This window comes from Lytechinus pictus, chromosome 19 (assembly GCF_037042905.1).
Source record: "Lytechinus pictus isolate F3 Inbred chromosome 19, Lp3.0, whole genome shotgun sequence".
In the NCBI taxonomy this organism is placed as follows: Eukaryota; Metazoa; Echinodermata; class Echinoidea; order Temnopleuroida; family Toxopneustidae; genus Lytechinus; species Lytechinus pictus.
The window spans coordinates 14,201,548-14,273,636 of record NC_087263.1 but is presented as its reverse complement, the minus strand read 5'-3'; the positions used below and the strand labels follow the sequence as shown (position 1 = coordinate 14,273,636).

The following is a 72,089-nucleotide window of genomic DNA, read 5'->3' as shown; positions in this document are numbered from 1 at the left end:
CTCCCCAAAAATAAACACTTGTATGTGATTCTTGTTTTCTCCTGATCAAACATCACATTGTGACAGTACTACTCTTTCTCTCTCTCCCTCTCTCTCCATCGCTTTCTCTCGGCTTCCAGTGTGTAATTTACAAAATGTATTTCATTACGTAACTTATGTTACCAGTCGGCTTCTGTGGATATTCATTGTGTATATCGTCTATTGTTATGATTGTGTATCAATGCAAAGTGTCTCGAGCTGTAATCACACCAACGTAACTGACTCAAAACCGGTCAAATATATCACGTTAAGCTGCATTCCTATCGATGAAACCGACCTCAGAGACCGACAAATGCTATTTTTTAATCGTCTTTTTTCTTTCCTAAGAAAACAAGTACAATCATGGAACAAATCAAATCGCAATCATATCAATTTCAATAAAATATACAAAAGTGTTTATCTTAGAGCCCATAAGTCCATTTAACAGAAATTCAGAGTATTAACATAATTACACAGTTTGTCATATTGCTGTGAGAAAAGTTCCTTTTATTCCTTACCAGCCCCCCCCCCCCACCCCCATAACAGCCCCCAACAACCCGCACACTATTTCTGTATTACCCACACGTATGATGTATCAGTGTGGAGACGGTTTCATTGGTGTGGATGCGATAATGGCTGTGCGCCGTTTTAAAGGTCAAGTCCACGCCAGAAAAATGTTGATCTGGATCAATAGAGAAAAACCAAACAAGCATAACACCGAAGATTTCATCAAAATCGGATGTAAAAAGGAAAGTTGTGCCTTATGTCACTCTGAAGTTTTGCTTACTTTTCACAAAACAGTTATATGCACTCACTCACTATTTCTTTTGTTTTTTATTGTTTGAATCCTACAATATTTTAATTTTTACAGATTTGACAATAAGGACCAACTTGACTGAACCACAAAATGTTAAAGTAATGATAATTCCACATGTTCACGGAGAATAAATTTTGTTTTGCAGGACAATGGAGAGAAAATTAGAATATTGCATATTTCATATAGTAAAATACAAAAGAAAAAGTAAGTGGGTGACGTCATCAGTCCCTTATTTGCATACAGACCAGGAAGAGTGTATAACTGTGAGATTAAGAGTCATAGCTTTATTTTACATCCGATTTTGATGAAATTTTCAATGTTATGCTTGTTGGATTTTTCTCTATTTATTCAAATCGACATTTTGTTTGGGTGGACTTGTCCTTCAAGGAGTAGCCAATTGTGTTTTTTTTTATTCCACAAATATACCAAGCGGAATTGTGTTTTTAAACAATATTCAGCATTGTAAATGGTTCATGATAAAGAATTATCGATGAACATATATTCATGTTACAAATATTTAAGTGTATTTTATGTTTATAAGCATTGCATTTGGAATATTCTTTTTTTTTCAATGAAAAAAGCCGCTATGTTTCTTCAATAGTCAAAGCTTTTCTGACACAGATTTTGAAATTACATATCCCAATCTTTTATAATTCGCAAGCCTAAGCCTCAGGAAATGACGCCAAGAAGTAAAGGAAGGATATGCAACATGTGAAGAGCTAAGACCTAAACATGGGTGCTTTTGAAACGTATAGGCCTATATTGGAGAGGTTGCTCGTAAAGCAAGAAAGCTGGAGACTTAGAAGGCCCAATTAATGGCCCAATTATGGCTTGTAATAACAGTTGACGTCTCTAGTTTTTGCTCTATATACTAGCATCTTCTCCGAGTCCGATAAACATATATATATATATATATATATATGTGTGTGTGTGTGTGTGTGTGAGGGGGTGTGTGTGTTGGTGTGTAAGAGGGTGTGTATGTATGTATGTATATATAAATATATATAAAACATGGGTCTGTGTGGGTGGGTGTGTAAGGGAGGGTGTGCGTGACTGTATGTGGGAGGGGTGCATGTGTGTGTTTGAGATGTGCATGTACTATGTGCGTTAATCAAACGAATATTGTCTTTCTAGCAGACAACTCTTTTAAAGAAATGTGTTCATTTTTTCTGACGAAGAAGCCATAGGAGAAGCAGACCAAGAAATGCAGACTTCCGAGGTCAAGTCTAGAACCAGACTGCCTATTAGGACAAGACCAAGGAATTCAGACCTCTGAGGCCAAGGCCAAGGACTAGATGTGCCCTAGACCATGGACAGGTCGGGCCAAAGCCCAAAGCCTCGAGGCTTTGATCGATACTAAAATTTCTCGTTTTCATCACATTCCCACAACTTACCTGGGAACAGCACCAAATAGACTCACGGGACTATAGGCCCATCCCGCCGTGAAATTGAATTCATCTTTCATAGCTCGTGACAAAACGTTCATGTTGCCTTTCCGCGAACTACCTTTCGAGTACCATATCACAGAATCATTGTACAATTTCATATTTGTCAACATCTTTGAGCAACTAGAAGACATTTTCTTAAAGCGTCCTTTAGCGCATCTCGCCATTGACATGAGCTGCGAGAAGTTTAGTGTCGTGGTATTGGCCTTGTAACCTACATCTTTTCCATAGCCGCGTCCAAACGGCGCTAAGTTCATCCTGAATACAAAGTCATGGTCATCTATTGCTTTTCCACAGCTGCTGCCCGATAATATTCCAGAGTTTCCAACCACTGCGCATGTCTGTAGAGCAGGAATCGATTCCGTTTTATTATCCCGAAGCAACAAGGTTTCATTAACTTTGAAATCAAAGTTTTCTGGTTTAACGTTCCTCTTGTAGATCTGTATCGTCTGCCATTTTTTCAGGTTCTTCGAAACCTTTGTCCTGCAATATGGACGAAAAATTTAACAGTATTTTAATAGAATTCATATGTGGCATTTACCAGGCCTGGCATTCATCTTCATACATTAAAAGGCGATGCAAAAACAAGTTTTATCTTCTCTTCATAGAATTTGTTTTGATCTGTTTCAGTCCAATTGATACATATAAAATCCTAAACTAGAAGACATCAACCATTTCTGTATACCTACATCAAAGGCATATTTTGAAACTTCTATGTTGCCAATAGTACAGTTCAGAAGGAAGGAAATATCAATTACTTTAATAGTTTAATCGTATAGGCCCAAGTTAGAATCTTTGGGGCAGCTTTTATAATACTACGAAATATGTATGGGAGCACTTTCCAAGAGGACATTTCAACATTGGCGTTGTGCTTCAAAACATTATAGCCCGTGATATACAAGACAGAAACAAATACTTCATGTCAATAACAAATTGACAAGGAAAATCACTTCAAGTGCTTGTGGTTTCGGAATCCATCGACTTCCTTCATGCCAATATGAAGAGTTTAGTTGCAAAAGGGGTTAGGTCCATTTTGGACCCTTCCGAGAAAAACTATGTTTTTTATTCTCACTTATTGCAATATTCTTATGAGAAACTAAATTGTCATGATGTACTACCCTATCATGTGAACATAAAATTGGGTATAAAAGAAATCTACCTGTCTTTAACTTTTTTCTATATATTCTTTTAAAAATTATTTTTGTGGACCTAACCCCTTTTGCAAGCAAACTGAAATGAATCCATTCTTTTTTAAATAAAAAAGTGATTTTTCTTTGCCACTTTATTCACGTTTTCATGTGAATTTCAAATTTTCTGTGTTTTCATCAGAGCGACTAAAAATTTAGAGGTTTTGAGACAGAAAACAATAAAATTTATGAACAATGGACCTAACCCCTTTTGACAAATGAGCACTTCAGAAGAGTTTGTTTGCAAAAGGGGTTAGGTCCACTCCAAGAAAATCGTTTTTTTATTCCCCATATTGCAATATTCTTATGTGAAACAAAATTTTCATGATATCCTACCATGAGAAATGAAATTAGGTATAAAAGAAATCTAGCTGTCTTCATATATTTTAAAATATTCTTTTCCAAAAAAATTCTGTGTGGACCTAACCCCTTTTGCGACCAAACTGAAATGGACCTAACCCCTTTTGAAAAAAGGTGATTTTTCTTTGCCATGTTAGATCACTTTTTAATGGGAATTTCAACTTTTCTTTGGTATCATCTTATAGAGCTAATAAAAATCTATACATTGAGACCAAAAAAAAAAATCAAATTTGATGAAAAATGGACCTAACCCCTTTTGCAAGTGAGCTCTTCATATATTGAATTAGTTCATCTATAGGCCCATAGGAGCATCAGCAACAACTATAATACAAGCAAGGTAAACCGAATGTTTGCTTGGTCTCATATACAGCCAAAAAAAAATGTTTATGGCCGAATAGTCACAAAGCTCCGTTTAAAATTTACAATTTTGGCGTTGTTTAGTCAGTTACCATGGTTACCCAAGAGGAATATTCACCCTCTAAATCGAAATAAATCTCAAGCTTACCTGATATAGAAATTCGTAGGTGGCAATTTCAAAGCTCGATTTTCTTTTAACGGGTTTGATATCGCTTTCATAGACCGAATTTCTTTTATTGGATCTGAAATATTGAAAGATTAAGATGGTACTCTTTCGTGGATTATTAAATATTTATTACAACGAAACAACTGTGAAAGAGAGCTATGTTCCCTTTTGGAACAATTTGTTGGTGTTGTCGACGGAACAAAAATAATTGTCTCACACTAATATATTTCAATTTGTAAAGGGCATGCCTGTCAAATAATTTCAACTGAATGTAAAGGAGACAATTTAGAATTTAAACAGTTTAGGCCTATAGAGTGACGGGCTTTAACAGCGTTGCTTAGATTTTAAACAGCTTTTGGAACAATTTGTTGGTGTTGTCGACGGAACAAAATTAATTGTCTCACACTAATATATTTCAATTTGTAAAGGGCATGCCTGTCAAATAATTTCAACTGAATGGAAAGGAGACAATTTAGAATTTAAGCAGTTTAGGCCTATAGAGTGACGGGCTTTAACAGCGTTGCTTAGATTTTAAACAGTTAAAATATTCATTATGTCCACACGGCTTTCAAGATCGGAACAACGAGATGCATAACTTACCTTTTAAAGTGATTTTTCTTGGCGGTATTAATGAAGGTTTTTGATGGAATTCTGATAATACATATTCAGCAACCGAGAGAAACAACCACATGCATACCGCCAATAAGCAGAAAAGAACGGGTAAAAATCTCGACGCCTTGGGTGCCGCCATGAATTAATGTACCGTATTTGACGGGAAAGTCGCCTCCGTACCAAATGACTGGAGTGTTCGCAAACATTCGCAATGATAGCTCTCTGGACACAGAAAAAAGGGGGGAACAATACCTTTTCTGATGCGAGGGGGACAATAAATGATCTGGGAGAAGCCTTGTTACGGAAGCCTCTCTGCAAATAACAGGTCTCTTTGAAGAAGGAAAAACCAAGTGAAGATAAATCACATCATGATAATAGCTGCCCGAAAGAATCCACCTTTTTTCCACAGTGTGTTCTAGCGTGTGTTTATTGTGTTCACATTGTGTAACACGATGAAATCACCGCCACACTATTAAATGTGAATATATGTGAATCAAATCTTCATATACCCCACTATGTGAACACACTTGAAAACTCACTCTTATCTTAAGGTGACCGGTGTGGAAATATCTCCACACTTAAATTTCGAGTAATTTAATGGTGTGAATCTAAAAACACACCGTGGATACCCATCCTAACAAGGTGACCACAGTTCTATTCCGGGGCGCGTTGTTATTATCATTATTACCCTGGCTTTAGCTCGAGCTGCCTTTCAGCGCGCATGCATTCAAGGAATTAACACTGCCGGGTACCCATTCACCTCACCTGGGTTGAGTACAGCACAATGTGGATAAATTTCTTGCTGAACGAGAAAATTACGCCATGGCTGGGATTCGAACCCACGACCCTTTGTTTCAAAGTCAGAAGACTAATCCACTGGGCCACAACGCTCCACGTTGATGATGATGACATTGTGGAACACATTGAAATCACCGCCACACTATTAAATGTGAGTATATGTGAATCACATCTTCATATACCCCACTATGTGAACACACTTGGAAACTCACTCTCATCTTAAGGTGACCGGTGTGAAAATATCTCCACACTTAAATTTCGAGTAATTTAATGGTGTGAATCTAAAAATACACCGTGGATACCCATCCTATACAGGTGGACACAGTTTGAAATTATCTTCACAGTGTTGATACATTTTAACATTTTAACAGTCCGTGCGTATCACATATGAAATATTAATATTTCTAAAATATAAAATTTTCACATGCAGGGAACACACTGTGAACACAATTGTCGAGGTTACCACAGTGTGAACTTTCTTCACACTTTGTTACATTCGAGCATTTTAACACTGCAGTGGTTATCAGATTCGGACATATGTGGAGTGTGAACACTAGTTCACACTAAAAATCCATAGTTATAGTTATCTTCGCAGTGTTAAATTTGAGCACTTTAACAGCCCGAGCGTATCACAACGTCAATATTAATATCGTATATTTTTTTAGTATACTGTGATGAGCACTCACACTGACGACATGTCCAAAGTGTGAAATAATCTTCACACTGTTGAATTTTAGCATAGTGAACTCATTGTGCTCGTTCAAACGGGTAAGGTTAGCGAGTAGGTATCGGCACGTCTCATTTATTACTGAGAATCAAATGGTAATTTTGCATCATATTTCAGTCATCCGAAACTATCAAGTTCCATTAATTATGTTAAGTGAATGTTTATGATCGAGGCACCAAAAAACGGTAGAGGGCGTCAAGAATTTGAGTTTGGAATAGAGTTGTCTAGAAAAGTGATGAAAGATTTTTTTGTTTTAACATGTTTAAGTCTAAGGGAGTTTCCTTGCAAGATTTATGGCAACTTGTGAAAAATATGAATTCAACTATTCTGTTTCGTTTCCATGGAGCATTTTATGCAAAGAATTGTCAGCAAGTTATATTGACGGTTGTTATAAGCTACGGAAATCCCCAAATCGGATTGGTTCAGAGAAAATTAGCCAGTGAAAATCGTTGACTATATGAGATAGATAGATAAATGGTATTTATTAAAATTTTCCACATATTGCAATTAAGAAACTGAATTGCATGTGAATTACAAAGTTAAAAATCCAAGTATACATTTCATTGAATACAATACAATTTTCAAGTGTGCAAAGTCGATAATATACTGTATACCATTGATCTTATGATACAATTAAAACTATTAAACTTACATTCATGCATCATAACTGTATATTGTCAGGATCAAGATAGATTTTTGGAAAGGAGAAGGCAAGGAAAGAGTACAGGGTTATAGAAGTTAGATAGAAAATAGAAGAAAAAAATAAATTAGGGAGGGAATGAGATTGATCCTGACAAGAACATGTGACAAATAAATAAGAATAAAGGGCAAGTTACGACAATGAACATGACAAACAATCCTAACAGTAATATACAATACGAAAAGCATAATCATTCAAGGGTTTTTGTTGTTGTTTTAACGGATCAGATCAGGGATTGTGCTGTTCCACATACGCTTAGTTTTACATTTGGGTTCGTATATCTTTCTTGTCTTTCGTAAATTTATTGTTTGCAATAAAGTCATTTTGAAGAAGGCGACACTCAGATCATTTCGACGTTTTTCTAATTGTTGTAATTTTGACACAGTAAGAGCAGTAGTGTAACAATCATAATCATTTCTAAAGATAATTCTTAAGGCGCGTTTTTGAATTCTTTCTAAAGGACATCCGCTCCAAACTGGAGCAGCATACTCAAGTATTGGGCGAATATAGCCAATGAAAATTGTAACTAAATCCTCGTGAGAATGACTATATTTTGCTAAGGTGCGGAGCATATATAGTTTTGCATTTGCTCTCTTTTTTTATGTCAGAAATATGTGCTTCCCACTTTAAATCGTTCTGTATTGTAACGCCAAGTAATTTCACTTGGGTCACACTAGCAAGTACAGAATTATCAAGGGTAAGTGGATAGTGGTTAACTGGATCTCTAGAGAAACAGATGTCCATTTTGATACACTTTGTAGGATTCAATTGCATTTTATTGGATTCAGCCCATTTATACAGACATGTTACTGCTTCTTGCATGTTTGAAAGTGGTTTGATTTACGACATTCGACCAGAGTTAAATCGTCAACATATTTAAACATATGCATACAATCATTGGTTTTAAAGTCATTTATCATTACAAGAAAAATTAAGGGACCGATTTTTATACCCTGGGGCACACCTGCCTTGATTTGGCACCAATCTGATAACGTACACATTGTTTACGCTCAGACAGAAAATCTGATATCCAAAGAACTATCGATGGGCGCAGACCAATTTGGAGGTGCCGTGGCCGAGTGGTCTAAGGCGCCTGGCTATACATGGAAAGTCCGGGGTTCGATCCCCGGCTACGACACCTATGCTCTTTTATCCTGCATTCAAATAAAAGGAAATGCTTTACGCATTATTTGTAACTAGGTGTGCACTTGTTTAAAAAAAAAAAAAAAATCGGTAAATTTTTTTATGGCAATTGTATGATCTATTCTGTCAAATGCCTTTTTGAAATCGATGAGAAGTACAGTTGATAATGTTTTTGGTGTTTCCGCATTCAAGAAAATATGGTGAAGAATGTTAATTAAACAATGTGAGGTTGATAATGTTTTCGGTTTCCAAACTGACAAGGATCAATATGTTTAGAGATATATTGATTCATCCATTCTGCTATAAAACCTTGTATAACCTTAGCATAGTGATCTGTCAGAGATAAAGGTCTAAGTTTGTCAATACTTGGAGGGTTAACTTTCGGAATCGGCACCACGATGGCCCGCTTCCAAGAGTCCGGAACTTTACCCTGCCTGAAAGAAGCATCGATTATGCATGTTAAAGGATCAGAGAGTTCTACAGAAAAAAAGACGAATCAAACGCGCTGAAATACCTTCAGGGCCATTAGTCTCTGAACCTTTGATTTTTGAAAGGGCCTTATTAACTTGCCATGGGGTTACATCAGGAAGTCTTCATGATGGTAGGTATGCAGGAAGACACGCCATATTAAATGGCTCTAAGTCAGAAGAGACAGACATGAGATGTTCATTGATAGCATTTGCTATTTTCATTTTATAGGATCAATACCTTCAACCCGGATGTTTAGTGATGCTAAGTTTCCTTTTGTAAGGATACTTATTTCTTGATACTATCGTGAATGATTACTTTTTTTAAGTCTCTGGATCCTCGATGAGTAGAAATTTAATTTTGATTTCTTTATAAGAGAATTTATTTTGTTTCTCAACCGCTTCCGAACATTTTCTTTCCCTAGATGAAATGCAATCTGTCTCTTGTGAATCAGAGATTTGATTTCTCCTGTCATCCAGGGTTTATCTCTAACATAAAGAACTACCTTGCGAATAGGAAAATATTTGTTTATTGCAGAATTCAACTTTAGATGAAAATAATTACATAGAACGTTTACATCAGGATGGTCCTTTAATTCTGGCCAGTCATAATTAGATATCCATCGTCCAAACGCCGCCGCTGCACTGTCGTATATATAATCAACAACTTGTCGAAAAGGATAAGTTATAATTACTGGATCAATATTCATTTGATTAAAATCGCCCAATACCACAATTCCTGCATCCACGTGATTAGTTAGGATAATATCTATAGTATTCACTAAATGATGATTTAGTTCACTTTCAAGTTCTCCATCGGGTGTTTGGATAGTATACAACAGCACAGTAAATACAAGAGATAGATCTCGGAAGACGGGGAGGGCGTATCTTCATCCATGTCACTTCAAGGTCGTCGGGAACTTGGATGTTGACTAAAGGATTCAAAAACTCTCTCACATACAGTGCGTTTCAGAAAAAAAGGTAATCCAAATCTAGAGGGCCGATATTTGGATCATATTTAATTTTGTGGAATTATTCTGCATGGATATGGAAGAAAAACTCATCAGCTTTCCATTGATACCCTATTTGTACCATCTGCGCCACTCATAACCGAATTAATTGATGTTGAAGACAACAGGTGCAGGTACAATTTTTTCCAAGTTTGGGTAATGTGGGTAAAATTTGCGTTTGATAGAATAAACTGTAAAAGAGTCAAGGCATTCTCTGAAATGGTGATTGAAAGGTTAATTCACCCACACCTTCAACATATCTTCCTCTCCTTTGCACACAAAACCTGTAGCGTGGAGGGAGTAAGGATATCTTACAGCTGTCTTAACCATTGTCGGCACAAAAAGCTTCCACCTAATATGTCGAATTCGGCCCTGCAAATCATCAAGATCTTAAGGAGGAATTACAAATACCTTGTTTTTTAGTGTCCTCAAAGGAAACAATCACAGGCGCTGGGTCAGAGAATCTTGGTGGCCATTCTACGTCATGGTTAAGGGCAACACATTCATGTCCAAACTTCAAAGAGTTCTTTGAGTCTATCTCGAAAGATTTTCGAACGATGGACAGGAGTGCTAGTCCTGAATCCACCAAAGACTCGGACGCAGGTACACTCCTCGAACCTGCCTATCAAAATTTGGTCCATCGACCGTGGTACAATCTCCTCATTAATCATTTGCAAGTACATTCGCCTATTTGCAGTCCATTGGAAGAAAAAGGTCCAATCAAGATTTTTGGAAGCTCAGGATTTGGTGAAAGTATTTACATCAGCATTTGCTCTTTCAAGTTTTCAAAAACTTGGAAAAAGTGGTACCTGCACCTGTTTTCTTCAACATCACTTAATTTTGTCATGCGTGGCACAAATGTCACAAATATGGTACCAATGGAAAGCTGATGAGTTACTCTTTTATATCCATGCAGAATAATTACACAAATTTTAATGTGATCCGAATACCAGCCCTCTAGATTTGGATTACCTTTTTTCTGAAACGCATTGTATATCGCTACTCCACCACCTCGTCGATCACATCTTGATTTAGCTCCTAAACAATAGCCCGGGATGGAGAAACTATTAGGTGGACAGTCATCTCTAAACCACGTCTCAGTAATGGCGACAATGTCTACATCAAAATATGAGATAACGGCCGATAACTCATCAAACTTATTGCAGGCCGATCTAACATTGCACACAAGATAAAAGAGGGTAGATAAGATTTTGGTGATGGCGCGTCTGATGCCACGGGAGTTAGACATCTTGGACGACGACTAAGATGTTGTTTTACTAGTACACGAATGTTGGGTAAAATCATCGGAATGTGTTGCTTGAATAAATTAAATGTTTCGTGAAAGACGTATATGCTCTCCTGATTACTAATTGCACTCCCCCAGCTGCAGCTCCACGGCACTTTGATTCTGTAACTGTCGATAGATTTTGAATTCTACTGGCATCTTGTGCGCATTTGTGGAGTGGTTCATTGGAAAGGAGTCGTAGTAGTGGTACGTTAACGTTCTGTTGTGTGCATCGACGGAGAAGGGGTAAAATCCAAACATTGTAATCCTTTCACAGAATAATGATGCTGCTGACAAAATGAGTAGACCTGTAGACGGAGTCCGCTTTTTCCAAATCCTGTTGAATAAATGAAATATAAACTAAATATTTACATAATACATTGTGTTTAGCTAAAAGCATGACTTTATATTTCTACCGATGATCACACGCACAAAAAAGGATCATTATATATGACATTAGGGAAAAGTTAAAAATATTGGTGAAGATTTGAAGTAAATCCATCAAAAATTAAAAAAGTTATTAGGAGTTATTTGAAGTACTTTATAGCGTTTCCGGTGGCCTCAAAGGAGAGCATTATTGCTCTGTTCATTTTTTATCTTCGCTACATCGATGGTGTGATTAGCACAAAGGATTAACATCACCCTCGCCTTTTTTAAGGGAGGGTCCAGGCTGGAGATATTTATGTCTCAATAAAAAGAGTAAAATTCAGAGCTAAATGCTGAAAATTTCATCAAAATCGGATAACAAATAACGAAGTTATTGAATTTTAAAGATGTGCATTATTCCGGTGAAATAGTTCTAGGCATGTCTTTATGAATATTCATTAGGTGACTGATGTTGTCATATCCCCACTTGTTCTTTTGTATTTTATTATATGAAATTAGGTTTATTCAAAATTGTTCTACCAAGAACTAAAACAATTGGATTGATAACTGATTAAGTGCATTATTCATTTATTGCCGCAACTTATTTCATCATAATGGAGACACATCATTTACACATGTATGAAAAAATGAAACATTTACGAATTCATGTAATAACATGAGAAAAAGGAAAGTGGGGATGTGACATAATCAGCCCACCTAATGAATATTCATGACAATGTACATATAATTGTTTTCCCAAAATATCGATAAACTTTAAAATTCAATAACTTTGTTATCCTATTTCTATGAAATTTTCAGCATTTTGCTCTGTGAATTTTACTTTATTTATTTTAGATATAAATATTTTCAGCCCGGACCATCCCTTTAACACTAACCTGGGCACGACACCAAACAAGCTAGCGGGACTATAAGCCCATCTGGCGTTGAAACCGAAGCTATCGATCATTCCTCTTGATAAAACGTTCATGTTTCCTTTACGAGATCCTCCTTTCGGGTACCATACCACAGAATTGTTATACAATTTCAATTTTGTCAACGTATCCTGGCATCCAACAGATATGTTAGGAAAATGTTTCTTTGTACACTTAGCCGCAGACTTCAGTTGTGAATAATTTAACGTCGTGATATTGGCTTTGTATCCAACGTCCTCGCCATACTTCAAACCAAATGGAGACAGGTTCATCCTAAAGACAAAATCGTGACTATCAATCATGCTCCCACAGGTACTATTGGATAGAATTCCAGAGTTTCCAACTACTGCGCATGTCTGTTGCGCAGGAATCGATTCCGTTTTACCATCCCGAAGCAACAAAGTTTCATTGACTTGGAAATCAAAGTCTTCCGGCTTCACGCTCGTCTTGTAGATTTGGATGATTTGCCATTTCTTTAATCGCTTTGAAACTCTGTCTCTGCAATATGGAAGAAAATGAATTATGAAAAATGTGGAATCCTTGCTAAAGATTGCCGTATAAACATATTAAGAAAAAAGTTAACTTTGCACCCTAAATACACTAAATGCAACACTGGTCGCACAATTCCTTTTGGGGTGCAATTTTGCACCCTTGGAAGCGGGGGTGCTGGGGTGCTGAAGGACAAAAAAAATCCTTGGGGGAGATGCGTGTACTGGCAAAAACCCCGGCCATGTATTCTGAAATATCTGAAAGATGAGTAAAATGTAATCAAAATGACGTCGATTTTGTACTTAAAACCTTTTTTTTTTTCTTTTTTCTTTTTGCTTTTCAAATTCCTCGGTACCAAAATGACCTCCATTTTTCAATGGAAATTCAGCACTCCCAGTAAAAATAGTTCCCAGGGCCCTGCCCTTAGTGATACAAAGGTAAAAAATTTGTACCTGTTTGCCAGTTTGCGACCTAAAGGGTGCAACTTTGCACCTTTAAGGGTGCATTCATTTTTGCGTTCGAAAAGCCGGGCGCACATTAAGGGTATGTCTACAACTTGGCACCCCAAACTATTTGATGAATGCAAAAATAATTTTGGGGTGAAAATAAAGTCCAATAAGAAATACAGGAGCTCGCGGTGTACATGTAAACTGCAAAAGAAATTGTAAAATTTTGTTTGATTATTCCTGGAAGCACGTACATACACTTCTATCAAAGTAAATATCTAAATTCATGCCACCAAAGTTATAAACATTCAATTTTTTCATCATGCGAAACAAACACAGAAAAAGAAATAGTGCAACAGCATCGGCTGTGGATATGCATATACAGTTTGTAAAGATAATCAGAAGTTTAAAATGCCTTAATTTTTTTATTATTCCATTTCGATTATAATGTTATTTTGTGATTGTTTGATTCTCTTTATTTTTTCCCCAAGCATTTCCGTTGCTAGGATGGAATTGGCCCTTAACCCTCTGCACGCTGATGTTGCAATTTTGCACATTCGTACAATTAAATTCACCAATCGTAATAATTAGTTTTCTACACTAACTTTATATTAGAGAAGCTAATAAAAATGGCAAAAGTTATTGGACAACATCTATAATCATCAGTATCAATGGTTACAAATGAAAACTTGATTCAAAGAAAATAACATGAAAACAGTTGTCATTATCATTCCCCAAAAATTAATTCAGCGTGCTAGAAAGTTGCTAAAACATAGACGTCATGAGCCGATAACTTTGTGGGGGCACAACATGACGCGTATGGGGCAAAAATCACGAGAAAGCGAAACGAGCAAGCGAATATACTTTTTAAAATGAAAAATTGATTATTATCTATGATAAATTTGGACTTGAAGGGATGCTCCAGGCTGAAGATATTTATATCTACATAAACATAGTAAAATTCACAGCGCAAAATGCTGAAAATTTGATCAAAATCGGATAACAAATAAAGAAGTTATTAAATTCTAAAGATTTGCATTATTCCGGTGAGACAGTTCTAGGCATGTCTTCATGAATATTCATTACGTGGGCTGATGATGCCACATCCCCACTTCTCTTTTTCAATTTTGTTTTTACATGAAATCATAATTGTTTCAATTTTTTTATAATTGTGTAAATGATGTGTTTTCATTATGATGAAATAAGTTGCAGCATGAAATAACTAACGCACTTAATCAGTTGTCAATCCAATTGATTGTTTTAGTTCAGGGTAGAACATTTTTGAATAAGCCAAATTTCATATAATACAATACATAAGGACAAGTGGGGATATGACATCATCGGCCCATCTAATGAATATGAGGGGGCACCCCTGCCTTACACTTCTTTTAATTTGAAAGGTTTCAGAAATCCAGCCATGATTTAACACCCGGCCTTTTGCGTTTTTATACGCCGATTGAATCCACTAAATGAAAGAATTTCCAAGATGTAATATTTTTAAAAGGTAAAATATAATTTTTTGTACATAAATATATTTACTGATCTACCCCATGCCCCCCATCAACTTCATTCAACTAGGGCCTATACGGAACTTTGTCTGATATTGATAATAAGTGTCTTATATAGGCCTACCACTTACCTGACATAAAAGTTTGGAAGCGAAATATTCACAGCCGGGGTATTGTTAATGCCTACAGGATCTGAAATAAGAAATAATAATATTGCATTTGCATTGAATTAAAATTGATCTTATTACTTAAAGGAGATGTTCACTCTGACGCATTGGCGTAAATCCGTGACGTCATGCTATTTAGGTTTGGAGGGGGGGGGGTGACACAATAGACCACCCCCCCGGCCCTGAACGATACGTTCACCGTTCGGATTTACGCCCGTGCCCTGGCGATAAGTTGTTGTTTTTAAGAGAGACAAATTGAAAGACAAGTCCACCCCAACAAGAAGTTGATTTGAATAAATCAAAAGAAAAATCCAACAAGCACAACATTGAAAATTTCATCAAAATCGGATGTAAAATAAAAAAGTTATGGCATTTTTAAGTGCTGCTTAATTTCACAAAACAGTTATATGCACATCCTGGTCGGTATGCAAATGAGGGAACTGATGATGTCATCCACTCACTACTTCTTTTGCATTTCATTATATGAAATATGAATATTCTAAATTTCTCATTGTCCTGTAAAACAAAGCTTTATTTCTTCCTTAAATGTGAATTACCATTGTTTTAACATTTTATGGTTCAGTCAAGTTGATCCTTATTGTCAAATCTGTTAAAAAATGAAATATTGTACAATTCAAACAATAAAAAAAAAGATAAATAGTGAGTGGGAGACATCATCAGCTCTCTCATTTGCATGTTGCTGAGTTGTGCATAATAACCGTTTTGTGAAAAATAAGCGAAATTTTAAAATGTCGCAACTAAACAATATCCGATTTGATGAAATTTTCAGCATTATGCTTATTCGATTTATCTCTATTGATTCAAATCAACATTTTTCTGAGTGGGGTGGACTTGACCTTTAAAGAAAATTATCTGTACACAAATGATGTATGCTGGGCCTCCTTTAAAGCACACAAGCACTTTTGGCCATTTATGTGCAAAGCGGGCGTCGTGGTCTAGTTGTTATAAATCAATGAGGGATATATCATAATACTGGTATACCCCCCCAAAAAAAAAAAAAAATATATATATATATATATATATATCTATAATTATGAAGACGGAAAATTAATAAAAGGAAAGAAAAAAATCAAAGACAGTGAATAAAGCAGGACAGAAAACAAGAAACACACACAATCATACCCCCACACACACAAACAATACAGAAAACGAAACAAGAGACTAGAACAAACAAAACAAACAAGAAAAATGCACATTAGGAATAAAGAGAGAAGATAAAAGAGAGAGGAGAGGGGAAGAGAGAATAAGAAAGAGAATAGAGGAGGAAGCTGCTTAGGTAGAAACGTTGGAGATCTGCGGTTTATATTTGTGGAGAACAATTTTCTTTAACCCATTACTGAAACTAAAATGTGTCGGTTTATTGCGCATTGATTCCAAAAGACAGTTCCAAAGTTTTGTACCGGTGAATGTTTTATTCAGAAGGATGAATCTAGCTCTTGGTGTGTGAAATAGACCGGCGGACCTTGTTAGATAATGATGAATTTCAACATTTTAAGTGAACATGGAATAAAAAATATTTGGTAGATAATTTCCATATAAAGTGTACATGAGTTTTCCAAGATTATAACTATATAAATCACCGATATTCAAAATATTATGTTTATAGAAAAGTGCATCAGTATGTGACAAATAATGCGCATAGCCTTTTCTGCAAAAGTAGAATTCTGTAGAGGAGAACTCAGCACAATTCCCCGATGCTAATATACCATAGTTTAAGTGAGGCAGAATCAAATTTGAATACAAATTAAATAGTATATGAGTGGGGAAGAAAAAATTACTTTTTTTACGATACCAATATTTCTCGATCTCGAAATTATTTTACAAATGATCTACGTGTTCCTTCCAGGATAGATTCTTGTCGATAGTTACACCAAGAAACTACGTACTGTCAACTCTTTGTTTATCAGTATTTTCCAAAATAATATTACCTGGAAGATCACCTATTATATACTACTAAAGAGCATATAGTTTTGTTTTTGAAGATTAAGTGATCGTTTATTGGCTTTGATCCATTCTGAAACCGGTTACGGTTCATGATTAATGGTGGCAAGTAAATGGCGAAGACCCTTGTGGGAAGAAAAAAATTTAAGAGTCGTCAGCAAACAGAATAAAAGATTAAATACTGGAAGACTTGCAAAAATCATTAATATTAATAAGGAAAAGTAGGGGACCCAAGATAGAGCCTTGCGGAACACCACAGTTAACCATTTTCGTGTCGGAGATAATATTCTTGATAGATACAAATTGTTTGATATTATCTAGGTAGTTCCTGAACCACTCCAAGGCTATACCTTCGACTCCATAATAATTGAATTTTTATCATAATATTCATGATTAATGGTATAAAAAGCCTTGGAGAAGTCCAGGAACACCCCAACAGTATGTTCAAAATTGTCGATTCCGCTAGCAATTTTATCAACTATAGTTAAGAAAGCATGCATGTGTAGTATTATGATTCTCACGAAAGCCAAATTGTAAAGGATAAAACAAATCATGCATATTAGCGAATTTGATGATGCGAACAAATATTAATTTTTCAAGAACTTTAGACAGCAGGTTAATCATGTTAATAGAAATATTGGTCGATAATTACCTAACGGAGTACTATCACCTTTTTTAATACAGGAATAACACGAGCTATTGTCAGTGATAAAGGTACAACACCAGTAGACAGACATAAATCATAGATATTTTCCCAGGGCTTAACAATTGCATCACAATCTTTTGTAACAAGATATTATTGATACCATCATGACCACAGGTTTGCTTATTTTTTAAGTTATGAATTATGTTCGCAATATCTGCCTCATCTGTAGGACTGAAGTATTGCCATAAGTGTGGGAGGTACAAAGTCGACGTTTGTTGCCAAGCCGGTAAGAATCCCGATATCCAATGGCGGTGTAAGGATATTTTGATAGGGGAAGAGATGATCTCTAGGCCAATTTTGTGATGCGGGGGGGGGGGGGGGGAGGGGAGAAGATAACCTCTGCCTGACGTCATATTTTGTCTCAATTTAAAATGATAGGAGGAGCGTTTCATCAATAACCATTTTTGTCCGACAACTTTCCTCGATTTTGATCGGCTGACAAGCGCTGTTACCAATGGTAACAGTCGGATAAAACAGGACTTGTCGGATGAAAACGTCAAGTACTTTCACGAAAGCTTCACAGATATAGGCCTGTTCTTCCTCGGTTCGTCCTTATAGACATGATAGAGTACAACGGTCCATACCTCTTATTTCTATGCTCTTCCTCCTCCATTCTTGATATTTTTCCTCCGTCTTGTTCTCCAGTCCTCTTTGTGTTTCTTCACTACTTCAAAAATAATAAGGGTGATCGTCTCCTCCCCCCCCCCCCTCCCTGCTGGGTCGCCCATCACCTGCCGATATATCAAAATTAGCGATAAAAAAAATCGAAAATGAATGATGGAATCTTCCTCGTAAGATAGTGTCACAAGCGGCATTTCATAATCATGATCATTTTGACTTGCATTTATTCAGACAAAACAGATAGCTTTTAAAAAAATGTACATCCTTTCAAAATATGTAAGTCTTAAATTGTAAATGATTTGATAAGCCGGAAACAAAGTTCTCTGTTATTATTATGTATATTCAAGCCCTGAGGAAAACCATTAAAACTGGTCGAAAGCTTGACCCAAAATGAAAGGAGTTGAACAAATATTGCTACGTACGTCCCTCCCTCTTCCTTTCGAAGTCACACCTACACTATATGATACTATCATGCTACACTTTACACGTAAGCATGCATTGGTAAGAGGCCAAGGCAAATTCTCGCTGTACACACATACATGCATGTTAATCATTAACATTGTTATACTAAACTGCTATAAAAATCCATAAATCGAAATGAATTGTCAGGTTAATAAACGAATCACGTGCTAGATAAATTGACTTTTATCTCATATAATGTTAAATTTTTATGAATCGGACCGGCTATGACTCATAAAAAGACAACGGGTCAAAATGTCTACTACGAATTTCTCTTCTGTAATGCACGGTTCTAGCAGTATTAGCAGCTATCATCATGATCATAAAATGCTTCATATAATAAATCTAACACTATCTACATGATCCGAAATGTATGAAGAAGTCTTCTTATAATCTTATTTTTACACAAACAGCGACCAGTATTAGGAGTTGTCTATTTCATGAAGATTTCATCAGAAATATGTCTCTTTAGGCAAAATTTAAAGGTCAAGTCCATCCCGAAAAATGTTGATTTGAATCAATAGATAAAAGTCAGAGAAGCATAATGCTGAAATGCCATTGAAATCGAATTTAAAATAAGAAAATTATGATATTTTAAAATTTCGCTTACTTTTCACAAAATAGTTTTCACAAAATAAACTATGCACAGTTTATTTATGCAAATTACAGAGTCTATGATGTCCCTCACTCACTATTTCTTTTGTTTTTTATTGTTTGAATTATTTCAATTTTACAGATTTGACAACTATAGGATCAAATTGACTGAACCATAAAATGTTGAACAATGGTAATTCCACGAGTTCAGGGTGAAATAAAGACGAAATATTTCATATAATAAAATTAATAAGTAGTACTAGTGAGTGATGTCATCAGTCCCCTCATTTGCATACCGACCGAGATGTGCATATAACTGTTTTGTGAAATTAAGCCAAACTTAAAAATGTCATAACTTACTTATTTTACATCCGATTTTGATGAAATTTTCTGTCATGCTTGTTTGATCAACATCTTTGGGGGAGGTATACTTGACCTTTAAATTTTGTCTAAAAGACACATTTCTGATGTTATCTTCATGAAATAGACATCTCAAAATACGTGTAAACATGAGATTATAATTAGACTTCTTCATACATTTCAGATCATGTAGATAGTGTTAGATTTATTATATGAAGCAATTTATGATAATGATGATGACCGGGATGTGCATTTAACTGGTTTGTGAAATTAAGCCAAACTTAAAAATGTCATAACCTACTATTTTACATCCGATTTCGATCAAATTTTCTGTCATGCTTGTTTGATTTTTCTCTTTTTATTCAAATCAACTTTTTGTTGGGGTGGACTTTCCTTTAACGTGAGTAACTGTAATAACGTGACTCATCAGTATTGGGCGTGACAGACAGCCAGAGGCTGCGGGGCGTAGCAACTGTTTCAACTCCTTTTATTTCCAAGCTTTCGACCTATTTGCCTGTCTTCGTCAAGACACAAAAGAATAAAAATATTAGGTAAATATAGGTGTTCCCGTATAGGAGACACTTATATTAAATGTGCATTTAACGCGTTATCGTTTTCCCGGAGATATCAGTCATTCAAATGTTAAAATCAGACAATGGGATTCATTTAAAGACACTAGAATTAATTTACAATCATTGGACTAAACTTATGGTCAAGACTATTTCAAATGTGATCATTTCAATATTTGTCACGTGCTTTGATTTTATTCTTATTCACGAATGTACTTTTTATTCTAACTCTTGGGCAATGAAATTCAGTAATTGCTCATTTAATTTAATCAACAATAATGACCGATAGGATTGCTTGAGCAACCGATTTCATTTTTTGATAGTTAAAATTAATGATGTGTAATTCGTTTGTTTTGCATGACATCTGTATATGTAAATGTATAAACATATTTATAATAAAATTAGAATTGTTATGCATTGTGGCTTAAAATATATATTTCTTTAGCCCAAATTCGAATTTTCACAATTTCCTTAGTTTTCATCATTAAAACAATTTTGTTGGCATCTTTTGCAAAGGGTTTTGCGTTTCGTTACAAACTTAAGGTGTTAAGGACAATTCTATATTCTTCCTTTTCACACGACTATGCCTGACTGTGCGGATATTTCCATTAGTGTTTGCTTTCTTTTTCTTTTTTTTCTTTTCAACTTTATTACAAGTCCCAAGGGCAGATCCAGGATATTCCAAAGGGGTAAGGGGCAAATGCAGGAAATTTTTTGACAGCCTGAAAAAAATCTTTACTACAAAATCGATGTCATTTGTTCAAGGAAAATTTGGATAACCAAAAAAAAAGGTCACCAATTGCGCACGCATGACACATTCCAGTAAAAAAACAATTGAGCCTCTCAAAAGTGGATCCGCCACTGAAATGTCCCTTTTCATACATATTTTCAACTTTATTCAATTTCATGGGTGATCCTCTGTATGTCAAGCATGGCGGAATTGGAAGGGATGGCTCCATACTATCAACCGATTGATGGTATGGAGCCATCCCTTCCAATTTTCCGCATGAATATTCATTATCTCTGCAAAACATTCTTCAAGTGAGTCAACTGATTATTTTATAAAGAGCATGCAATTCAAGGAATGAGCATTCAATTTCATTTTTCCACATGTGAATTCATTTTATTTGCAACATCTTTTCTATAAAAAAAACATTATTATATTCAAGTACATTTCACAACATTATTTCAAAGTAAAGTATTACTAACAGGAAAATTAGGCCTATACATGAAATAGAATCGCCGAATAATCAACATAGTTTAAGTAAGCTGTTGCTTATCAAATGCACTAATTTAAAACGTGCTTGCCTATATTATACGAAAATTCGTTTGACTAAACAGCTACAACGCCATGCAACATCTGATTTTGAATGCCCATTTCTTAAATTCATTGTTATGCTTGCGAATTAATTAAATTGCATGCTGTTTATCTAAATTCGAGTGACTTGTTTGGTATTTATTTTGCCTGGAAAATACATTCTATTGACAAATAATGATATACAATGACAAAAAGCAGAAGCAATCATGGCTATCGCGAAATTAAATGGACATAACATTGAATTAAAAGATTTAAATGTAAAATTGAGCGGGAAAACCTATAATAACGAAAATCATGAGGCATGCGACAGAAACAGAAGCAATAGAACACAACTCTGTAACATAATGAAAAACGTATATAAATAGAAATTAAAGGAAACGGTCATTTCAGCTAAAAGATCTATTAACAGAAAATAAAAATTATATTTTTATGCGTATATATATAATGAGGAAACCAACTTCATTTGTGTGTAAGGGGAGCTGTGACTTCAAAAAGTTACAAGATAAGAAATCCTTATCTGAGTATGCCCTTTTTTATGGATTTTTTTTAATCATACGCTATGTTATATAATAAATAATAATAATGTGACTTATAAAGCGCCAAATCCACTCTGTAGAGTGCTCAAGGCGCATAAAGAGCTAAAAGTTTAATAAAAAGGTTTTTAGAAGATTTTTGAAAGTTTCGACAGAGGTACATTTTTTATGTCTTAAAGGAGAATGAAACTCTTGGAGCAAGTTAGCTTTTGTGAAAGCAGAAAAATCAAAGAATAAGATCAACAAAAGTTTGAGTAAAATAGGACTAGCAATAGAAGAGTTATGAGCATTTGAATGTCGAGATCACTAATGCTATGGAGATCCTCCTATTGGCAACGCAACCAAGATCTATGATATCACAGATGAACAACTCTCCCCTTTTGGACACTGAAAATATACCCCAAAACATCTCTTTTTGCTCATTCTAATCATATGACAAACGATTCATCAATGATATAATGTTGTGAAACCTCTGTACTTGTCCTCTCATAAAGAGAACACCTCACCTTGTGATATATTCTATAAAAGTGAGAATATAAGTGAAATAAGTACTAAAGCAATGAGGGAGTTGTACGTGTGTGACATCACAGATCTTGGTCGCATTGCCAATGGGAGGATCTACATGGCATTAGTGATCTCAATATTCAAATGCTCATAACTTTCTTATTATTCATTCAATCTTCCTCAAACTTTCAACAATATGCTTCTTTGATTTTTCTCTTTGATATGGATTCAGCTGGTTTCAAGGGTTTCATTCTCCTTTAAGGAAGGCTATTCCACAAATAATAAACAGTTCTTGTATAGCGCATATCACGATTATGAATAATGTCTCTATGCGCTTCCAAAGGACTTGGATATTATTACCCCAGCTGTAGCTTGGCAGCCGTAATTACTAAGATTACAGCGCACACAAAGTGGGGCATGCGAAAGCAAAAGATCTTGCCCCCCAAGTTTTTGAAACTTTTGGAATGAAAAGGAAGCCAGAAGTGGATGAGCGCAAAGACCTGCTTGGTCTGTAGTAATTGATAAATGAAAGACTGTATTGTGGTGCTGATCCAAGAATACTATGAAAAGCAAGCAACAAAATCTTAAAGATAATCCGATTTTTGATAGGGAGCCAGTGCAGCGAATACAATATGGGAGTGATATGAGAGCGTTTACTTTAATAACGAAAATCATTATTTTTTTTCCTTAATTTTTTTTTAAAATGTAAGAAGTCAAAGAAAAATATTTACATTTTTCCGGGGGGGGGGGGGCACAACAAAATGATGAAGAATGTAGGCCTAAGAAAAAGTGAGAGACATAAACGCCCGCGCTGAATTTGATGACGATAGAAGAATATTTATAGTGCACACTTTGCGGGGGAAAATAGTTTTTATTATTTTAAAAGAGTAATTTAAAATATGATGGGTTGCAATGGTTGCAATTAAGGGACCCTTTACATACTGCCATTACATATTCCTAGCGGCGCCGATCCATGTTTTGGATGAGGGAACGGGCAAAAGTAAAATTACAAAAATACAAAAAATACCCCCCCCAAAAAAAAAATTCTCAGTGCACGCAAAATTATAATACAGAATTCTGCGCAAACCGCGCGCCGATCGATAAATGACAATTTTGAATGTTTAATCGTATTTTTATGCAACGTTTAATGGTTTTATAATGCTCCCAATTCTTTAAAGAATACATTTGCATAAGATATTTATTTTTCAAGTTGTTAAAAAAAATATTCGTAAGCAAATCGATATGTTTTAATCACCCCCTTATTTTCGTTTGGGAGGCGATCCGACGCCTATACCTACACCTATCGAATACAACAGCTGTTGTGCGATTTCTATATTAATACTGATTGAAAACACTGTTATTCAAGAATGATTGAACAAATAAGCTATATAGATTATCACTTGACCCACCTTTCAAAACTGTCCTGATTGGTGAAAAGATGAGAGGTTTTTGCTGAAACACGGTCAAAGCATCTTCTGCGAACGAGAGAAATAACCACATAAAAAATGCCAGAGCATAGAAAAGAAATGGCAAAAAGCGTGGTCCTAGTATGCTCGCCATATTCTAAATGATTTGCTAAACAGGGTCCTATTTGCCAGGGGTCACCAAGTGGCAGAGTTAATGATTCCACAATTTTCAAGCAAGGTCGATAGCAAACGTTGACGGGTTTGTTTTTAATCTGCCGATTTGTTGACGGATGTTTATCGCTCGTGCCGTTGGGTACAGGGGTGTCGCTAGAAGGCGCACACTGCATGGATCCGCGCCTGCCCCCCCCCCCCCATTCCACTATCACGACTACTGCATGTCGAACAAAGATGAAGAGATGAGACATTCATTTTGTTCGGCAACATCGAGAAGGTTGTCGATAAAATCTAGCCCCCGCCCCCCTCCATCAAAATGTCAAAGCGACGCCCGCTTTGCGAATACACGTCTGAAAAAAGTTGGTGAATCGAATGTCGCTTCATTTGCCAACACCATATTACAAACGTGTGTGTGTGTGAGGGTGTGTGTATGTGTGGAGGTGTGTGTGGGTGTGTGAGGTGTGTGTGTGAGATAGGGTGTGAGGAGGTGTGTGCGTGGTGTGTGTGTGTGTGTATGTGGTATAGGGACAAGACAAGAGCCGCCGGAACCATTTTAAAAGTGGTGGTGATGGTGGAGGGTGGGGGGGGGTGAACATGCAAAAAAAATCACCGTTCGATGGTCATTTTCACATTTTTATACAAGTTTACTACAGAGGGGGAAGCTGGAGACTCGGCCCCTCTTCCCCTACCTAGCTCTCCCGGTTTTGATGTCACTGCAAGGGGCACTTTCTCGAGAACCGATTTCAGGTGGCATGCATGTACATGACCAAGAACAATAAAATAAACGAAATAAATAGATTTAGGGTTAAAGTCTAAAATTACACTGTAAAAATGAAGTGCTATTTTAGCAATTATATTGTTTATATAGTGACTGCACTACGAGTGCTGATTTTCTAGTTTGAATTAAAACTAGAAAATCAGCACTCGAGTGCAGTCACTATACAAGCACTGTAAGTGCTTAATTAGCACCTCATTTTTTACAGTGTATATCTAGATGTTGGTTGGAACAATGCAATTTTTGGTGGCAAAAGCCTTTATCATAAAATAATACTAATGGATTAGATTGATTTATAAAATATATACAAATAAAAAGGGGTTTGGTAAAAATTATGAACGAAAGATCGGTGTTGCTTCAAAAAGAGTTATTTTTTCCATTTTTATTTCGACAGTCTTGTAAAGTGTACACTGGCGCTGCACAGTGGCTGCCGGGTCACGATGAATCGGGCAAAAAGCATTTTCTGAGTATTTTTATTTCAGATTTGTATTTCGAACAATAAATATTGATTTTCATGTTCATGTAAATGTTTAGGTCTACGTTTTCTATTTACTCAAGGAGTGGGTTAATTCATAATTCGTATTCAAGGTGACTATGTAGGCAATCTATTCATATATACTGAATAAATATATTTTTTTGGGGGGGAGTGAATTATTTAATAGTTATCTAGCAATGTTGAGCATGTTGGGTAGGAGCACTTGCCCCAAAATCATTTCCTTCTTCCCTCTATTAAATCACTATTTCTGATAATTACTGATTTTCAATTTTATTTTACAGAAACCATCACTAGTTTGCTCTTGCCCCTTGTATGCTAGGAATTGGCGTAGGCAGGCGCGGATCCAGGATTTCGTAGGGAGGGGGTCCAAATTTGACCTGATTTTGGCGCCCCTGTGTACTTTTCGAAAAATGGTGCCCCAACCCTCCCCGCTAGGCAAAAATAGGTGCCTTAAATGCATATTGAATTATCTTATTCCAAATTCACATGAAAAAAGGACAATTGAAGACCCCCCCCCCTCTTTTATGTGTTCATGAAAAAAAAATCCATGAATATATGTAATATCACTTTAAAAAAAAGAATTAATGCGAGCGCGAGCGATTTTCGGTTTTCTGTTTAAGATTTTGCATGTTTCCATGTCGTTTAACTTCTCATCAGAGAAGGCCCTACTAGAATTGTGTGAGCGGGCAGTGGCGTAACAGGCGGGGGGGGGGGGCAGGGGGGCAAGCTGCCCCCTGGCGGATTTCACCAGGAAAATATTTAAAAATTGGGATAAAGAGAAAAGGGAGGGAGAAAGAAAGGGAAAGGAGAAGGGAAAAGGAAAGGAGGAAAAGGAAAGGGAAAGGGAAAAGTGAAAAGAAAACGAATAAAAAATATTCTTTTTAAATGGAAAAGGAAGAAAAGCGGGAAAAGGAACGAAAGAAGAACATTTAAGAAAGAACAAATCATTCCGAAATAGGCCTATGTAATGCAATAGCATGATGGGAAATAAATTAAAAGATGACAAAGTGGCAAACGATAGCGGGAAACGAAGGTAGAATGGAATTAGTCAAAAGCTAAATTGGTAAACAAAGAAAAGGGACAAGAAAAAAAACTCAAGCTACCGGGGCTTTGCCCCAGACCCCACGCAGTGGGGGCTCTTCATCTATAAGCTCCAAATGACTCTATAACGCCCCCTGTACGGACCCTTCCTACCTTTAGCTTTACGTTCAATCACTGGCGTACAGTGATTATTTCCTCTTGGTTCCACACCCAAGAGGAAATAAAAGAAATTATAGGAGACAACGTATAATGAAATGCCTGGAAACAATGAACTGTGTTATTTGCTGAATATAATGGAAAAATCTATCACATAATTAGAATTTTAATTTCAATAGACAATTTTTTTCCATTTGCTCGCTGGCGACTTTTTACAAATTTTCCAACATTGCTATGTTTTGCCCCCTCATGTGGTTCATTACGCAACTGGGTTGAATAAATGTGTTATGTAAATGCTATATTCTGTATATATCTGCGATTTGATTAAAAATAGCGGCAATCTGCCAGTGTTTAATGGCATTGATATCAAGAAGTTCCGGGGGCTCCGCCCCGGACCCCAACCGCATAGCACTGTCGTATTTGAGTATGGAAGGGTTGGGCCATGGCCCCAAAAGTTCTACAACCAAGAACAATAAAAAAGAGGGGGAAAAGCAAAAGAAAAGTGTACGATATGATTTTATTTACCGAATGTAATGTCAAAAAATATCTCAAAGTTAGATTCTCATAAAAAAGTGATTTTTTTTCTCGCTCGCTTCGCTCGCTCGGGACTTATATCAAGCAGCTTTTTAGCACATGCGCCATACTGCGCCCTTCGTTTTTTTTTTACTCTTCACGCTACTGCCGCAGAAAATCCTGTTCACAGTGGCGTACAGACCACAAAAAAGGAATGGAAAGAGAGGAGAGTGAAATATATCATTCTCTGCATATCATGTCAAAATCTATCACAAAATTTGATTTTTGTATTAAAAATGTCATTTTTTTTGCTCGCCCGCTCGCAACTATTTTTAAAGATAAATTATGCCCGATACACAATATCTGGCCCTCTCAAAAAAGTCGCCTCATCACACCATTACGCCTGTTCATACCATATGATATGACCGGGAAATTGTTGGCTCTTGCCCCACCCCCCCCCCCGGCCACCGACCCCTGTTACGCCGCTGTGAGCGGGAGCTGTAATTTCTTTACTAATCGTTTTAGAATATCCTTCTATATTATTATTGATAACCTCGTGGAAAAAATGTAATCTCGAAGGAAATCGACTCAATCTCATCAGTTGAGTAGCTAGGATTTATTCAGCAGGGGCGTACTGGGGGAGGGGGGCTTGACTTTTTCTAGGGGGCACCAAGATAATTTTTGGGGTACAGAACGAAGTTAAAGAAAGTCTGAAATTTATTCTTAAAAACACAATGAGGTATCTCACAAGGCCTAAAAAAATAATGGAACGCAAAGCGCGATCTGATTTTTTTAATTATTAAAAAAATATATATATTTCATGTATTTTATCCTGAAGGCTTAAGTAGTTGTTATGATGAGCACGATGCATATCTAATTAAAATATCAGTGCGAGCGCGAAGCGAGAGCTGAAATTTTTACAATTGAATGAAAAGCACATATTCAGTTGTCAGGTTAGAACATCAAAAATTTTCAGCTCGCGCTTCTCGTTTGCATAAAAACTGTCAGGACAGGATGCGTATAATTATAACTAAACAATATTGATGCGAGCGCGAATTAAAGGGGAATCCAACCCAAATAAAAACTTGTTTTTATAAGAAAAAGATAAGTCAGACAAGTTGATATGTGAAAGTTTGAACAATATTGAACAAACAACAAGAAAGTTATGAATTTTTAAAAGTTGTAAATATTGGTAATCACTATACTCATGGAGACTTCAAATTGGCCACATATGGGATGTCATAGTGATGTAAGGCAAGGACTACTCTTCCATGTACTCCACTACATATTATGGCTAAAAATGTCATTTTTCCGAAAAGTTTTATTTCAAATTACATTTTTCTTTCATGAGGACATTAAACAATATACTACCTGGGTTATATTTAGATTACTGCCCCAGAGGAGTGGGTACTTAGGAGAAAACCACAAAACCCTGATAATAAAGTACATGGCCTATGGGAAAGTTATCCTTGCCCCTTGTCATAATTTACTTACCCAGTTGCCAATTTGAAATCTACATACTATTAGTGATCCCAATTTTAAAGCAGCTATAACTTTCTTATTGCTTGTCCAATTTCTTTCAAATTTTCACCATTCTGTTTAATTTATTTTTCCCCTTCCCAACACAACATTTTATGGCCAAGGCTGGATTCCCCTTTAAGCACGAGCTGAAAATTTTTGATATTCTAACCTGACATCTGGAAACATTTTTATAAATAAATAGCTGTGTATCTCGTGAATCAAGTAACACGGGCGCAAAACACCAGCTGGAATATTTTTCACATTCTTATCTGATAATTTGACATTTTAAGCACGTTTTAGATAAAGATAAATTTGTGTATCTCAATTAATGAATGATGTGAGCCCAATAAAGCACAAGGTGACATTTTATTATGAAATTGTATTATACCGACCAGAAGTGGAAACCTTTTAAGCACTTTTTAACATGGAGGATACGTATCTCACTAAATGAATGATGAGAATTCAAAGCAAGCTTTTTTAAGTTATCATGAACAGAATACACCTCTAATAATAAAATGCAAATGCAATGCTTATTTGTAAGTGAAAAAAGTCCATATATTCAGGGGAGGATCCTGCCTATTCGCAAATGGGGGGGGGGGGGTGGCAGAAAAATATCTCCGTTCACATTTTACCAGATTGGCCGCCAAAAGCTGATTTTTTTTTAGGGGGTGTTTCTATCAAAAGACTGAAGTTTTCACTACATCTCAGGTTTGTTCTAAAGGCATAAAGAGATAACGCGAAGCGCGACCTATTCTTCAACGAAGCGGAGTCGCGCCTAAGCAGGGAGGGGGGGGGGGGCAACTTGCGGGCAACCCCGTACACGCTTAAAAATGAAGTGTTGGATCCACCCTTTTACACGCTGAATTCAGCGTTTTGAATAGGGGCGAGGAGTGACAGCGTTTTAAATGCTGGTTTACCCTTTTTGAAAGTGTTAAAAATACAGCACTATTATAGGGCTGAAAAAAACGCTGGATTCTACCCTTTTCTGATAGGGGTAAATTACCATGATTAATTTGAAAGTGTTAAAAATACAGCAATATTATAGGGCTGAAAAATATGGTGGATTCTACCATTTTCTGAAAGGGGTAAATTACCATGATAAATGTGACTTTGACTTTATTAAATGCTAAAATTACAGCCTCATCAAACCGCTGGAAAACGTGTTGAATCTCCTTATTTTTGTACCCTTTTTACTGGGGTAAAATAGCATAATTAAATGTGGTTTTTACGATATAAAGTGTTGAAACCCCCTTTTCAAAGGGGTGAATGGTGATCAGACTCGGGGGCCTGTCAATCATACTTAAACACATCCTCATACACACAATTAATGCACACATACACAATTCTCTTTTTTTAAACATGTTTTTATTAGAGATTTCATCCAAAATCGATTACATTAATTCACGGGAAACAATTACAATTTTCATGAATGTACAAATGAATGATGCATGGAAACAGTTTAGACTGGTTCTTTTTTAAAAATGTTTGTACATTGTATTTCCAAAGGTTGTTTATTGGAATGGTTCAGAATTCAAAAAATGAAAGACGGTTGATTTTCTGAAAATTAAACAGGTTTCAGATTCATTAAGCATTGTGATTCGAAAGGTCACAAATGATTTAGTGATTTGTGCATTTCAGTGTAGAAGTTATTATCAGGCCCTCACCCATCTTTATCAGTCAGAGCAATGGGAATTAAAATCAGCAATATGCAATGAGAAATTTTTAAAAAAAATTTCGCCTGACGGACGGACACACAGATAGGCACGGAACATGTTTCATAGTATCCCCTCATTTGGCGGGGACACTCAACTGTGAACATCCTGATACGGAAAATTCAAATTTGGAAATGACAAACCTTATAAGAAAAAAAAAGAGAATCATGATTTCTACTATACTGCTGTACAAATTAGACACTGTTGAATAGAAAAAAAGAAGAGCCTAAAAAGAAAAATCATTACAGAATTTCTAAGTCCGTTTATGTGCCTGTACAAATAACAGATGTATGTTGTTAAATGGTCTCCATCTATAGTATTATTCTAGCTATGATTTTCACACACAAATATCTCTTCAAATGCAGATAATATCGAAACACGTTTAAATTCATTAAGTCCTAATATGCAGATCATTTAACTATGAAGTATTAACATGCTTTCCATAATTGTTGGTAAACATTCAACCTAAAATTACATGTTCTACGTATCATTTGAAAAAAATATCAAATTGAACTTTGGTTAACAGTAATAACACACATAATAAACCTTGTTAATTATAAGGGAACATGTCAATTCTCATCATTTAAAGAGCAACAGTACCTATAAAAAGAACATGACAATGTTGACATGGTAATACATGTATGCAAATAGATTTTCAAGTTACAATACAATCTAATTAATTGGAATAATCATGTCCATATGGCATATAGTCACTGGCCGACTTCGAAATAGACCATATGCATGTGATGTCATAACATAGCGCCCTCTCTCAAAGGTTATAGGAATATGCAAAAACAGAGTTGTCAGAGATGCGCAAGTTGCAGATCAACAACTCATGGAATTAAGGCACTGGCGCTGACCTCTACGATGGTGTTACGATGACATCAACGCACATGCAGGGTCACTTCACATATAATAAAATTATGACTGACTATAGTTGTCAAATTAAGATATTATGTAGAGAGAATTACTTTCCAACTGATATTTCAAACACCAGTTTTCAATAATTATCAAATGACACACAATTATGAACATAGAATAAGTAGTCTACATTCAGACGACAAAATAGTTCACTTCATAATTTGAGTCCGAATGCAAATGTAAAAATATCAAATGAGTCCATTTGTGCATTATTTACATCAGATGTGACTTGTCAAATTGTCTCTATTTATAATGGAAATACAATTCAAATAAGTAGTTTAAATTCAGACAATGAATAATTCACTTCCTAATTTGAGTCTGAATGCACCTGTAAAAATTATCAAATGAGTCCATTTGTGCATTATTTATATCAGATGTGACTTGTCAAATTGTTTCTAATGGAAATACAATCCTCATCATTCAAAGCACAACAATGCCCATATTCAAAATAGGGGTGGGCTATAGAGGGCAAAATTTTGGGCACATCTCCGAGACACACTAATCACACCTTATTTTGACGAGTCTAAGTGTACCGACAACTTATTTGAAAAATAAAAAGTTGGAAATCCAGGGTGCCCGGGCCAAAAATGTAATCGATCCAAGATGGCCGCCATTATAGCCTTGAAAATCAATTAAAAAAATTGCCATATCTTTGTCATTTTTAAATATTTTTTCAGGATTTTCTTGTCTAATTCGAGGTTTTATGGATCAAGGAATCTGACTAGACTGTTACTATTTAAGAAATACAACATTATCTATATGCTTAATTTAACCCTGTATAAACCGGGGGTCCGTCATGTCCGTCATGCAAAATTTTTTGTCCACGCTGTCCCCTGAATTTTAACTTTCAAGTCTCAAGCAATTTTCGAGACTAAATTTGTCATGCCCGCAAAAACGATTTTGAAGCCACACCCCTTTTAAACAAGTGGAATGCCTCTGGCCGTCTCACCTGCATCACGCGATTCAATATAGCAGCAGTGCTGATTTTGAAAACTACTATAACTCGCACAAGATGTTCAGTGATACTTGGTTACTCTTATTTCTACGTTTTATGAACTAGACCCATACACTTATAGAGATATGATGGTAATTCAACAAATACCCCCAACGTGGCCAAAGTTCATTGACCTTACATGACCTTTGACCTTGATCATGTGACCTGAAACTCGCACAGGATGTTCAGTGATACTTGATTACTCTTATGTCCAAGTTTCAAGAGAAAGATCCATCAACTTTCCAAGTTATGATGGTAATTCAACAGATACCCCCATTATGGCCAAAGTTCATTGACCTTTGACCTTGATCATGTGACCTAAAATGCGCAAAGAATGTTCAGTGATACTTGATTACTCTTATCTCCAAGTTTTATGAACTAGACCAACACACTTTCAAAGTTATGGCGGTAATTCAACAAATACCCCAATTTGACCAAAGTTCATTGACCCTAAATGACCTTTGAACTTGATCATGTGACCTGAAACTTGCACAGGATGTTCAGTAAAACTTGATTACTATTATGTCTAAGTTTCATGAATCAGATCCATAAACTTTTAAAGTTATGATGGTAAATCTACAGATACCCCCAATTCGGCCAAAGTTCATTGACCCTAAATGACCATTGACCTTGGTCATGTGACGTGAAACTCATGCAGGATGTTCAGTGATACTTGATTAACCTTATGTATAAGTTTAATGAACTAGGTCCATATATTTTCTAAGTTATGATGACATTTCAAAAACTTAACCTTAGGTTAAGATTTTGATTGCCCCAACATGGTCTAAGTTCATTGACCCTAAATGACCATTGACCTTGGTCATGTGACGTGAAACTCATGCAGGATGTTCAGTAATACTTGATTAACCTTATGGCCAAGTTTCATGAACTAGGTCCATATACATATTAAGTTATGCTGTCATTTCAAAAACTTAACCTCAGGTTAAGATTTGGTGTTGACGCCGCCGCCGTCGGAAAAGCAGCGCCTATAGTCTCACTCTGCTATGCAGGCGAGACAAAAAATGTACACGCCCAAAATTGCTCAAATACATTATTTTGTGTACTTAGTCAATAAAAAAACTAACAGATCATGTTTGATTATTTTCAATTTTAACTGGCTGAATAATTTTTTTTTTCAGCATAATTATGCTTCAGAAATGTTATTTGAAATATGTAGCTAAAAAACAACTAACATAGTTGAAAAAAAAAAGAAATATAAGAAATTGATATAATAAAGTTAAAACAATAAAATATATTTAAGAAATTAAACATGGTACCAAATTTTTTGTCAAGTAGAATTGTTAGAAATGCTATAAAGAATATTTCCCCCAAAAATAGCAATCTACGAGTTACAATAGTCATATTAGGTATTACCAAATAAATTAGAAATAATCAAACATTTCTAATTGTGATGAGAAAACTCAATTTGTATTGACTTTGTACACAGAATCATGTATTTGAGCAATTTGGGGCATGACAAAATTTTGTTCATAGGGGCATGGCTTAAAATCTGTACGTGTGGACGTGACAAATTTCGTCTGAAAAGTTACGCGAGACTTAGAAGTATAAAGTCAGTGTACGGTGTGGACAAAAAAATATCGCACGGCGGACTTATCATGCAAAACGTTGAGGGGGAGGGGGCTGTATTAGCCCCCCCCCCCCCAAGTCTAAATAGGGTTAAATAGCATGCATAGATAAATTTGGTATTTTTAAATGTTAACAGTCTAGTCTGATTCCTTGACCTATAAAACCTAAAGTTATAGACACCCAAATCATGAACAAATATTTATAAAAGACAAAGATATGGCAAAAGTGCATTTTCAAGGCTAAAATGGCGACCATCTTGGATTTTTCACGTTTTTGGACGGGGCACCCTGGATTCTAAATTAAAAAAAAAAAAATTCTTCCAATGTGTCAGTACACTTAAACTCATCAAACTAAGGTGTGATGAGTGTGTCTAGAAGAGGTCAACTTCTATAGCCCACCTCTACTATAGTTTGATCAGAAGCCTTCAGACTATAATTGTAGTGACGCCTATAACCGTGACGGCCAGCTTCTCATAACATATTACTTGCTGCTAATAGCAGTGATACTCGACATCAACTCCTTGGCCCGTGCTGGGATAACATCCCTTGGATGGCCAACTTCATACACAAAGTGTTCCAGAAACTTATAGAATGCTTGCAGTTCAGTTGCGTAATGAATGTTGAACACGTAGTGCAGCTTGAAAAGAACATCCACCGATGAAGTGATATCTCCAGGGCAGGGGATTGCTTGCTCATCGATGACGACAAAGTACTGCACTGGCAGGCGACGAGTCCCTAGCCCCAGCAGGTATGGCTGGCTTCGCTTCACTTTGCATCCTTTCGCTGCTCTTTGATGAAAGCTTCTACGCTGGTGCCAAGCTGTAGGAGAGTAACAATGGACAAAAATTTAGTATTTGCAAGCCTTTACCAATTATAGGCTCAAATAAATACTTTTACATCATTTGGGGGACAAAAGTGAAAACAATTGTAAGACAACATATTAAGATTTCAATAACAGCTTTGGTCAATTTGTATGTTACCCATTTGAAATGAGCCTTTTGTAGAATAAACCAAACCACAATTATTCTGTTGTTTTTCTATAAATTGAAAACGTTTGTCAAAGCACAATCTGAATTTAAGTAATACTGAATAGGACAACTACCCCCCCCCCGGACAATTACCCACTGGACAACTACCCCCAGGACATTTGATAGTTGGGGATAATTGTCAGGGGTAGTTGTCCTAGTGGGGGTAACTAAGAACTGGATCTTTTGAGAACTGCATTGGATGTTTTTCAGAAATTTTAATTAAAAAATAATGGAAAAACCACTAATGAATATCGTAACAATTTCATTAAATTCATCCCACATTAAAGAATGAATGTAATAATTTTACTCCTTTCAAAAGATTGAAATTAGACTTCATGCACATAGCAAACATACCGGTCTTGTAACCAGGAAGTACTGCACTGCATCTGCCAAGGACGTCCTCTTTGCAGCGTTAGATGGAAGTAGGTACACAGCCCCCATGAATGCATAGAGTGATTACTCTCCTAATAAGTACAATAAACAGAAGATAAAAATTTGGATAAGATATAAGTAGAAGTAGTAACTCATTTTTGAAGCATAAACAATGATTTTGAACAAAAGAAATGGTGTAGTTGGAGTTATTGATGATATAATAAGAAAAGTTTATCAAAGCTTATCAAAATCACAGCCTCCACCTCCACATGACAATGAGTTAAGCCAATAAATTCAGCTGGGAGGAAAATGAAATTTAGATGTTGTGATTTTAAGGACATTTCAAACTTGGACAAAGTTATTTGACCTGCTAAACATGCTAAACACTAATTTATTCTGTGTACCAAACTGGCATGCAAGTTCTTGATATGATACCTCCATGCCTGACACAGACTTATGAGTGCCCAGGGATTTCGGGCATGCAGTTTGTTGCACTCTGATCGGTCAGGTCATATTTTTCTTTTATTGGAAAATCCTCCTTCAAATTATCGTAATTTTTTTTCCCCGTTTCTTTATATTGTGTGCCAAACTTTCTGAATGTTACAGGAGTTTGTTTATCGATCCTGCTCTGTATAACTAAAAATGCCTATTCAAGCACAATATTTATCTATCAAACTGAAGGACACATTTTCTTACCCTCAGAAGGTTCATACTGGTCACCTAACTCAGAAGATGGATGATACAAGTCCTTCATCAATGCTTGTATCTTCGGCAGCCTGGACATTTTGCAAATGTGTAGGATGCTCTCCACAAATCTTGTCTCCCACTTGCTGATAAGTTTGGCAGTGGCCTCTGGTAACAACAGCTTGAATTCTTGCTGTATCTTCAATAAACATGCATACATATAAATATGGTTGATAAAATCATCTCTTTTAACAGTACTTTGTACAGTACTTCCAAATAAATCATGTACACAGATGTCATTGCTAAATTATTTCTACATCATTTCTGAAAGAATGAATATTATTGCCCCCCCTAACAGTTTGTAAAAATGAAATTTTGTGAAAATATATGTACATTACCAATGGGGAGTTGTCCACAATGACATCACAGATTCTGGCGGAGTTGCCAACTTGAAGATGTCCATAATAAGTATTTACGAAAACTTCGAAAATCCATAACTCGAAAACGTATTGTCCTATTTTGTTCAAATTTTTACTGGTGCCTTCTCTATTCACTGAAAGCATGTGAATGTCTGAGTTGCCTTCCACTTTAAGAGCTCGGGGAGGGTCCAATTTGAGATTTCAGATGCTTCTGTAAGCTAACAGAAGTAAAATGAAAACGTGGGATATTTATATCTCGCATCAAACAGACTCCATTTATAAAATATCAAATTGTATTTTATGATTAAAGTCCCCTTTTAATTATTAGTTAATTCCTACATGGAGCATTGTTACATGTACTACTTACAACTGTCGGTGTATCTCGAAATCTTGGGTATCGCTCAAGGATGTCAGTGACTTTCGGCAATTTCTCAGAGATCCAATTTCGTCTGTTTTGGAACGTCCTGCCCATGCCCTCCAGGACCTCTGCACTGCTCTCTGCAGTTGCCCTTTTGCAGAAGTTGACAATTTCATCCTCCTCTTCTGAGGTCACCTCTTCCATTTGTTGAAATGTGCGCTTCAGTTCTTTCTTGAAAGCTTTCACCTGCAGCCCTGAATATTTTCCTGTCCTTGGCCTTCGCTGTTGTTCACGAGGTAGAGACCTCCGCATGGTGTTAAGCTTCGAGCTCAAATATCCACGAGCTGAATCAGTTTCATCATACCAAATATCCTCAAAGAAAACAGAAAGAAAGGAGAATGTAAGGATGGAATTGATTTTGGTCATTTAACAACTACGTTGAGAACCACTGAAGATACATGTACCAAGATCATAGAAAAATATTGACAAAAACAAATCTCAAGATAAAGGGGCATTTTGTGACAGACGACAAACATTAATAAAACTGTAGCAGAAAAATTAAACTAGGAATTCATGGCTACTCAACCACCCATCTTCCTCAACAAGAGACGCCAGGATCGTACTACTGTAACCACCCATTCTCAAGTCAAGTAGCACCGGGATCGTGAATAGAGTACGAAATTGGTAGGAGTATCTGACAGACAACAGGAAATAGATAAAATGTGACAGAAGAATCAGAGTAGGAATTCATGGCTACTCAACCACCCATCTTCCTCAACAAGAGACGCCAGGATCGTACTACTGTAACCACCCATTCTCAAGTCAAGTAGCACCAGGATCGTGAATAGAGAACGAAATTGGAAGGAGTATCTGACAGACAACAGAAAATAGATAAAATGTGACAGAATAATTAAAGTAGGAATTCATGGCTACTCAACCACCCATCTTCCTCAACAAGAGACGCCAGGATCGTACTACTGTAACCACCCATTCTCAGGTCAAGTAGCACCAGGATCGTGAATAGAGAACGAAATTGGTAGGAGTATCTGACAGACAACAGGAAATAGATAAAATGGGACAGAAGAATCAGAGTAGGAATTCATGGCTACTCAACCACCCATCTTCCTCAACAAGAGACGCCAGGATCGTACTACTGTAACCACCCATTCTCAAGTAGCACCAGGCTCGTGAATAGAGAATGAAATTGGAAGGAGTATCTGACAGACAACAGAAAATAGATAAAATGTGACAGAATAATTAAAGTAGGAATTCATGGCTACTCAACCACCCATCTTCCTCAACAAGAGACGCCAGGATCGTACTACTGTAACCACCCATTCTCAAGTCAAGTAGCACCAGGATCGTGAATAGAGAACGAAAATGGAAGGAGTATCTGACAGACAACAGGAAATAGATAAAATGGGACAGGAAATAGATAAAATGGGACAGAATAATTAAAGTAGGAATTCATGGCTACTCAATGCACCCATCTTCCTCAACAAGAGACGCCAGGATCGTACTACTGTAACCACCCATTCTCAAGTCAAGTAGCACCAGGATCGTGAATAGAGAACGAAATTGGAAGGAGTATCTGACAGACAATAGAAAATAGATAAAATGTGACAGAATAATTAAAGTAGGAATTCATGGCTACTCAACCACCCATCTTCCTCAACAAGAGACGCCAGGATCGTACTACTGTAACCACCCATTCTCAGGTCAAGTAGCACCAGGATCGTGAATAGAGAACGAAATTGGTAGGAGTATCTGACAGACAACAGGAAATAGATAAAATGGGACAGAAGAATCAGAGTAGGAATTCATGGCTACTCAACCACCCATCTTCCTCAACAAGAGACGCCAGGATCGTACTACTGTAACCACCCATTCTCAAGTAGCACCAGGCTCGTGAATAGAGAATGAAATTGGAAGGAGTATCTGACAGACAACAGAAAATAGATAAAATGTGACAGAATAATTAAAGTAGGAATTCATGGCTACTCAACCACCCATCTTCCTCAACAAGAGACGCCAGGATCGTACTACTGTAACCACCCATTCTCAAGTCAAGTAGCACCAGGATCGTGAATAGAGAACGAAATTGGAAGGAGTATCTGACAGACAACAGAAAATAGATAAAATGTGACAGAATAATTAAAGTAGGAATTCATGGCTACTCAACCACCCATCTTCCTCAACAAGAGACGCCAGGGTCGTACTACTGTAACCACCCATTCTCAAGTCAAGTAGCACCAGGATCGTGAATAGAGAACGAAAATGGAAGGAGTATCTGACAGACAACAGGAAATAGATAAAATGGGACAGAATAATTAAAGTAGGAATTCATGGCTACTCAACCACCCATATTCCTTAACAAGAGACGCCAGGATTGTAGAACTGTTACCACCCATTTTTTGGACTACCCTGTTCTGATTTCTATCAAATCACTTGACAAAGCCCCATCTTTCATTAGGAAGTTTTTATTTGAATTATTTGTCTAAAGCAGATATATATACCCTGAGGAAGTGAGGTGGTACCTCACAAAAAATCGGTTCTAGCTGTTTGTAGAAAATAAAAGTAGGAGTAAAATGTATCTCTGGTATATCATATCGTCTTTTTGTATTATCACAACTCTCCACTACATGGACTCTCATAATCTTCATATACATATTCATATTATATTTGATCCAACAAGTGTGTCTTGACCACTTGCAAAGAAGTCCATCAAGTGGAATATCACTGAAGTTTCATATATGACATATTTTATCTTAACCTGTAACTCCTAGAAGTGAGCTTGGACTCAGCATGTGGAGGTCTTACAGTGAACATGCATTAAAGGGGAAGTTCACCCTGGAATTTTATTGGTCTTAAAAAATGAAGAAAAATAATAAAAAAACATTAGTGAAAGTTTGAAGAAAATCGACCCAAAAATAGCGAAGTTATGAATATTTGAAGTTTTGATTGTGTGACGTCACGTGCGAGAAGCTCTCCCATTGGATGTGTATGTAAATTCCATAAATTTGTCTTTTTTTCATGGTTCTTGATAAAGGAATGGGTCAATTTGATATAGTCATGTATATGAACATATGTTTGATGGTATATCGACCGCACAGGTGACATAATTAATTTCTTTTGAAAAAAATGACATTTTATGAAATTTACACTACATAACACATAGGAGATCTGCTCGCATGTGACGTCACAGAATCAAAACTTTGAATATTCGTAACTTCATAATTTTTTGGGCGATTTTCTCCAAACCTTCACTCATATTTTTCTGATGTTATCACCTGATCTGGAGAAGGGAGGTCATTACCTTTCACCACCCTCTGATGTTGAAGTTTACCCTTGGCACTAGATTGTTGCCTTGCTTTTCTCTTCCTTGCAAAACGGCGTGCAGCTGCTGACTTATGACGTCCCATCACACAACTTGCTCATATCTCCATTCCTGTGACAAGTAATACATACAAGACAATTCATCTTTTTGCATTATCATTGCCATTTCTACTTCGGAAAATTATTAAATTTTTACAGTCATATATGATTGCAATTATGCAAAATTTTATAATACTTAACAGCAGTGGATCTGGGGGGTTGAGGGGGTTACAACCACCCCCCCCCAAAAAAAAAAGAGAAAAAGGTAAAAAGTTCATCAGCTTCTGTGAATCCCCCTCCCTCACTATAATCACCTCGCTTGGCCTCTTACTCCCCCCCATCAGCTCATTCAACCGCTTACCCCCCCCCCCCCCCCAATAATTTTTCACCCAACAAGAAAATTGAACGTGATAGGTGATCAACAAAATGATTATAATGGTATTCGGTAATCCTAGGGTAAACTATGCTGAAATACCGTCTATTTCAATTTTTCTTCTTGCTTGCTCGCGTGTCGTCATTTAGCAACGTATAAGCGTTGCACAAGTTTTACTCCATTTGAGTCAACAAATAATTGAAGATGGCAACCAAATTAAAGTTCTCTTGTAAAATACTGTATATATGGTGGCCTAAATATGAATTTGATGAAATATGCACTTAATCATTTTGCTGAAATGGAGGGTGTGGAGATCAGATTGGGCAGGTAGGGGTCATTGAGACGCATTGTGCTATTCAGTTCTTGCTCGCAATAATCGCGATCAGAGTTACATGAAATTAGCGATCAATTTTTATAACACCAATAGATCTATACCGTAATGGTATAGATCTAACACTCAGAATTAACACTATAAGAATCATAAGACACTAATTGATCGCCAACTTCATTTAACTGGGATCGATATCAACGTGAGAAAGAAAGTCCTGAAAAGTGTAACTAGTTAGATCTATGCAGAAACGAACGGGGTTGTAAACGTGACGAAAAATACTTATTTCTTCCCTTTTTGGAGAACCTAGACAGAAGACAGCTTGAGAGAGGCTTTGAAACGGGTTATTAATGATTATTTGGGGGTTAGTCTACTACTGTCTAGATCTAGACCAAAAAAATTTCCCAGATCTATTTCCTAAGAACATCATAAAATAAATGTTTTGAATTAGATATGGCAGAAAAGTCAAACTTGAATTGTCACTCAAAATGATCGTAAATTTCACTGAAAATGAAATCAACGACAATGTCAACGTTGGTGAAACGGGTCACCACGCGGTGGGCTGCGCGCTGAGCTACGTGCAGCCCACCCACCCGCCCGGCCGTCGCACGAGATTTATCACCATGCGTGCGTCACGTCTGCATTGGCATGCTGCGTGCGTGTAACCTCGCTAGTTCAGTTGTACCGTGCGGTCACCAATTTTTAAGAAAATAATAGTCTACTTTAGGGCTGTGTTCTTTGAATTAAGGTCACAGAAATAAAAATTAAAAATCTACTTTACATTGAGGCTGGATCTTGTACAAAATAGGCCAAAGTTTTCACCTTAAAAATGAGTCATTTCGAATCTAACTTAGATATGAACGTTGCTAGTCGAACAGTCTAACTTTAATAGATACACATGTACGTGCAAATGAAGATAATTGTTGTGTGCAGTGACGAACAGTAGCCGGCGTGAAGATGAATTGAACAATAGATTTGTGACTTATTTTGCCCAAATATATTACCAATCTTCGAATTGAAATTGTCTTTAAGTAACAGTGAAGTAAATTTTTAAAGGATGTAATTTTCACTTACCAGTTTTCTGTACGATTGGTCTGGATTCAAAGTTGAAGTCATTCCATGGTCGTAAAGTTGGGATCTTGGGTGCGTGATGACGCTATGATCGATGACGTCAAGCGAGGCGTGGACCAATCAAATTACATTGTGACCTAACACTTTTAAATTAGTTAATTCAGCACTATTGCTATAGAGTTAAATCAACACTTTTTACCGTACGTGACATCTTGTAACCATTTTTCTACCATTAAAACTGTTAAAGTGGCGTTTTCGTATTTCAGCACTTTTAAAAGGGCTCGATTCAACACTTCATTTTTAAGCGTGTATGATTTCCCATGAAGCGAGAGGGGGGGGGGGTTAAGGGAGTTGATCGGAGAAAGAAACATAAAGAAGTAATGTCAAAGAGAGCTGCTCTGCATTGTAGAACTCTTAATGAGGCCTACCACTGTCACTGAATCTTGCACACACACACACACACACACACCCTTACTGTTTATTTTCAGTGGGATGATTACTTTTTGATTGCCACTCCCCTTTTCCATGCAACTCCCTACACTCATTAATTTCTCTCCATGTCTCTTAATTGTATCCCCCTTTCTCACTCTTTTCCTGTATGTCCTTTACCCCCCCCTCCTTCATCTCCCCTCTCTATTTTAACCCCCCCCCCCCCCCGCCCCCCTCCCGTCTCTTTAAAACTTATTCTTCTTTTGTTCTTTCTCCATCAATTTTGCTCTCTATCTCTCTCCCTCTACCAAGAAGAGTAACTGAGAGTCATTTAACTCTCACCAAAACCACATTAATTTCTTGTAGTTATGAGCCAGAAACAAGATTCTAGTAGATCCCATACAAAGGATACACTTTTTGGCCTCCTACATGTATCTAAGGTTATCAATTTAGACCTTGGAGAAATTCTTGTGAAAAAAAATCATGCATTTTTTAAACACACCTTAACCTGGTTAAGTTCTCTTAATTGTGGAGCGTTGTAGCCCAGTGGATTAGTCTCCAGACTTTGAAACAGAGGGTCGTGGGTTCAAATCCCAGCCAATATGGCATAGTTTCCTTCAGCAAGAAAATAATCCGCAACGTGCTGCACTCAACCATGGTGAGGTAAATGGGTACCTGGCAGGAAATTTTTCCTTGAAATGCAGTGCGCATAACAGCTGCTCTGCTAAAGCCGGGTAATTATGCTACATTACTGTAGAGCGCTTAGAGACGTCTGATCAAAGTAAGTGTTAAGTGCTATATAAGCAAGTATAATTATCATAATCATAGTTAGGAACCAGCAACAAAAGTCTCCCATTCATAAGTTGCTTTCACTAATACCCTGCACACCCAGAGAAATTCCTGCCAAAGTTCTCATATTCTTTCAAAATACCTCGTAACTTGTGGGAATTTCCTTTTCAGGACATCACAAGCAATTTGCTATCACATTGGCAAAATAATCACTATTTTTTTTCCTGAACTGGGGAGAATCCCTGATAAGAGAATAACAGGTATTTTCTGTGATCAGGAGGGTATGAACACACCCACCATGCCGAAAACAGTAAACAGTTCCATGACATTTCCTCTGGCGACAATTGCTCCGATGGAAAATCTGCGTGTTAAGCCAAACATAAAATCTAGCCTCCAAAACTAAATATACCCTAATACTCATATTTACATTATTCTGAACCAAAAAATCTAATAAAGTCCTAATTCTAACCCTATGCCTTCCGAGATATTGGGACCGGAGCAATTGTCGCAGGAGCATATGTCATGTCACCAAGAAAACAATGTACATGTATGACTATAGGGTTACAATTGTGCCCTACTTCAAATTTTACTCAGAGATAAAATGCAATATATAATTAAAACAAAACAACATGGACACTTCAATGACATGACCCTTTGATATTTATTCTGCCTCTAATCAAACATGTGTGCATTGTCAATTTGTTAAGCACATCTAGTTTGCTGTGCAAACCCTTCGCACAAGGAAAATGGTCTGAATCACTAGCGTACCTACGGGGGGGGGGCAGGGGGGGCACTCTGCCCCCCCTGACGAGCCACATCCCATACAAAAGTCATATACCTGCCCCCCCTGACGAGCTTGAAGACCTTTTTTTTTATTTTTTATTTTTTTATTTTTTTTTTTTGCTTGTCAAATTTTTTTCTGGTACAAAATCCTTCATTTGTGATTGAAGACCTTTTTTTTTTTTTTTTTTTTTTTTTTTTTGCTTGTCAAATTTTTTGGCGGACGGTTTTGCCCCCCCTGTGAAAAATCCCAGGTACGCCACTGGTCTGAATATATATACAGCGTAAAGACCCTGGTCGTGACTTGTGCACAGGTCAATCTCATTCACAAATTGAAACGACAAGTTGTATTTGTGCTGGTCTTGTGTGAAGACCCACTTGTAGATCAGAGTTTCAATCAGGGTCTGATCCTGCAGACTAGCATACACCACGGGTGCACTTCATATAACAAATTGCGATTTTCACTGAAAACTGTTACAGGCTACTAAAATCCTTGCATCTGATTGGCTCAGAACAAATTAGTCAGTGGAATCGTGGCAAACTCCCTTGAAACACCCTCCCCCCCTGCCTTGAAGCCTTGCCCTTTCCCTAAAGTAGCAAAATATGTACAACACTTTAACAAACCAGAGCCCCGTTGCATAAAAGTTAGCATTATGGTAACTTTTGCCATCCTTTGGTAACTACCATGGTAACGATGATAAACAGACAACCAGAATCAAGGATTCCATGGAGGTTACCAATGGATGGCAGTTAACATAATGGTAACTTTTATGCAACGGGCCCCAAGCAAGTTATCTGTTATCTACATGTATAGTTGCATGTAGCTGGTTTGCGTGTACAAGATGAAAAAATGATAATGAATAAACCAAAGTCTATTTCATTTCACCATAACAAAAGGATTGACATTCCAAATGCGACAAGAGCGAGCAAAGAACAAACAGTCCTGCCATTCACATTTATTTATAAAAGGAAAATTCCCTCCCGAGGGAAAAAATCATCTTAAAAAGGAGAAAATGAAAAATAAACATCTATGAACAATGGTGGATCCACAATTTTGAAAAATGTCATGCACAGGACAATATTTGCATATGTAGCTACATGTATATCAATATGTATGTTCATTGGATGATTCTCAATTTACAGAGGGGAAGAAAGTGTTCCTTGCACCCTCACCTGAATCCGCCTCTGACAATTTTTAAATCTTTTTTTTTTAAATAAGTCTTATGGATGTCAACAAACTTCTTTGCGTCTTCTTAACAAAGTATGGCTGGCCATCGAGTACAGATTCAGCGAGTACCCCATCAATCTGTGCTACTGCAGAGCTGCAAAGTTGTATTTTGCATTTTCAGTATTCTTATCCCCCAAAATCAGTATTTTGACAAAAAAATCAGTATTTTTACCGTGTGAGATAAATATTTTGTATTTTTCCCAAAAAAAGTGTATTTCATTATAAAATGCTTGGCGCACTCGCCCATCACGGCGCTCAAGCTGCATGCAAGCTAAAATTAAAACTTAAATTTATGAATATGTTATATAAATTATATTTTGTCTGGTAGTATTTTTGACCTTGCTATGTTATGTTCATCATATTATGTACAATTGTAAAACGGAAATAAATAAATCAAATCAAATCAAATCAAATCAAATGTGCAATGCTCTTGCAGATGAAAAAAAAAACATTGAAACTTGTGTATATCTCACCCTGGTTTTTACAAAATGATTGAAAAAAAAAACAAGTTACCTGAAATTACATTGATCTAATAACCATATTTGTGTACGTTTTATGAAATAGAGACATATAGAGATGATTTTTGTCAATAAATGTTGATTTTTTTTTTTTTTTTTTTTTTTTTTTTAAATACAAAAAACATATTTTTTAAAGAAAAAACGTACTGCCATATTTTGGTTGCAAAAACGTACTAAATACGGAAAAATCGTACTACTTGGCAGCTCTGCTACTGTCCTGACGATAATACACAGAGAATATAACAGTTTGAAGCAATATGCCAGAAGAAGGTTGACAGAGTGAATTATGAATCTTTTGTAATGATCCCTTACATTTGTAGGGTCTGGGAATTAGACTAGCAAGAATAGTGTCACGCGACAACTGGGCGTTGTGGCATATGGGCCTGTAATCGAAGCTTTGTGAGGAAGATACAAATTGATGCAGAGGTTCGAGCCCTGGTCACGTCTTTCGGATGGTGATGTTAAAGGTCGGTCCCAGACGTAGATAATCATATCTTATTGATACGTACACGTCTGACAAAACTCAAATACACACACACACACGTAGGATGTTATATTACACAGGAGAACAGAATACAAGTGAACTGTGTTATCATGTAAAGAAGCCGTCTGCAATGTCATTATTAGTTAGTCGTCTGATTGACTATGTGAACAGTGATCCTACCGAGATGTCACAACATTTATATAGTTAAACATCAATTTGCTCTTTGGTGAAAATACTGGATTCCGCCCCTCCCCCTCTCCCTGCAGTCAAGTCAACCACACATGCAGTATATGCATGTTCCAGATTCTTAGAGATACCAACCCCTCCCCCTTCAAGGAGGGAAGTGGGTGAGATTTGTTTTACCCCAAGCCCCATCACAGGCTTTTGGAAGGGTAGCCGGAAAATTTAACCCCCCAAATTTAGAAAACTGAATATTAAAACTGCCCATGATTGAAAACTATTTCTGTAAATATGGTTTAAGAAAAGACCATTATTTCACAGGATTTTCCCTGAATTAACCCTAACAGGACTGGGGGCATGATGGCCCCCCTAAACGCTTTGCGCGATATTTCCGGAACGCGAAAAGACAGCGTTACAAAATTTATGTCTTTTTTCCTTGAAGTCTCGCGTAACTTTCATGCCGAAAATGGCAAATTTTTATACCTCGTGTACAGAGTCTATTGGAAGATGAAATTCAGAAAAGGGTGATTATTTTTATTCTAATTGGTCTGCCTAATTAATTCAGGGTTTCAGTTAGTTGTTAAATGGTTTGTAATAATTTCCATTGAAAAAAAAACGATGAAAAACAGAAGATGAAAACACAGGGAAATACATAAATAAATTTTAAAAACAAAGAAATACATCAGGTAAATTTTGACTTTTGCCAATTTTTCTTTGTGGAATCCTTTAAATAAGATTACAAAGATGACATCTAGAAAAAAATAATAGTTGAAGTGAAATTGTATGCTAAATATGCAAATAATGTTTTTCATGAATAAATTTGCATATTTTATTCCTAATAAATAAGAAAAAAAATGTTCGGAATTTGTTTAATGCTGGCTTGTAGTTTATGTGGTAAAGAATGTGCGTGCCAAATTTCAGCGTGATCGCGCGAACGGCGGCCAAGATCCCCCAGTCCTTAATACATCTCAAATAGCCCAGTCCTTTTAGGGTTAAGCCCCAAAAATATATCCCTTTCCCAAAACAATTGGTAACGTGCATGTGATAAAGATGAAAAGATGACCCTCTGAGGGGAGAAAGGGGGGGGCAGGGCTGGGCACTAGATACAGTGTACAATCAATCTGTGCTACGTACATCTTGACCCCCGTAACTATACACTCACTGTGTGCAATAAATCTTACTATTCAACTCTACAATCCATCACTGCGGTTTGTCTAAAGAGGCCCATGTTATTCATAATGGAACATTCACACCAACAAAACTGACTCCAAATAAACCGGTGGTATGTCTAAGACACCGTTTTCATTATACTTTGTAAAACTGGTTTACTGGAAACTGGTTCAGGAAACCAGTTTGGCAGATCGCTTTGCTAGCGTTCCCATTTGATCACCCGATAGTGGTTTTCAAAAACACTTCACGTAAGGCAGTCTTGTTGCTATGGGAACACTCTCAGTGGGGTGACATGTTTCACACAAAATTTTAAACCACAGCTTAGGCATTCCACATACAGTGTGTGGAGTAGCCCGCTCGAAATGTGCGAAAATTGCTTCCTAAAGAACGGTTGTGTCCTCACACTCAAACCAATTTAACTAGGCAAAGCGATCTTCAAAACTACATCGCAAGGTGGTTTTCTGAACCGGTTTGAAAGATCGCTTCCAAGACCACTTTGAACATTCTCATTACACGTTAAACTAGTTTCAGATTTAGGACAATAGTGAGAACAGTGTTATTGAAAATAACATTCACAGTGATTAAAATTATGAAAATGGAAACATTCTTTTTTTTTGCCATTTTTTAGCTATTTTACACACACACAGCCATGCAGGGAAAAAAAACTTTAAAATGACAAAATTCACTGTTTTCTAGCTGTTTTTCAAATGCATAACAACTAGAAATGCTGTGAAAATGGACAAAATTTTCTGTTATGCAGCCATTTCATTACCGTTTCATATACACATCCCTATGGAGAAAAAATTAAATGGACAATATTCACCGTTTTCTTGCCATTTTTCAAATAGGCTACAAAACAACTATAAATACTGTGCAAATGGACAAATTTTCTGTTTTGTAGCCATTTTGTTGCCGTTTCATGTACACATCCCTGAGGAGAAAAAAAAATACATGCAAAAAATTCACCATTTTCTAGCCATTTTTCAAAAGGGCTGCAAACGGCTTTAAAAGAGAAAACGGCTTCACAACAGAAAGTCGCTCACTATCATAGAGGTGTTGTGGCTCAGCGGATAAACTTTGGACTTTGAACCACAAGGTCAAGGATTCAAATCTCACCGCAGCACTAGCGTCCTTTCGCAAGTTGTTTATCTACATTTGCCACTCTCCACCCAGGTGTAGTAAATGGGCACCCGGTAGGAAGGAATTCATTGAATGTTCGTCCACCTGATCAGGGTAGTCATGCTAACGCCAGGGTAACAAGTATGCAGTACTTAGAAACATTTGTATTACAGCACTATAAAAATGTTGTATACTATTATTATTATTATAGGTTTCATTGATGTGGAGTCAGTTTCGTTGTTGTGACTGAGCACGAGTCTGTTGTAGTGTAGGTGGATGTCATCTCAGCTGGGCTTCGATGCTGTTGATCCTCAAAACGGTCAAGTCTGTCTGTCTCTCTGGAGGGAATGAACATAGAAAAATCACAAAATGCATTATAAGAGACCCAAAATTTTGCGCAGTGGATTTATCACGGAAAATGTAGGGGGTCTGAATCAGCCCCCCCCCCCTCAGTCTTCTTAGGGTTAAACTTCATCTTTATATGAAACTTCTGGAGCATTTTCTTTTCTCTAATCTACTTTTTTTCCATTTCCATTGTCCCCCTATAATTGACTTACCTCGGTAGCTAGAAAATCTCTTTCTCCTCTTAAACCTGAAGTGGACCTTCTTTTCGCTGACCGTCTTTTCGATCACGGTGGCTTCGACGCGCACTGTGTCCAAGCTAAAATCGCAAGTAAAAAATGAAACATAAATCAATGTAGAGACGCCAAGTTCGGTTTAACACCAAATCATGAAATTTGCGGTGAGTTCTTGCCAGGGTAGGAAATACTATTAAGGGACTTTTTTTTTTGGGGGGGGGCGTGATCACTTTAATTTAGGGGATATTTTTTTCTAATTTCACGGGTCTAAACTTTTGCACGATGAGGAACTATAGGATAAATGCAACATCATCATTCTGCCGTTTTGATTTTATAATATTTGGTAATGTTGTTTATGACAGATCTAGGAACTACTCTAGAAAAGATGGTCACCCCAAAGCATTCCACTTGGAGCACTTCAGGGGCGTGATGAGGGCAAAATCACCCGTTTCCCTCACGTACTTCCTATGCTGGTTGTGGTCCAGTGGATTAGTCACTTGACTTTGAAGCAGAGGGTCGTGGGTTCAAATCCCAGCCCTGGCGGAATTTCCTTCACCATGAAATTGATCAAAATTGTGCTGCACTCAACCCAGGTAAGGTAAGTGGGTACCTGGCAGGATTTTATCCTTGAAATGCTTGTGTGCTGTTAAGGCTAGGCGGGCTTAAGCAAGGGTAACAACATCCAAGCCCCTTTGGAAGCGCATACATGTAGATATTTAATGGTAGATGATATGCACTATACAAGATTTAGATATCATTATTTCATCTGGAAGAATAAGAATACATTGTACTAAAAGAAAACAAGATTCCCAGTAAGTTTCTCCATATAGGCAAATTAATAATACATTTACAACATTCAGTTATTCTTCTTTATTATGATGCCTTGTATGAAATTAATGCTCTGATAAATTGGAAAATATTGGTTAAGATACAGTCCTCTGTATAAAACTGCTACACAAAATAATTTATATGTAGTAGTCTCTTTGAAAAATGTGGAGCAAATCGTGATATGACAGTGATATAATGAAAATTATTCCTTGCATTGATGGAAGATTAAAAAAGGTGTAGAATTTGATAACAAATTAACATACCTCAGCATTGGTTTGCCTATGAGAGTAAAATTGTCTCCTCCGAGTAGAAGTATCTGAGAAAAAGAAAAAAATATGAAGACAAAAATAAGAAAATAATCACCATTGATAATTTCTGTAAACTTTGTGATGACCATATTCATCACCATCACCATCACTATCATCATTATCACCACCATCATTGGTTCAATTACGTTTACTCTGACACTTGCTCCGATGGTAAATCTGCACATAATCTCCAAAACTAAATGAACCCTAATCTTGTCTTTACACTATTTTAAACCAAAACCTCTATTACCATCCTAACTGTAACCCTATGCCCTCTGAGATATTCAGACAGGAGCAAATGTTGAGTCACCGTCATCATCATAATCATCACCATCATCATCACCATCATCATCATCATCACCATCATCATCATTATCATAACCACCACCACCATCATCATCATCATCATAACCAACATCATTATCATCATCACCATCATCATCATCACCACCACCACCATCATCATCATCAGCATCATCATCATAATCATCATCACCACCACCACCATCATCATCATCATCATAACCACCACCACCATCAACATCATCATCATTATCACCATCATCATCACCAACATCATCATCATCATCACCACCATCATCATCATCACCACCATCATCATCATCATAACCACCACCATCATCATCATCACCACCACCATAACCACCATCATCATCATCATCGTCACCTTCATCATTATCATCATCATAACCAATATCATCCACTTTCTCATGATCTCATCGCCATCACCATCATCATCATCCTACTATCCCCCCCTTCCTCTCCCTCCTCCCCTACCCCCCCCCCTCCTCCTCATAATAATCATCCTCCTAATCACCATATCTTACCTTTTCTAATCTGATGATATCTCCTACGTCGGCCTTGATGTGGTTCTGAAGGAGAACAAGGTCGCCCGTCGTCACTTTGTGTTGGGCGCCTGATATATAGACAATTGCAAACATTCTTCCTTGGTTGATATCGCTCCTCACTGCTGATAGCACATCTTCAATACAGATATCAATGATAATATTACATGCATTCATATAATGCAGCTCTTTTTTCATGCGTTTATGATCTATATAAATTTGCCACTCTCAATCCAGGTGTAGTACATGGGTAACCAGTAGGAAGGGTATTACTATGCAGCGCTTAGAGGCATTGTATTAAGCACTTCATAATATTATATATATATATATATACATGTATGTGTGTGTGCTCTTGGCATGAAAATACTATTCAAATAGTAATACAATTTGAATAGTTCACTAAGAATCAAAATTGCATATCACTTTTTCACTATTTGAATGTTCATTTGACTGTGCAATTTTTTGGATATTCAAATAAATAGTCAAGACAAATTAGCAAATGGCTAAGGTCACACCTGCCCCCCCCCCCCCCAAAAAAAAAAAAGATATGTGATAAAAGAACCCTTTTTTAAAGAACATAAAAACATCACCAAGAGAGAGAGTGTGTGTGTAGGTATCTAAGAACTGAATATATTTTTACATAGAATAATTGGTTGAAAAGAGATTTACAAGCTACATGAACATGTTATAAGATTGGCATTATGAATGATTCTTTAGCATTCATCATTATTCACATGAAAGACCCTTTATCAAAGCTTTACCTGGGATTTAGAGTAAAGTTCATATATGACTCATTGTATCACAATAAAATCACAATGATGTCATATGTCAAAGCATGTCTGAATTGATGTTACTGAAAGAATGTTTATATGCTAACCTGATTTCTGATGAGGAGGAACACTAAGAGAAGAGCTTTGTTCTGTTGACATACACCTAAGTATAAATCAAAGATAAATATTAGACAAGGTTGATGTAAACAAAAGTATTGCTCATAGTGCAATCATTAAATATTAAATAATAAACTAAGATGAATTGCAAAAGAAAGTTTTTTGGCATTATACCAATATTATAACATCAAAAAATTATGAAGAAATCTGAATGGTGAAAAGTATACACAGAGTTTAGATATGTATGAAAATAAAAAAATCTGCCCTAAATACATACATGCTAACTGAATTCATAAATAAGTGTGTATGCTAACTCTAGAGAAAAAATGGGAAACAAATTTCTATATTAGTCTAGTCTAACTTCTGAAGGTTTCCATGGCAAAATAGAAAGAGTGCAGGTTTTTATGGTCTTCCTGGGTGATCCTTTTTAGGACCAACACATAAGAGAATGAATTGTGTTTATTTATTTGGGGTCTTGTACCGGTAAGGTTTTATAAAATAACCTTTGTTTTCCTGACATGTACCTGGATAAAACAGAGCGATGTTGGATGTTATGTTGATATCTGTTGCTAAGATTCATACTAGAAAGCACTCGGGACGACCGCTCGAGTAGTGAACATTTCCCTGAAAAGAAAAAGAGAAATGTTAAAAACAGAGCTGTGCAGTGACAGGCTGATTTTTTTTTCAATTGACCCTTCTCTCAGGTAAATGCATGAACAAAAAGAAAGCAAAACTCTGTTCTGACAAAATAACTTTTCTGCTTCTTTCACATAACCATTTCATTGATTGGTGCCCATATTTCATCAAAGGAACTGTGTACATGTACATACTGTTTGATGAATTTTCTTCTTCTTTTTTTCTTTTTTCTTTTGCTTGTCAAATTTATATTTACATCCTCATCTGGTGAAAAGGTAATTATAACCTTGTTTATTGAATGAGTGATCATGACCTTGTTCATTGAATGAGAGCTGTACCTGTAACTTTTACTTTTTATAGACGTGTAACGTTTATTTCTACAGAAAATGGCTAAACGCTGGACGCTGATGATTTCTGACAGTGTCAGTGAGTGACATTTGCATTGACAAGAGAGTAGCACACTAGTGAATGGCCACATGACTGTGAGTTACTAGTGTGTTAATTACAATCAATGAATCATCGAAATTATGAGCAATTATGATGAATATCCCTCAAATAGCGTCATTTAAGCGTTGATTTTTCTTCTCGTTGACAAAATACGGACCCTACTTCCATCTCCCAAATTTTTTGTCTAATGAACTAAAGAGGGCGCGCGATTTATTTTATATCAAAGACACTACAAGAGAAAGACTAGGCACAAAAACTATTTTACATGTAAATCGATGCAAAGCGTTACGCGAAGACCGAAGTCGGCAAACTGTCCAATCTTTTTACTGTAAAGTCTTTGGTGGAACGTTAATTGACAAACGAACGGTAGCACTTGCGGGGCTTCGTTCAAGGTACGTAGCATTTTCTATATTTTTTGTTTAATTTGTCGTTTTGAATATTTTCCAAAAAGTATTATCGTCAGCAAAAATAATATAAAAAGTATGTTTTTTAAGTTATTGCATTTATTGGTGTCTCTATTTTATCAAACAATCATTGGAATTGCGCATACAATGAATCAAAAATCTAGTTTTAAAAATACCGACAAGCTGAATCAAGATTCAAGGTTGTGAATTGTATTAGCACCACCATCAACCTTCCTTTTATTTCCGTCTAAGAGACATGCGAAGCAACTTTCCAGGCCGAGGTAAGCGATTTTGCTCTTTTTTTATATGCTTTTTACATTAAAAAAATTTGTAAAATTGAAAATCATCATCAATCATCAACTGATCCAATTATCATAACCTTGTTCATTGAATGAGTGAACTGATCAAGAGACAAGACATCAATGCACATGGAACGCTTTTCACCAGAAAAAAGCCCTGGTGAGTCACCGAGTGGCGGAATGTGTTTCGGCTAACATTATTTGCGTTATGAAGCGATGTTAACCGACAACTCTAAATCCATAGCGTAAACACGTACCGGTAATACGTATTGCGAGGTTAGTATGCTATACAAACCTCGCACCACGTACCGGTACGTGTGAGTGGACCAACGCAAGGAGTCAAAAGCGATGTTATACGGTATTAATACAACAGGAAACTCTACATGTGGGACTGAGCCGATGACCTGCTAAATTTTAGTGCACATTTATTTAGGTAGCATTTTCTAAATTATTAGTACTTATAATCAAGTTTGTGAATCTACTCATAATCTTACCGATATCTGCGTTGAATCTACAAGAGATACCTCCCCGAAGAGCATTCAGGGACCGCACAAATGCCGTCATCTCGCCTGTTTTTTACTCAACTTTTTTTACTAGACTTTTCACGAGATGCTTACTAATATGGTGGTTGTGAGTGAAATTTCCAAAAGGGGAAAAAATGTAACTAGGCCGAGATCATTGGCGGATCAAGTGGGCAAGGGGCATCGTGATTTTAATTTCTAGATTCAATAGTTGATTCTTTGTAACTATGTGAGAACTTTTCTTTAAAAGAAATTAAAATAGATGAATATTTTTTTTTAATCAAGAAGCTTACATGAGTTATGAAAAGCAATTTCTTCCGGATTTCTTAAACAAACAGAATAAGCGCTAAAGCAGAAAAAAAATGTAGAGAGGTGGAAATTCTGAGCAAACATTAGGTTACTAGTAGTTGGCAATAATGAATAGTGCTGCCTGTGACTTTAGCCCGGGGGAGGGGGCAAATGGATGCCAGTATATTTTAATACATCTCTTTACCCGGGGTCACTGCCATTGAAGAGCTAGTGGACACGAGATTCTTGCAGATCGACTAGATCGATGTCCACTGTCCATGCAGCTGAGCTAGTGTACCCCCCCCCCCCCCATTCCCAACTGACTTTTGCCAATTAGGACCAGGGTCGGTCCAATCAGCTAGCTCCCTCTGGCGTATAGATGGGAGATGAGCCATGCCCCCCCCCAAAAAAAAAAAAAAAAAAAAAAGTTCTACACAAAAAAAAGAGATATGAAGGAAAATCAACAGAAGGAAAAGGGCCCAAACTGAGGATGAAAATTATACTCTTATATTTTTTTAATAAATTGTTAACAATCTCTCACAAAATAAGCCTTTTGTATTAAAGTTTAACATTTTCTCACTTCTATCTCCTGTGACTTTTAAACGTCCCATATTTTGCCCCCCCCCCCCAAGTAAAAATAAAAAAATAAAAAAATAAAAAAATTGCTCTTTATTACGCCACTGGTCTATGACAGATTCCTTGTTAACCCTTGCTACGTCAATGAAACCAGATATGGAATTATTGATCTAGTTATTTTGAAAAAAAAATGGTAAAGACATGATAGCCAACAATTAATGTTAGGCCATGCAGAATTGGCCTTTGAAAGGCAATGAACTTCTTCTTTTTTTTAATATTTTATTTTCTTCCTCTTTCAAATAAATAAGTTTACAATCACAATTCATATAAATAAAGATTCTTTGCATGTATACAATCAATAAACAATCAAACAAATAAATATATCAATATCAATGAGATTACAAATATTTTTTTAAATGATTACAAATGAAATTAAACTGCCAAATTTCTCTTCTATAACAATGTGAAAGCAGGGGGAAAAAACCCATATCAATCGACAAAATTCCAAATATCGCAAAACAAGTTATTCACAAACTAAGTATCTCATATAAAAAAAAATACAATAAGAGCATAGTAATTCATATCAAAATTATCTCAAATCAATATAACTGTACAATTTCTTCAAAACGTAAAGTTTTAACCCGAAAATATATATATATATTTTTTTATATGAAAACTCTTATAATTTTTTCCCCAAAAAAAGTACATAATATAGAATAAAATTACCTCAATATTTATATCATGTTAATATCAAAATTATGTCAAATCAAATAAACTACTTTTTTCATGAAACTCTATGATCCTTAAGAGGAAGGTTACATATATATATAATCTTTCACTCACCCACGCACCCCACACTCTCTACCACACAAACATACGACCCCCCCAAAAAAAAAAAAAAAAAAAAACACAAACACACACGCACACAAAACCCTCACGCACACACATCACACAACAGGTAGCACATCCTTTCCGGTCTGTCGATCTGTAACTTTGTATCATTGAAAAAAAAAGAATAAAATAAAATAAAATAGAATACGATAAATGAAAAGTCAAAGAAATGCACCAATTTGTTCCCAAGTGTACTTCCAAATTCCCTGTTTTCTTGGCTATATTATATTCTTCGTTTCTGTAACCTTTAATCATATCTGTTGTTCTTTGTACGGATGGTAGCTCGCCCTTTCCACTAGAAATAAAAATTATATGTTTTAGCAGAAAGATTATACAGTTTATTGCATGTATTCTCACACCTTTACCAGATAGACCGATGAAAATTGTTTTCCAATTATCAATCCTAACTTCCTTTAAATGAAGCTTTTTGATGACCTCCTTCCAATCTAAAAATAAATGTTGGTATGTTTCGACCTGTTGGTTACAAAAAGAACAAAAATTGTCTGACTCAAAACCAAATTGGAAGAGCTTCTTTTTTATATACACTGCCCCATGTAATAGTTTGTACTGAAACTCCCTTTGTTTACTACATATAAAAGCATTTTTCAATCTTGTAAAGGTTTATTTCAACTTTCCTATTCCAAGATCATATTCACAATGTCCATCATGAACCTTTAATGTGTACTCTTTTTGAAATTGCTCAATAAGGTAATATATATACATATCTGGCTTTTAAATCCATAAATTTATGTAGGTAACCAAAGATCTTCAGTTCTATTTGAAAATTTTCACTATCTTTTACTATAAAATCACTTTGTATCCTTTCTTTTTTAATCACAGAAAAAATTCTTTGAATCATCAGCAGATTATCAGCAGTGTAACCCGTTATGGAAGTATGAGACTGGTCTTAGTTGACCTCCTACAATAATATCTGATGCTTGAAATATCCCTTTCTGAAAGAGTTCAACATAAAAAAACGGTTTATTATGAAGACATATAAATCTGTTATTAAAAATCACAGGATTGATCTTGTTTTTCTCAAAGTTTCTACATTGATCCAAATCTTGCCATGCTTTCAACATATCTTTATAAAATATTGGTATACCTTGTAAGTCCATTTTGTTTGCATCATAATTACAAAGAAATATACTCCGACCTCCCAATGATCTAAAAAAGTAGTCAAAGGTTACTTTCCAACCTAAATATTTCTCACCGTACAGCAGCCTTTTAATCCACATAACTCTCTGAGTTTTAATGAAAACCTCAAAATTAGTTACTTTGAGTCCCCCTGCACAATAATCTTGATATAGAATTTTCCGTTTTATTCTGTCATTTCCACCCCAAATGAAATTAAAAGAAATCTTTTCAATTTCTTTAAAGATATTTTGAGGAACTGAAATAAGAGAAGAAACATAATTTAATTTTGAAAAAACATGCATTTTTAACAATCTAATTTTACCAAACATTGTCAGATCTCGTTGCCTCCACCATCCAATTAATTTTTTGATTTTACTCAAAATTTCCTTACACCTCACACGCCACCTTCAACAGCTCCCTCTCGCGTTCTGAACAATACTCAAACTATTCCCGATTCCTTACTCCGAATGCAACATTTTAGGCATGTGCAATCTTCTAATAATACCAAATAAAATAAATCATTCACTTTTCTTATTCCTGATACTAGAGACACCGGGACAGACACACTACGCAACCAACTCCCGAGACTGATCAAAGCTATAAGGTCATTTTGTGTTTTAAAATCATATTTTATCTCTTCCTCATTAAACACCCCCCTCCTCGATAAACAAAGCATACGAAGAAGGAAAGGGAGAGGGATATAGAAAAAAAGAGGTCATTTGGAATGGCATATCATCGGTTGGTTTTGAATCAGTTTCGTTGGTGGGACTGTTTATCGTGAGTCGTCCCGTTGAGGCAGAGGAGTTCCGACACTGGCAAGCAAAAAGAAATTCCTCCCCCTTTTTTATTATGCCTTCAACAGCTGATTTTTCCAAACTTTAGTTCCATCAAGGGGCGGAAATCTCTCCCAAAAGGTAGGGGGGACAAAAAGCAAAAAAAAAAAAAAAAAAAAAAAAAGGTTATCACCCCCAATTTAAGGTCATTTCGACGAAAATAAATTTGACAAGCAAAAAAAAAAAAAAAAAAAAAAGGTTATCATCACAAAATTAAGGTTATCGTGTATCCTAAAATACATGGTTTATTTCGATTTTGAATGATGTTTTTCTAACCATCATAAAAGACCACAAATAGTAGGGGGGACATTTGATATTGTGCCTCCCCCTACTATTTTGAGTAGGGGGGACACGTCCCCCTGCCCCCCCCCCCCCTGGGATTTCCGCCCATGGTTCCATCTCCCCCAATTAAGATGTGCACATCCATACCACTTTAGTTCCACCTCCCCCGGATGTGACCTTCCCGTACTCAAACCAGCCTACGCCCTTGGGTACGAATAACAACTGAAATAATACAATTTGAAAACATTTCGTTGTATTTTTATTATATATTTATTTATCATTCATTTCGATGTAATTTTTTAGATAATTCGTGTTTTATTTGTTAAACAACAAAGTTTTGTATTCATGTAAATAATGCTTGAATGTCTTTAAAAAATAATTTTGGACAAAGGCAGAAGCGTTTTCTCAACAACCAGTGGTAAACACTGAAAAAAAAATTTCGTCGCTTTCTTTTTGTATTTTGTACTTCATACAAGCAAAAGAATAATCTATACAAAGTTAGCTGGAGCCCGTGATTGAAATCCTATATAGACTCGCCCTTCAACTAGTCTGCAGGCACAGACCCTGATTGAAACTTTGATCAACAAGTGTGTCTCCACGCAAAGACTAGCACATACAAAACTTGCTGTTTCAATTCAGCGAGAGGGCCTGTTCACGGTTGTAAACTGCGCACGAGCAGAAAAAAGGTCATTGGAGACAACCATGAAGGTGGCTTTCAAATTCACTGACATAGGCATTTGTGATTTGATGATTATTCATGTATTCCTTTCAAAATATTTATCACATCCAAGCTGAAGAGTAATAAATAGAGCCTTCATAATCACTGGTATTTGACAGTAGCCTAAACAATAGTCAAATGTGTCAAAGGCAGACAGTAAAACAGATTTCCAAACTTTATCCCTGATGTACTATTCTAGTCACCTGGTCTATACAATGTCTTTTGTTCTTAGAATTTGAATACTCTCCCGGTAAAGCTTACGCAACATCTACATTTGAAATTGATAGTGCTTATCTTAATGAAAAATCACAAAGGTCATTGGAGAAAAGTTGATCATGAGCTAACCGTGAACTGGCTTATAGGCTGCACATTCAGACCCTTCACTCGAGTGAAGGGTTTGCACAGTAGACCCTTCAACATGCTCAAAGCCATAATTACAGGGCCCTGTAAACGATTTATTTTTTGACTGACGGTGCTGCTGATGTCAATTTGACAAAAAAATAAATAAATTAATTAATTAATAAAAAAAGTTTTCCCTGAAAATTTGTTACATTTATCCAGTTCGTCACACCTTCCAGAATTTCAGGGGTGCTGTGGGGAATAATACACTGGCTGATGTTACTGGCTCGAGAGGTTTTTTTTTGCATAGCTAGACTTATTTCAATAAGCCAGTTCACGGTCAGCTCATGATCAACTTTTCTCAAATGACCTTTGTGATTTTTCATTAGGATAAGCACTATCATTTTCAAATGTAGATGTTGCGTAAGCTTTACCGGTAGAGTATTCAAATTCTAAGAACAAAAGGCATTGTATAGACCAGGTGACTAGAATAGTACATCAGGGATAAAGTTTGGAAATCTGTTTTATTGTCTGCCTTTGGCACATTTGACTACTGTTTAGGCTACTGTCAAATACCAGTGATTATGAAGGCTCTATTTATTACTCTTCAGCTTGGATGTGATCAAATGAATATTTTGAATGGAATACATGAGTCATCAAATCACAAATGCCTATGTCAGTGAATTTGAAAGCCACCTTCATGGTTTATTTGATTTGATTTGATTTATTGTTTTCTTCTGCATCCATAACATTCGTATAATACATTTTTCATAACATAATAAACATAATATGCTAGCATTTTTGTCATGAATCATAAATAAAGAGTATTAAAAAGATAATTCCAGACAAAAATGATTAACTATATGATATTCACAATTTGCAGGAGAGGGATTGTAAACATAAGCAGATTGCTTGAAAAAAATGACAATCCCAAACTTATACTAATTGACTTAATTAATACATTTATAAAGCAGAATGGGCATATATTTTCAAATACGAAACATGAATTCATGCAATATTATAGTATGAAGATGAAGATGATAAAGCTGAGGGTGACGGTGATATGATGATGTTGATGATGATGATGATGATGATGATGAAGGCCATGGAGATGATGGTGGTCATGATGAAGATATTGGTAATGACTAAATCGAAGGAGGAATAAATTCACGATAAAAAGGATACGACACAGAAATTTTACTTCAAATATTCTGATAATAACATAGATTTAACGTTTGCCTTAAATGAGTGAAGAGACGAAGATTGTTTTACAGGATCTGGTATAGAGTTCCACAAATCTGGACCATGGTGTGTTATGGATCTCTGCGCAATAAGCAATTTAGGGTTGATTAAATGGAAATTTGCAGAGTTACGGGTAGGGTAAGAATGAATAGATGTATTCAGAGTATAAAAAATTGTGGAATGAAGGTTGGAGCATGTCATTATCTCAAATGACCTTTTTCTGCTCGTGCGCAGTTTACAACCATGAACAGGCTTATTTACATGTTATGGGCGATCGAGAAGACGCACTTTAGCTGCTTTGACGACGGTCAGCATTTTATGCATACTGGAAACGTCATTGCTTTCCTTGTCTGATTGTCCCTCGCCGGTTTTAGTCTTGTCTGTTAATGCCTTGTCTGATTGTCCCTCGCCGGTTTTAGTCTTGTCTGTTAATGCCTTGTCTGTTTGTTCCTTGTCTGCCTTTCCTTTGTCTAACTTGATCTTGTCTGCTTGTCCTTTGTCTGTTTGTACTTTGTCTGTCTTTGCCTTGTCTGTTTGTCTGTCTGCCTTCGTCTTGACTATTTGTTCTTTTTCTGCCTTTTCTCTGTCTGTTTGTCTTTTGTCTGCCTTTGTCTTGTCTGTTTGTCCCTTTTCTGTCTTTGCCTTATCTGTTTGTTCCTTTTCTGGTTTTGCTTTGTCTGCCTTTTTCTTGTCTGTTTGTCCTTTGTCTTTCTTTACCTTGTCTGTTTGTTCTTTGTCTTTCTTTTTCATATCTGTGTGTCCTTTGTCTGTCTTTGTCTTATCTGTGTGTCCTTTGTCTGTCTTTACATTATCTATTTGCCCTTTGCCTGTCTTTGCCTTGTCTGTTTTTGCCATAGTTGTCTTGTCTGTTTGTGTCTTTGTCTTGTCTGTTTGCCCTTTGTCTGTCTTTCCTTTTCCTGGCAAGGATCTGGGGTCAACTTCTGCCTTCCGAACATCTTTTGCATTTCCTGATAGAAGAGAGAAAGAGTGGATAAAGGGAATGGCGGATAATAAAAAGTGAAGCTGTAAAAAAAAAAGATTTTTAAGGATCTCAAGAGTTGGATTAAGCCATGTAATAAAAAACTTTATTTTAGGGTCAATCTTATTTTTGTTAAATTTATTCCTTGAATCATTCAGTGCGATAAAGAATTTTGTAGAGACGATTAAAAATCGGTTTAAATAATTCTTTGAAATTGAAATGCACTCCCTTTTTAAATCTGGTTCTAAATTTTAGTATTTATGCTGTTGGTATAATTGGCTTAGAATAAATCTCTTACTTTTACAGAGAGCAAACCACTTGTATGCTATATTTCAATGGTATCATATCCATATCTGAATAATGTAATTTTTCCTGCAGTGGGAAATATGCTTCAAGTACAAAACCAGGGCCCCGTCTTACCAAGAGTTAAGATTGATCCAATCAATCGTAACTTTATGAAAATCCATCAGTGTCATAATTTTTTCTACAGCAAATTTGCAAAATGTCCTTTGTAAACAAAGGAGATCACACCAAATTGTCAAGAAATCAATGACTTTGTGGGCATGCATTCATATCTACATTTTTTTAACAAAACATGCATTTTATATGTTGACTTTGCTGGCTTTCCACAGTTGCGATTGAACCCATCAATCGCAACTCTTATTTAGACGGGCCCCTGGAGGCATTTATTCCTCTGATGTTCTGGTACTTAAAAATCAACATTTTATTTATAAAAATCCATTGAAAATAATATATATCACTTTGTTTGAATAATTATGTGCCAACTAAATAAAAATGAAATACCAAGTGTAGGCCTTCATGTATTTTTTAATAAGCCCAATCATATATTATTGTATATGGCAACTGCTTCGTTCGAGATATTATGCATACCTTTTTTAAATGTATATATTTTTCATCATTTGATTAATCTCTTTAGGGGTTTTAATCATTTTACTGGGAACTTTAATGGCCCGAATTTACAACGTATATATTATTACTCAAAACCGCGGTTTTCAGAATTCAGGGTTTCTTTGTTTTATAATTGGTTTGCATTTGATAAGTAATATCTATTAAAGAATTTCTCTGTTAAACAGTAAATATTCCTTCTGTCATTGTTTTTTAAATGTTCAACAAATTCCATGGAATGTGAAACATTAAATCAAATCAAATCAAACCAAATCGAATCGAGTGAAATCTAATAAAATATAATCAATTCAAATGAAATACACGATCCAATCAAGTCAAAATCAAATTACAAAAAACCTATCCTATAGACTCACCTTTAGTGACGTCACCGAACGATGAAACTTTATTTTTCTCCCATTTACCCCTGTCGCCCAATTCTTTAATTATTTCCGGTGGGGTCTTTTTCATGAGTTCATCCGAATACAATGGGAAGTATTTCTCCATCCCAATCAGAGCGCCTAGCCAGTCCCGAGGTTCGAATCCCCCTTCGAGCATCAGCGGTATTATGTCCTTCTTCTGTTTGTATGCATATTGTGCTTCTGCGGAATATAAAGGGGAGAAGTAATATTCCAGTGAGCAATTAGGAGGGTCATGCAGAAGCGGATCTAGAGGGGGGTTGGGGGGGTTGCAACCCCCCCCAAAAAAAATCCGGGGACCATTTTTTAAAATCTTATCTTTTTTTTTAACTTGTTATTTTATTTTATTCTATTTTATGCAAGAAAACGCCATTTTCACACACAGATTTTCAAAATTTTTCCCTACTGTGGGAGGGGGGACACCCCCCTCCCACACCCTCCCCCCTCGCTCGCTCCGCTCGCTTGGACTCGGTCGCTACGCTCCCTCGCATACCACCCAAACCCCCCCCCTTTATAAAAAGCTGGATCCGCCCCTGTCATGTGACCATTTAATATATAGTTTGCAGGCACAGACCTCGGCTCTCTTTTTATCGAGAGTAAAAAGTTTATAAATTCCGACCAAAACTGGTTTGGAGACGCCCCCCTACGTCGAACATCGATTCGGCGCCCCCTATGTATAACATAAATTCGGCACCCCTAGTTCGAACATTAATTCGGCTCCCCCTAGGTCGAACATTAATTCGGCGCCCCTAGGTAGAACATAAATTCGGCGCCCCTAGGTCGAACATCAATTCGGCGCCCCTCCCCTATTTCGATCATCAATTCGGCGCCCCTTGGTAGAACATCACTTTGGCGCCCCCTCCCTAGGTTGAAGATCGATTCGGCGCCCCTATGTCGAACTTCGATTCGGCACCCCCCTCCTATGTCGAACATCAACTCGGCGCCCCAAAGTAAAACATAAATTCGACGCCGGCCCCTATGTCGAACATCAGTTCGGCGCCCCTCGGTAGAACATCAATTCGGCGTACCTAAGTAAAACATAAATTCGGCGCCCCTAGGTCGAACATCGATTCGGCGCCCCTAGGTCGAACATCAATTCGGCGCCCCCTCCCCTATGTCCATCAACTATTCGGCGCCCCCTAGGTCAAACATAAATTCGGCGCCCCTATATAGAACATAAATTCGGCGCCCCTAGTTCGAACATCAATTCGGCGCCCCCTCCCCTATGTCGATCAACTATTCGGCGCCCCCTAGGTCAAACATAAATTCGGCGCCCCTATATAGAACATAAATTCGGCGCCCCTAGTTCGAACATCAATTCGGCGCCCCCTCCCCTATGTCGATCAACAATTCGGCGCCCCCTAGGTCAATCATAAATTCGGTGCCCCCTATATCAAACTCCAATTGGGCGCCCCTAGGTAGAACATAACTTCGGCGCCCCCCCCCCCCCATGTCGAGTATCAATTCAGCGCCCCTATGTCGAATACAAATTCGGCGCCCCTAGGTAGAACATAAATTCGGCGCCCCTAGGTCGAACATCAATTCGGCGCCCCTCCCCTATTTCGATCATCAATTCGGCGCCCCTTGGTAGAACATCACTTTGGCGCCCCCCCCCCCCCTAGGTTGAAGATCGATTCGGCGCCCCTATGTCGAACTTCCATTCGGCACCCCCCTCCTATGTCGAACATCAACTCGGCGCCCCAAAGTAAAACATAAATTCGACGCCGGCCCCTATGTCGAACATCAGTTCGGCGCCCCTCGGTAGAACATCAATTCGGCGTACCTAAGTAAAACATAAATTCGGCGCCCCTAGGTCGAACATCGATTCGGCGCCCCTAGGTCGAACATCAATTCGGCGCCCCCTCCCCTATGTCGATCAACTATTCGGCGCCCCCTAGGTCAAACATAAATTCGGCGCCCCTATATAGAACATAAATTCGGCGCCCCTAGTTCGAACATCAATTCGGCGCCCCCTCCCCTATGTCGATCAACAATTCGGCGCCCCCTAGGTCAATCATAAATTCGGTGCCCCCTATATCAAACTCCAATTGGGCGCCCCTAGGTAGAACATAACTTCGGCGCCCCCCCCCCCCCCATGTCGAGTATCAATTCAGCGCCCCTATGTCGAATACAAATTCGGCGCCCCCCTATGTCGAACATCAATTCGGCGCCTCTAGGTAGAACATCACTTTGGCGCCCCTCCCCTATTTCGATCATCAATTCGGCGCCCCTTGGTAGAACATCACTTTGGCGCCCCCCCCCCCTAGGTTGAAGATCGATTCGGCGCCCCTATGTCGAACTTCCATTCGGCACCCCCCTCCTATGTCGAACATCAACTCGGCGCCCCAAAGTAAAACATAAATTCGACGCCGGCCCCTATGTCGAACATCAGTTCGGCGCCCCTCGGTAGAACATCAATTCGGCGTACCTAAGTAAAACATAAATTCGGCGCCCCTAGGTCGAACATCGATTCGGCGCCCCTAGGTCGAACATCAATTCGGCGCCCCCTCCCCTATGTCGATCAACTATTCGGCGCCCCCTAGGTCAAACATAAATTCGGCGCCCCTATATAGAACATAAATTCGGCGCCCCTAGTTCGAACATCAATTCGGCGCCCCCTCCCCTATGTCGATCAACAATTCGGCGCCCCCTAGGTCAATCATAAATTCGGTGCCCCCTATATCAAACTCCAATTGGGCGCCCCTAGGTAGAACATAACTTCGGCGCCCCCCCCCCCCCCCCATGTCGAGTATCAATTCAGCGCCCCTATGTCGAATACAAATTCGGCGCCCCCCTATGTCGAACATCAATTCGGCGCCTCTAGGTCGAACATCGATTCGGCGCCCCCCCCCCCCGTCGAACATTAATTTGGCGCCCCCCTTCCCTCTTTTTTTCCCTTCTCTTTCTTTCCCCCCTGTTTTTCTTTCTCTTCTTTCCCTCTCCCCCATTTCTTTTCCTCTCTTTTCTTCTTCTTTTTGGCGTCCCCCTTTTCGCCTACCCGGTAGGCTCAAGCCCCGAAAGCCCCCCCCCCCCCAGAATACGCGCATGGTTATGTCATTGTATTGTATTTTTTGTTTTGTTTTGTGCGGAACAGAATGAATTGAATTTAAATTAAATAAATATTTGCATTTTTGTTTATTCATATCTATTAATATGTTCAGATAAATAGCTGAAATGCGGAAATTAATCAAACAGAAACTCACCGGTGCGACAGTTTTGGCTTTCACTGTACTTCTGGGTTGCGCAGATGAGAATAACAGAAGCATTCTGAACCGCTAAGGCCATGCTGTTCAGTATATTTCCTTCTGTTTATTACAATCAATGGATAAAAAAAACGTACGAATAGATTTATATTATTTATTGGGTACCCCAGACTGAACTGAAAAAATGGCACGGTATAAGATTTACAAAGTGAACTTAGACAATCAATACACTGAAATTTATTTTTTTACTTCGGATGACAAATAAAAAAGTTTAAATTTTAATTTTGAAGTCCCAGAGGCGGCAATAAATACTGGGCATGGGAAAACATGAATAAATGAGAAAAAGAGGAAGTTACAGGAAGAAAATTAAAGTATAAAAATACAGATCTGGGTCCATTCATATTACCCCTGTGACTTGAATTGCGAATTGAGAGAGAAAAATGGGGTCTTCAATAGGACAAGCCCCCCGCCCCTCCCCCCCCCAAAAAAAAACCGCATTTGCTCCTTCATATAGGCACTTCTAAGTTTCATCATTATTTTGGTAAAGCATTTGCGTGCATATTATCATGGATGTATGTGAAGTATAGCTTATAGTTATTATCTATTTATTTATTATTATTATTATTATTATTGTTATTGGATATTCTTGTATCAAAATTTACATTAATTATTCAATTTTTCTACCTTAAGAATCATGTATGTACAATTACTATTTCTGTTACACGATATATAGACCTACTACTGATTCAATGATTATGAAACGGTTTATTTTTTTTTCAGTTTGCCTTTAATAATTTCAAGCCAGAAAGTGTTATATATTTATTTCTTGAAATATAATCCCTTAAATATTATACACTTTAGATGCTGATATATAAAGTATTACTTATAGAGTTGTTGGCCTGATATATTTTTACCAGAAGCGTACATACTGACAGTTGAAACCCGGAAATAATGCGATTCCGATATACAACACTCAATCAAACGAGAAAAAAAAATTGTTTTGGTTTTTATTTCAACTGAACGAAAGTGATTCCAGAAAATAGGTCTGTGTAACTTTTTATGCATTCATAGAGCAGCTAAAGGTTGAAGAAAGAGTGGGGAAGAGAGGGAGAGAGAGAGAGGGGGGGGGGGGAGGGAAGGGGAGAGAAGGGCGGGGGAGCATAAGTATAGCCCCCTCCTCTCCAAGATAAAATATTTTATTGGCATCTTTAAAAAAAATGCACTTAAGGACCATTTTATCGATGAACTTTACCAAATTTAAAGAATCCAGAAGACAAACATTCTTCATATAATCTAAATGAAAGAATCGTTATTCTTACGCATTTTATCCACGTCCATCCAGACATTGTAGCCTTGCTTCTCTAAGTATTTCTTCACTTGTATCACCTTCTTCTGACTGTCCCATTGGTAGCTGATCATAATGTGTCCATCTTCCGAAGGTTTCCGAGAAGAGCCGATATCGATCTTCGGCGATTTGCCTCTTGCCCCATCGCGGGATGAAGGCGAACTGGAATTCTTTGCGGCGTCGTCTTCGCCTTCGACGACATCGTTGATAAGGGTGAGTGTTCTTGAGCATGCCTCTTGGAGACCAAGATTCGACGTCGTTTTCTTAATCCTCTTCAATGCTGCAATGAGTGATCGTAGATAGCCATTACTAATCCATCATTAATCCATCAATTAATTATTATTAATCCATCCATTATTAATCCATTATTATATCCATCAACTTTGTTATTATTGTTTTTTCTCTCTTGTCATTTAATACATCTTGTTAACATTTCATTTTGTAATTGTTGAAACGCATCAGTATTAATTTCCAGTATCTTGGAAGTTTAATGTATAATTTGTATAATTATATATGGGATATGGATTTATTGTATAGTTTATAATCATGTTTCAAATAATTTGTACAACTTGTTTATGGAATGTGAATGTGTATTTTGATTTGAGAGAATACAATAAAAACATTCTTTAAAAATATTAAGCCTAAGTTTTATATTCATGACGTCACTCATCATCAAAGTGTTAAAATGTGATTTAAAAAGGAGATGAAAATCATTCTTTTTATGACAATGCTCAATAGGCATATACCACTCTAAAACGGAATAGCATCTTGATTCGGCAAAAGGTGATTAGTGAAGTGAATCCAGTGAAAAGATTCAAACGTCAGAGTAATTCGAGGAGGGGCATGCGTCCTGTAGGCAAGGGCATTATCACTCAGGCGGGGGGGGGGGGGGGCGGAGTATGCCCCCACAATCACAAAATGCATCAAATTCCTTCTACGTGTACTTATGAGAGCTTGTAATATTGCTGATCGTTTTAAATGATGATCCACAACATAAGCTTTTATCATAATAGGCCTATGATATACTCCTAGCTTCATTTATTGGCCTCGTTGCATAAAATTTACCATTTTGGTAACTTTGCCATCCAATGGTAACTTGCATGGAAACCTTGATTCTGATTGGCTGTTAATCAGCGTTACCATGGCAGCTACCAGTGGATGGCAATGTTACCATAATCAATAGTAACTTTTATACAACGGGGCCCTGCTATACCCATGAAAAGCCTATTTTCAATGGCAACCCCTCCCTCATTACCATGGGAGGGGCATGACCTTTCAACCTCCATCTATAAGTGCCCCCCATACGCCTTTCAAAAGCTCAGTGATGACGTCTACATAATTATGGTGCTTAGAAACTATACTCATTATTCTGGAAAATTTGAAAGAGGTAAAGCTAGCACACAATGAAATCGATGGTTTAGTCATTTTCAAGGAGAAAAATGCAAATCGGCCAGATATTAAACATATGTCAAAGGGATCGGTATCAGGAAACTTCTTTAGACAAATATAATAAAGATACGCCATCGTCCTTTCCGAGAATCACATCCTTTGCAAATCAGTCATACATTCCCACTTTAAGAAGCCTTCATGGCCTTTGATACATACTTGCAAATATGTTTTTGACATGGCGAATCTTGGCTTTGTTTTCCTCCTTAATCGCCAGTTGCCATATTCCTCGAGCCGCCCAAAGTCTCTCCTCATCACTGGAGCTTACTTCCACAAGGATCCGAAGGAGTAGGTCGATCCCGCCGAGTTCAGCCAGGAGCACTTTGTTCTTTTCATTGGCTGCCAACTGATGCAGGCCTTTACCAATCTCCAACGCAGAGTAGTGCGTGTGACCTGGAGACTTCTTCTTCGAGGTACTTGTCTTCATGTGGGCCATCAGGTACTTCACGCATGGCTCGTTGAGGGCCAATCTATGTGCTTCCAACTTGGCATCAGCGATGTAGGAGAGTGTCAAGAAGGCATTCGCCTGGATAGCGGGTTGTCCAGAGTGTGACAGTTTGTGGAAGGTTTCCAGGTATTCTCTGCAGATAGTGCAGTTCTTGGGGACTCTCCAGGAGCAATGGTAAACGATGCCCACGCCAGTCACTTTTAGATCATCGTCCAGCTTTCCAGTCGTCAGATCTTCTAAGACCATCCTCAGGAGACCCTTCTTGCCGAAGGCGAGACTCATTTCACTAGAAAGTCCGGCAGTCTGTGCAATCCCCGTCAACAGTCCCGAGATCTTGGTAGTGTCAGTCGTAGACGACTTCCTGTCATTTACCCCCCTCTTCCACACCAGGGAGAACATTTCGAAGATCTCGTCGCGGGATGCTAAAGTTTTGGAAATGGTTGCTTTAACGGTTTTTGTGGGCAAGTCCGCGATGCTTCTGAAAATCATCCAGTCGTCGTTTTTCGTAAGAGCCTTCAGATCTCGACATCTTTTGAATGCTTCGAGGTACTCATCGACCCTTAGGCAATATTCCTGGACACTCTTCATCTCTTCCTTGGTCAAATCTCTTGATTCCATTACTGCACTTTGAATTTGATCAATGCGATCTGACCGTTGTAACAGACTGTAACGTACTTCAAAAACCTGCTCACCGTGCAAAATTGTCCAATACTTTCATTTCTTCCTCTTCTGCAAAATCGTTGTTAATTCAAGCATGGAAAATTGTCATTTCAGGAATTCAGAATGCAATCACGGCCTATTTTTCGATCCGATACAAAATTAAACTATTCTACATTCGAGAGCTTAATTCCAGGTATGGCCATGTCCATGACTCATTGAACAGGTTATGATTAGCCTAGGTATACGTGGAACTCTGCAAGGAAATATAAACTGCCGCAGAACTTCCGTTAGATGATGTCAGATCTCACCGCACGATACACATTTTTTTTCCAGGTCTTTGCAGTCATGGCGATTGGAAAGCAAACACTCGCATAAAATATTTACTTGATTTATCTATTTATGGTTACGAAAAATGTAGAAATTTGTGAAACGGAAGAAAATAAATGTTTATTTGATTTGAACTAAATGTTGGGGGGGGGGGTGGAGCGATCCAAATGTAATCAATGCGATCTTTATTTTGACCTCTCTCCCTCCAGAAACAAAATGGTTTAGTCACTGCATTGAATCTGTGCTAAAACATACACACACACCTCAGTTTGTCGAATCGACACATGAAATATAGGGACTAGGGCAGGGGCGGCAACTTTTGTGATGGGGTTCACTAACTTTCTAGCACAACTGTTTAATATTTACCCTTCTCTCTTTCCTTTTTTTTTTCTTTCTAGGTCGTGATTTTTTTATTTTATTCGTTTTATTTTTTATAATTTTTTTATTTTTATTTATTTTTTCATCTATTTATCTTTTTTTTTTTTTTTTTTTTTTTTTTTTTTTTTTTTGGGGGGGGGGGGGGGGACTGCCCCCATGCCCCCATCAGTGCACCACTGTATGTACCCTCTAGAATTCTTGTAGATGTGGCAAAATGGAAAAATATAAAAATAACCTACTTTTTTTCCCTGTAAACTCCCCCCCTCGGGTTTTTTTTTTTTTTTTTTTGGCTTGTCAAATTCCTCGGGACCAAAATAAATTTTATTTTGGAATGAAACCCTTTTTTTTTGCTTGTCGAATTTCCATCAGAAATCCCTGTAAAAAATCGTTCCCAGGGCCCTGTGGAGTAAATTAGGGCACATTTGATAAAAGGCCTAGTATATTTTATAGGATCAAAAATTAAAATAATGTACGGTAAGACAAGATAGAGGGCAGCACATGACATAGGCCTTACATAGGCCGGGTGCAGCTGCTGTTGCATTGCAACGTACGACACGATGAGTAAATTTTACAGAAAAATATAAGTTTTAATCATCCTGATGTGAAATGATGAAGGAGCAATGAGGACAAAATTGCGATACGTTTTCCTGATAGGAACAGCTGTCCTGGTGATGTGTTTCATCTACCTACATTCTGGTTTAAAACAGCCCGATATTGATGCGGGAGGAATAGATGCTGACTCGGCGCAGAGAAGGTAGGGAGACCATCCTCGTCCCACCCCGACTGCAGCGGCAGCTTAGCTAGCGGAGCTCGGAGACACGACTCGCGCTCGGTCGGAATGGGATTTTAAAAAATTACGAACCATTTAATGTAGCACTTTTTATGAACATTACCAAATTATGCTTCTTTGATTCCCTCTGTTCAGAAATTGAAATAAATGTATGCCATGACTCTGACATGAGCCTAGCCCATGTTATGTCATGATTTATTTAATCTAGATATTATCAATACTTAACATCATACTTAACATGCTTAACATCCCCCCTTTCCCCGGGCCTGGGCCTGGCAGTTCTCTGTCCTCATGTCCCCTTTTTTTGTCCCTTTTGTACATAAATGTGTCCCTCTTCTCTCCCCGCCACTCTCTTTAGTTATCATATTATATTATATTGCCATTTCTTTGTTGTTTATCCAATGTTCTTTGAATTCGTAATGAGGAACCTTAATTTACAAGCATTGCTTCACTTACTTAGGTCTCCTCGTCTTCCTTTGAAATTA

At 37.1% G+C, this 72,089-nt stretch overlaps 5 protein-coding genes across 5 annotated transcripts in view; all 5 read right to left on the bottom strand.

Annotated features, from left to right (window-relative positions):
* The window catches only part of LOC129283044 (alpha-2,8-sialyltransferase 8B-like), a 6,852-nt gene extending 1,674 nt beyond the window's left edge, over positions 1 to 5,178 (bottom strand). The window contains exons 1-3 of the mRNA XM_054918877.2: positions 4,951 to 5,178; positions 4,333 to 4,426; positions 2,230 to 2,763 (exon numbers count right to left, since the gene is read on the bottom strand). Of these exons, the coding sequence (XP_054774852.2) occupies positions 2,230 to 2,763; positions 4,333 to 4,426; positions 4,951 to 5,101 (779 nt within the window). The 5' untranslated portion in view covers positions 5,102 to 5,178. The remainder of the gene's footprint in view (positions 1 to 2,229; positions 2,764 to 4,332; positions 4,427 to 4,950) is intronic.
* A 1,774-nt stretch (positions 5,179 to 6,952) lies between these two features.
* LOC129282794 (alpha-2,8-sialyltransferase 8B-like) lies at positions 6,953 to 24,189 on the bottom strand. Its single transcript, XM_064113829.1, has 4 exons — positions 24,036 to 24,189; positions 14,965 to 15,025; positions 12,355 to 12,888; positions 6,953 to 11,429 (listed from the first exon to the last, which is right to left on the bottom strand). The coding sequence occupies exons 1-4, from the start codon at positions 24,184 to 24,186 to the stop codon at positions 11,174 to 11,176; spliced, it is 1,002 nt and encodes a 333-aa protein (XP_063969899.1). The 5' UTR covers positions 24,187 to 24,189; the 3' UTR covers positions 6,953 to 11,173.
* A 6,248-nt stretch (positions 24,190 to 30,437) lies between these two features.
* LOC129253986 (uncharacterized) lies at positions 30,438 to 38,225 on the bottom strand. Its single transcript, XM_064113885.1, has 4 exons — positions 36,792 to 38,225; positions 36,018 to 36,204; positions 35,304 to 35,413; positions 30,438 to 34,740 (listed from the first exon to the last, which is right to left on the bottom strand). The coding sequence occupies exons 1-3, from the start codon at positions 37,206 to 37,208 to the stop codon at positions 35,406 to 35,408; spliced, it is 612 nt and encodes a 203-aa protein (XP_063969955.1). The 5' UTR covers positions 37,209 to 38,225; the 3' UTR covers positions 30,438 to 34,740; positions 35,304 to 35,405.
* A 6,623-nt stretch (positions 38,226 to 44,848) lies between these two features.
* On the bottom strand, positions 44,849 to 54,516 carry LOC129282592 (large ribosomal subunit protein bL21m-like). The gene is made up of 7 exons (XM_064113811.1): positions 54,374 to 54,516; positions 52,618 to 52,717; positions 52,084 to 52,139; positions 51,189 to 51,343; positions 50,296 to 50,348; positions 49,184 to 49,287; positions 44,849 to 48,964 (listed from the first exon to the last, which is right to left on the bottom strand). Exons 1-7 carry the CDS (start codon positions 54,441 to 54,443, stop codon positions 48,906 to 48,908), a joined length of 597 nt encoding a protein of 198 aa, XP_063969881.1. The 5' UTR covers positions 54,444 to 54,516; the 3' UTR covers positions 44,849 to 48,905.
* A 6,371-nt stretch (positions 54,517 to 60,887) lies between these two features.
* LOC129282513 (uncharacterized) lies at positions 60,888 to 70,346 on the bottom strand. Its single transcript, XM_054918407.2, has 5 exons — positions 69,161 to 70,346; positions 67,530 to 67,835; positions 66,211 to 66,312; positions 62,966 to 63,190; positions 60,888 to 61,674 (listed from the first exon to the last, which is right to left on the bottom strand). Exons 1-5 carry the CDS (start codon positions 70,065 to 70,067, stop codon positions 60,971 to 60,973), a joined length of 2,244 nt encoding a protein of 747 aa, XP_054774382.2. The 5' UTR covers positions 70,068 to 70,346; the 3' UTR covers positions 60,888 to 60,970.
* Between the last annotated feature and the right edge of the window lie 1,743 nt (positions 70,347 to 72,089).

Excerpts from the sequence above, each read along its gene's own strand:
- LOC129282592 (XM_064113811.1), bottom strand. The coding sequence starts at position 54,443 with ATGACGGCATTTGTGCGGTCCCTGAATGCTCTTCGGGGAGGTATCTCT. Across the intron at positions 52,718-54,373 it reads TAGATTCAACGCAGATATCG|GGAAATGTTCACTACTCGAG; the intron begins GTAAGATTATGA and ends TTTTCTTTTCAG. Across the intron at positions 52,140-52,617 it reads CATCGCTCTGTTTTATCCAG|GTGTATGTCAACAGAACAAA; the intron begins GTACATGTCAGG and ends ATTTATACTTAG.
- LOC129282794 (XM_064113829.1), bottom strand. The coding sequence starts at position 24,186 with ATGGCGAGCATACTAGGACCACGCTTTTTGCCATTTCTTTTCTATGCT. Across the intron at positions 12,889-14,964 it reads CTTCCAAACTTTTATGTCAG|AGACAGAGTTTCAAAGCGAT; the intron begins GTAAGTGGTAGG and ends TCCATATTGCAG. Across the intron at positions 11,430-12,354 it reads TTGTTTGGTGTCGTGCCCAG|GATTTGGAAAAAGCGGACTC; the intron begins GTTAGTGTTAAA and ends TTTATTCAACAG.
- LOC129282513 (XM_054918407.2), bottom strand. The coding sequence starts at position 70,067 with ATGGAATCAAGAGATTTGACCAAGGAAGAGATGAAGAGTGTCCAGGAA. Across the intron at positions 66,313-67,529 it reads GATGGACGTGGATAAAATGC|AAGGAAATATACTGAACAGC; the intron begins GTAAGAATAACG and ends TGTAATAAACAG. Across the intron at positions 61,675-62,965 it reads GTTCGGTGACGTCACTAAAG|GAAATGCAAAAGATGTTCGG; the intron begins GTGAGTCTATAG and ends CTCTTCTATCAG.
- LOC129253986 (XM_064113885.1), bottom strand. The coding sequence starts at position 37,208 with ATGACCAAAATCAATTCCATCCTTACATTCTCCTTTCTTTCTGTTTTC. Across the intron at positions 36,205-36,791 it reads TTCGAGATACACCGACAGTT|ATACAGCAAGAATTCAAGCT; the intron begins GTAAGTAGTACA and ends TGTTTATTGAAG.